The sequence below is a fragment of the Suricata suricatta genome, chromosome 4, assembly GCF_006229205.1.
Source record: "Suricata suricatta isolate VVHF042 chromosome 4, meerkat_22Aug2017_6uvM2_HiC, whole genome shotgun sequence".
Classification (NCBI taxonomy): Eukaryota; Metazoa; Chordata; class Mammalia; order Carnivora; family Herpestidae; genus Suricata; species Suricata suricatta.
The window spans coordinates 6,479,563-6,551,651 of record NC_043703.1 but is presented as its reverse complement, the minus strand read 5'-3'; the positions used below and the strand labels follow the sequence as shown (position 1 = coordinate 6,551,651).

Genomic DNA, 72,089 nt, shown 5'->3' with positions numbered 1-72,089 from the left:
CTTTCTCTCTCTCTCTCTCTCTCTCTCAATGTAAGTAAAACATTATTTTAAAAAAAAGAAATCGAATATCTTATTGGATCTTAGCATATCTAGGTTTTAAAATCTTTATTTGAAGACAACGGAGGTGGACAGAATCTAAAGATTGTTGAGCTTTTATTGTATGCCAAGCGCTGAGCTGGGGGGTTTTACAGGGTTCAGAAAATTTCAAAGATTAAGTTTGGGAAGAGGGCTACTACCCCAGCACGAAGGCCCTAGTCTTTCCATGCAGGAAATTGTCAATGGTTTTACTTAATGTGAGATGTATTTTCAATTCTTATTCTGACGAAAAAGCAGCCCTCCATTGGAAAGAAAAGGAAATAGATGGAATCATTCTCAACAAACCCCTTTTTCAAAAACAAAAACAAAAATCCAAAATAAAAAAAAAAAACTATTATAATGTCTCTTTTCAATAAATCCTTAGTGTGTTGTTATCTATAATTTGTCACCTGAACTGGGTGTGCCCTACCTGACAAGGCCACGAAAGTTTCTGGTATCCAGAGGCACCTGGTGACTCAGTCGGTTACGGGTCTGACTTTTGGTTTTGGCTCAGGTCCTGATCTCACAGTTTGTGGGTGTGAGCCCCGCATCGGGCTCTGCGCTCACAGTATGGAGCCTGCTTGGGATTCTCCCTCTCCCTCTCTCTCTCTATCCCTTCTCTGCTCACATTCTTTCTCAAAATAAATAGATAAACTTAAAAATATTTTAAGGGGCACCTGGGTGGCTCAGCGGGTTAAGTGTCCATCTTCAGCTCAGGTCATGATCTCAAGGTTCGTGGGTTCGAGCCCCACATGGGGCTCTGGGCTGACAGCTCAGAGCATAGAGCCCGCTTTGGATTCTCTCTCTCTCTCTCTCTCTCTCTCTCCTTCTCTCATTGTCTCTACCCCATTTGCACTCTATCTTTCTCAAAAATAAACAAATATTTTTAAAAATACATTTAAAAAATAAATAAATGGTTTGATATGCAGGTAGGTTAACAAAGCAACATTCATTCCAGCAGTACATGTAACCAGTCTGCTTTTCCTGGTGTGGGTAATACATTCCAAATGCATCTCAAACCTGTATACACACCACCATCACCTGAGGCCCTGAGAAAAACACACACCTCCTTCCCAGTCTTTCAGAATTCATATTGAATACCTCTGAGCCACCAACTTTGAAACACAGCATCAGATTTTCACATGGATTATCTAATTTAATTCTTTTGGGGTTTTTCTTTGATGTTTTTATTGCTTATTTTTTTATTTTGAGAGAGAAAGAGACAGCACGAGTGGAGGAGGGGCAGAGAGAGGGGGGGAGAGAGAGAAACCCAAGCAGGCTCTGCCCTCCCAATGCAGAGCCACATGCAGAACTCGAACTTATGAAACTGCCAGATCATGACCTGACCTGAAACCAAGAGTCATATGCCCAACCCACTGAGCCACTGGGGAGCCCCATCTGATTTAATTCTTAGAAAATTTCTAAAGGAATCATATTTACTCATGTTTTTAAAGGGAAAGAAGGAGGTTCAGGGATGTAGAGTAATAAGCTCAAAATTGTACACCTAATAGAATGTATTGTAAGAGGTAAGTCTATATGTAAATAATCCCCCATTCATTCCGTATGTCACACTACCTGTCCGGAAGGAAGTCAAGTAGGGAACTATGGCAGAAAATTCATAAAAGTAAAAGACCCTTGAGTGAAGGCTCAAGAGCTGCAAACAAGCAGTAAAGACGGAATCTCCAGGGTCGCCACAAGGTCCTAGTGATCAATTAATTCAGTAGCCAATTCATTCAGCAATCATTTCTTGAGTCTCAATTATGTGCCAAGCACAACATAAAGACTTTACCAAAAAAAAAAAAAAAAAACTTAATGAAAGAGCAACAAATGAAAAGAAAGTTTATGTGGTAATGTGTCTTCATGCTAAGTGGATTTGTGAAACAAACTATTGTTGATTGAATTATAAAATCCAAAAGATGTACTGAAATCCTAATTGCTTGTACCTGTGAATGTGATCTTATTTTGAAACGGTCTTTAAGATGTAATTTAGACGTAAGCTAAGATAAGGTCATACTGCATAGGTGGAGGTTGAGGGGGAACATTTATCCTGTATAACTGATGCTCAAGAAACACAGAGAAACACACACAGAGACAAAACCATGTGAGATAGCCAGATACACAGAGAGAAGACACCGGAGTTTGGAGTTGAGCAGCTACAAGCCAAGGAATGCCAAAATTTCCGGCAACACCAAAGGCTAAGAAAAGGAGATGGAATAGACTCTACCCCATAGTTTTCATGGAGAACATGGTCTAATCCATGCCTTGATTGGACTTAGAGCTTTCAGAAATATGAAAGAATACATTTCTTTTGTTTAAACCTCTCCGTTTGTGGTACTTTGGCATGACATCTTTAGGAAACTAATAAACAGAGGCTCTCAGTATGTTGATGTCAAACCTCTTTACATTCTCAAAAATTATTGACTACAAAGAACTTTAGTTTTTATAATCTCTATCAATACTTACCATCTATGCAATTTAGTCTAGTAAAGTTTTAAAATATTGAATAGTTTATTCAAAATAATAATATACCCAAACATATTCATTTAAATAACATACTTTAAAATAACCACATATTTTTAAAACAAACAAATTCAATTAGAGCACCATTGTTTCACAGTTTGGCCAATCTCTTTAAGATCTGGCTTAATAGAAGACAGCCGGGTTTTCATACAGGTTCTGCTTTTAATCTGTTTCAGTATGTTCTTCTGGGTGAAACATATTAAGGATATATGGCCTCACACAGAAATACAGATGTATCATTTGAAGAGAGTAATGTTTACTTAATAGTCATTTTAGATATTTACAGATATTCATTGATGTACACTCAAACTCAAATCAGAGTAGTGTCTTAAATTTGTTGTAATGTGGCACCTGAAACATTATAAATAAAATTTCTGTAGTGTGTTCTGTTAAATCTATTGGTCTATCTTGCCTTTCAAATAGACTTTTTACATGTGGATGATTTTGTAGAATCATGATCCCTTGAGAAATATTCCTTCACTCAGTTGTGCTGATCTTCCAAATGTTGACAAATTTTGTTGTACAGCATTAAAAAAATAACACCTGCCAATGTCAATCATCTCAACTAAAAATACTTTAAAGGCTGTGACAGCTTCAAACTCATGGTGGCCAATACAATTTTTCCAAAATTCTAACTTAGGTCAGACGCTCAAATTTTAAAATTGGTAGGTAGTACTCTTCATAGTAATTCCTGAAGTAACATGCTTACTCTTCATAGTAATTCCTGAAGTAACATGCTCATCGCAGTTTGAAAGCATGTCGGCCACATACCCAAATCAGGATGGACACAGTTTGTGCGTCACGTTTTCTTCCATGTAAAGATGGCGCCCTGTGACACAAGCTTAACTTGCAACTCACCACATGTGCACTCATTCTCTTTTGGTTACTTTTTAATAAGATGGTTTACTTCACCTAAATGTGAGCCAAATGAGAAAGTTTTGCTCAGATATTCTATAGCAAGTTCTACAAAGTGAGTTTGAAATCGTCTGATTTTTTTAAATTTCTGCCACATTAACTACCTCAGAAGTTAATATGGCTAAAATTAATCAGACTGGCTAATTGATGAATGATTTATTTGTTCCGTAAATAAACATGCTTAGAAACTGATCTATGCCCCTTGAATAGTGGGGGCCTAATATCAAGCAGAAGCTCTCACCTCCATACCATTATGCGTACCTCTGTCACCACATCTCACCTTTTACCTCCTGACCTACAACTTGCTTTATTATGTCTCTTCTTCCAAGATTCAGTTCACCTGTTGCCTCTTCCTACACATCTTTCTTCTCGTGTTTTGTAAGCACTTCATTTTCTCATAGCATCTTACTCTCACCGATACTATCGAAGCAGTCCCTTGTGCCACTGCATTATCGCTGTGCACTCTAATATGTTCCCCGGTGGACTGTGAGGAGTTTAAGCTAAAGTATATGCTATTTTTTCTTTTGAGGTTTTGCATCCAAATGAGGCTTCTACTGAACATTTGAAAAAAAGGATCAATAATTAATAAATAATTGAACAATGAAAGACCTAATTCATTCCATTTCCAATGGATGGCAGCTGTTAATAAAACCAGGATAATTCTCATCCCATTGTAGATATGATTTAACTGAATTCTCTCATTCTTTGGGTTACTTACACGGATAGGATCAACCCCTTTGGCCAACATAGGGACAGACACATCAGTGCACTCTCTAACAGCAGTTCCTATTACCCTCTGCCCTCCAAAATGGTTTGCTTTCAGAAGCTATTTATTAATGACACCATGTCAGATGAGGATTGACATTATTTTTTCTGTTGTAAATCTGTGTTAGAGAAGAAGAGTGAGGGGCTTTTAAAACTGACCTAGAAAAAAGGGATCTTTGCAATGGGAACAAAATCAAGTTGATTCTCCCCTCTTCCTCCTGAGACTACCTGGCATATTTGAGCCACCAGAAACAAAGTTTATGGGAAAGTTGAGTTTTAAGAATCAGAAAGAGTTCTGATGTTGGACCACCATAAGCAGGACAACAATTATGCCCCACAGTAAAGATTATCACAAGTAGGGGCACCCGGGTGGCTCAGTCGGTTAAGCGTCCGGCTTCACCTCAGGTCATGATCTCACGGTTCATGGGTTCGAGCCCCACGTCGAGCTCTGTGCTGGCAGCTAGCTCAGAGCCTGGAGCCTGCTTTGGATTCTGTGTCTCCCTCTCTCTCTGACCCTCCCCTGCTCATGCTGTCTTTCTCTGTCTCTGAAAAATAAATTAAAAAAAATTAAAAAATAAAAAGATTATCACAAGTAAAGAGCAGCTTACTTTGCCAATTTACACTTTTCCAAAGAAAATGAAAACATGTAGAGACTTCAGGACTTTTATGGATTTTCAGGCTGTTATTACTCCAGCTTAACTGTGCTTTGCTTTTCTGTACTTGACCATCAATGCTGGTGTGACTTCTTCAAGTGCATTTCTGCCTGCAAGCAGGTTGAGCATGACCCATGAACCCTTGGGTTTTTTTTCCATCTTCTACGATGCAGGAGGAGTCTCCAAAATCATCTTTTATAATCTGAGTATTTACAGGCTTTGGTTAATAGATGCACGACTTCATTTTCTCAATGCGAGAACCACGATTCAGGTTAACATTTATTCTTGTTATACAGTACCATTCTCGTGCATGGTAGCACATAAATAACAACAGTGAGAATAATAGATGCATCTCTCTAGATTAAACAAGACAGCTATTGAATGTTTAATTAAAAGCAAAATGATAATAAGGACATATTTCCAGAGATTCAATCAAGTTGCAACACATACACAATCTACCAAATAAGCCATCATAAGATAATTAAAAACTTTAGATAATTAGCTATTGTAATAAGTACATAGTTAAGCTGATTTAATATTATCTGATTCCCTGGGGATATATTTCCATAAAAGATGGGCTGGAGTAATATTTTGCATTAGAGATAGTATCAGTTTTTCATTTATAAATGTTGGGTGTATGGAAAAGTAGCCTACTTATCTAAAGATGCTAAATATTTCATTTAAAAATAATCTTTACTAAAACACCATTGCAGAATTTGAAATGGCACTAAGTTTGGGGTTTAGGGGCAAAGAGTTGAAAAACCATCTGGAGATGCTGAAATAACCTGCATTCATTTATGTTATTTAGGTTGTAAAATCATATTCAATCTTGACCCACTCAGGAAATCGAACATAAACGTCCTGCTGATTTTGACAGTCATACAGCAAAAACACCCTCTAATGAGCATTTAATAGTCCCCAAAAGTTTTGCATTAAGTACAAAGCCCTTTTGATTACTTATTCCACTAATTTAAAGTAAATACTTTTACAGATGGCATCTGTTAGGCCACTGAACGTGTGTTGCATTCATATGCAGTCATTGAAAATAGATTCCAGCTTTGTAGAAAGATTGTACCACAAAGATCAAACATGAAACACTGAGTAAACATTTACCAGTGATACATTTTCTTTAAATCTCTTTCTAAATACTTACCCACTAAGGGAGTACAATGCTTGGGGTCTGAGCAGTAATTGACCAATACCTTGCGAATTAACACCTATGCCAAATGATCTCAACAAATTGGGATCCACATCCCTCCTCGCATCTTCCTAAGTGTAGAGCGTATAATATTTCAGTCCCCTTCCAAATGTATTATATTAGCTACATGAAAAATGTCATGAAATGCTTTCAGATGGTAGAGATGATCAGGAAAATAACAACAGCATATTACAAAGAAAAACAAATGAAAGTCAAAGATCTCTTTGCAGGCTGATAAGTGTTTTGGGTTTTTAAAAAATTAAGTTATTATTATTGTTATTAGTTCCTTCTGATATCAAAAGACATTGTTAAAAAAAACGGATGGAATGAATACATGATGGCATTATGTAACTGAACTTCATCTATACATAAAAAAAGATTATACAGGGGCGCCTGGGGGCTCAGTCGGTTAAGCGTCCGGCTTCGGCTCAGGTCATGATCTCACAGTTCGTGGGTTTGAGCCCTGCATCAGACTCTGTCCTGACAGCTAGCTCAGAGCCTGGAGCCTGTCTTCGGATTCTGTATCTCCCTCTCTCTGTGGCCCTCCCCTGTTTGCACTGTCTCTCTGTCTCTCAAAAATAAATTAAAAACTTCAAAAAATTAAAAAAAAAAGATTATTCAGTCAGAAAACATGAAATGAACCCAGTTATCCTGATGCTTCAGTACCCCCATTTCCCATGCTCTGGGCAGCACACCAGCTGCTGGCCCACAGAGACTGATAGACTGTAGCAGGACTCCAGTGGTCCTCCTGTCAACTAAAAGTGAGACCAAACCCCTCACTTGCTAATAGTGCGGAGGCTTTGGCTCAGAAAACATAGAAACCTAACTCTTCTGCTATGCTAGTGTCACTGGTTTCTACAGTTGGCTCGTTAGGAATATTCAATGATCTTCAGAAGCTGAAAAAGTTACAATATTGCATGGTTCCCAACACTTCCTCTCATATTCAGCATGACTGTGGAAATTGTAACTTTTTTATTTGAAGACGTTCTTTAGGTCTTTTTATTTGCCAATACGCTGAAACATGTAGCTTGACAGCCATACAATGCAAGTATGTCAGTTTGTCGACCTTGGCAATGCCACACGCCTTGTAGAATATTTAGCAGCACCGCTGGCTTCCATCCACTAAATGACAGTGGTGTCCTCCTTCCTCACTTGGTACAATCAAAAAAGTCTCCAGACACCGACAAATTTCCCTTGGACTGAAAAATGAAAGCAATCCTCAATTGAAAATAAGTAAAAATAGACACATTTGGCTGAAACGTTAAGGTAATGAATTAACTTAGACTATATTATACATAAGGACCCAAACTTATTTGAAATCATGATTATCTATCATGCCTTTTAACATGATTGTATGATTTTCAGTCCATGCTGACATCTCTAGTCTTCATTATTTTTAGCAAATATACATCCTCTTAGAACAGCTTGGAAGAATTTCTAATTTTTTTCCTCAATATTCTCCTGTAGCAAGGAATGGAGTTTCTTAGAAAGTCTTTGAGAGCTTGAAAATTGGGATGAAACGGGTCAGAATCTTGCCTGACAAGTAGCTGAACAACTGGGGTGATTGTCTTGGGAAGGATCAGAGTTTGAGTGGAGGGCGGACATAGCTACTATAAATATTGAAAGCAATGGCATTATGCAGAATTTGAATGACGGTCATCGAGATCTGTTTGCACAATGTTTACTAAGCACCTACAATTTCCCAAACAATTTTGTTATGTTCTGGAGCTAAATAAATGAATGATGTCCTCTGATTGACAAACCCACAATCAAAGCAGAGAAATCTGCATGACTTTCATTTGTTTTTTAAATTATTTTTATTTATTAAAAAATAGATGATCATATATACACATATATGTGAAGAATTAATGAATACATATATGCATAAACGCAAAGATCTATACTTCAAATATTTATGCTCAATGTAATGATGATCTTTTACAGATAAACAGGCATATTTTTTTCTTCTGGTATCTAATATAGCTAATTAACAAAATAGCAAATATTCAGCAAAAACAAAAAAACACAAAACAAAAACTCAGCAATATATTTATTTTTTAATGTGCCTGATAGAAGCTTTTACTCTCTACATTCAATTGTAGTTGTTGAGATTTATTTCAACTCACCTAAGAGAGAGACTGAAGCTGGATTCAGTAATAGTTTAGTCTATGGGATCATTCCTATGCTTAAACTTGGTTTCCTTTTTCAAAAGTTATAAGTTAAACACACACACATTTATATACATTGTCCTGAATGAGTCAATATAGTAGCAAGTCTTTCCAGTATTTCCCTATTTTTATTTTTAATAAATAGGGAAATGAATAAAGACTAAAATGAAGAGAGAGCCATTAAAAACTAATTCCATTCAGAAAAACTAAGAATTTTTCAGGATTATTTGTATACAAACACTGGGTCGCTATCTGTTTGTTCTTATCCATTAATATTCTCCAACGTTAACTCTGAAACCAAAATTCTGGTGTGTGTCTTGTCCCACATACAACACATTTGTTTATACTGTGGAAATATATTTGTTTTAATACTGAGCTTATCCAAGAAAATAATCTAATTCACATAACAGCTCTTCTAGGAAACACCAAGACCTCAGGCAAATTTGACATTTCCGTTCTCTGGTTTCTATTGGGCTTGAGGTCTGTTCCATGACTACTATCCTAACCAGTTCTATGGTGTTCTATAGAGCTTGGCCACCCACCCTCACATGATCATAAGGAAACAGATTCTTTTGAAGCTAACATATATGCAATGTAAAAAAGAATGTATAGCTCGTATTCAATAAAGAAGTAATTCCGTGCATGTTTGAGGGGAAAAGTCCAAATATTTATAAACTCTGATAACCAATGACATATGCAATATTCCATAGACAGAAGAGATTTACAAAACTTGTTGGTAGAAACAGTGTTATATTTTCTTTCTTTCCTGAGTACAATTTCTAGTTTAGACTCCAGAGATAAAATAATAAACTGTGACTGATTAATTTTACCAACAGTTATGCTTGAACTAGTTTTATATGACTCCTAATTTAACTGATTGACCCCATCTATAAGAATAGACAAAGGAAAACAGATTTAGAAAATGATTATTACCTCAGTCACTGTTTCTCTTTTTTTCGTTCAGTTTTTATAAATTATCTTAATGTAAATATTTGACCAACTTTAAATCTGCATGTTGGGCAAGACTGACATTTCTGGTTCTTTATCCTATAGAAATTTATTATTGATATCCAATCAGTTACAACAAAACTCTATTTCAATTTATTAATATCCTTTCTCTTTACAAACGTATTCAAGTTGATATTATCAAAGCAAACCACTAATCAGAGCAAAAGATTAATCCCTAATGTAAAAATCGGGAAGACAGGATTCATAGCAAGAAGGAAAGGTTATAGACTGTGATATAGTTAGCCATAAATGGAAATCTTACTTTCTTAGATTCTGGGCAGACAGGAGAAAACCAAGAGGGAGCTCTTATTGTCTACCCAATGAAAGTAAGCAAACTCACTAAAGAAACAAGCCTTTTTCTGGCTCTGGGCTCAAGGAGGAAACTGTTGTGATATTTCAATGACACTGAAAAGCAGACAGATCAACACTAGATCACTCTAATGATCTTAATAAAATTAAAAGTTTCATTGTATTTATTGGATGGTATGGTTGGAAGACTTCTGGTATTTAATTACATAAACATGATAAATCTCGGGGCACCTGGGTGGCTCAGTTGGTTGAGTGTCCGACTTCAGCTCAGGTCATGATCTCACGGTTCGTGGGTTCGAGCTCCGCATCGGGCTCTATGCTGAAAACTAGCTCAAAGCCTGGAGCCTGTATTCCCATCCTGTGTCTTGCTCTCTCTCTCTGACCCTCCCCTGCTTGTGCTGTCTCTCACTGTCTCTCAAAAACAAAAAAAAAAACATTAAAAAAATTTTAAAAACATGATAAATCTATATGTAGAAACTAAGGTAAAGTGCATGTTGAAAGGGAATGGGTGTAATGAGATAAATTCTTGAATTCCTGTGACACATGCAGTATTGGATATACTAAGCCTTCTCCTAAACCATCACCACTACATCCTTTCTTGTATTCGCTCCAATGTAATTGCACAGACTGGTGTCCTATAGCGGCACTCCTTTCTCTGCCCTTTGCATCACAACACTACCCGTCCCAGCCATTACTCTGCACTACCCACGTGCTAAACATGTTTTCTCAAAGCTAACCCCTTATTTCAATGTTTCAGATAACCTCCTGCTCAAACGGCATCCATGGCCTTTCGTTGACTTCCAGATCAAGTCTCAAGTCCTCCTCTTGGCATTAAATACCCAACACAGCCTACCCTAACCTTTGTTTAAAGTCGTAGATTTAGACTTTTAAAACTTAACCATAGTCAGTTATAAAGCCTTCATTTCATAAAGGAAGAAAACAAGTATCAGAAAGATTAAGTAACTTGACCAAGGTCATGCTGCCTTTGCCAGATAGAGAACAGGAACAAAGGTTGTCTGACTCCCTGTCTCTCCCCCTACAAATTCCCAACACTGTTTTCCATTAACTCAGATATTGCATTTATCTTTGTCTTGAAATCTTCCAAATATGACTTCTTCATTCTTTATGTTCACATTATTGACAGAAGACTGGGACTTAATGCCAAATCATTAAAGATAAAAATATTGACTTTTCACACTTAAATCACCAACAAAATTGCACATCCTTTTTGTTTTTATGATTTTTGTCCTTTCTAGGTGTTTTAGAATTTTTTTCTGCTAAAATTTCTATTAATGTTAACATCCTTTCCAGAAATCAAATTATTTATGCTTATTATATTTGTTTCCTGCAATAAGTTGATATGCTTTCTTTTTTTCTTTTTAAAATTTTTTAACGTTTATTTATTTTTGAGAGACAGAGAGAGACAGAGTGTGAGCAGGGCAGGGCAGAGAGCAGAGGAGACAAATTACGAAGCAGGCCTCAGGCCCTGAGCTGTCAGCACAGAGCCCGATGCGGGGCTTGAACTAACACACCATGAGATCATGACCTGAGCCGAAGTCTCACACTTAACCAACTGAGCCACCCAGGTGCCCCTGTGCTGTCTTTCTTACACTGCCTCTCTCTCCTTTCCCACCTCTCCCTTTTTATCTTTATTATTGCCTTTTAAAAACATGTCTCTTTTTTTAATTTTATACTTTATGATATTCTAGGAAGATTTTCTGATGGCTCATAAGAACTCATGTAGGGTAATAGGATGAGTTGAAAATAAGGCAACAAAATAAGAATATGGATGGGGACAAAGTAATGCCAGAAATAACACTGAAGATGCAAACTGCAATGATTTGCATGTGGGAATGCGGGAATGTAACTTTACTCTTAGCTTTGTGTCAAGGAACATGAAGTGAGAAGACGTGTCAGCAGATTAATTTCATAAAATTATTTGTACATAAACTAAGAAGATGGCACAATTGTCCTAGGAAATTATAAATGTTCTGGCAAATAAGATTATTGGAACTTTTCCTAAATAATAAATATATGGTATACTATTTTTGACAACACACATACAAATATTTGTTATTAAATATTGACCATCAATTTTAACTAATGATATCACAGGGGGAGAGAGAGAGAGAGGAAGGAAGGGAGGCAGGGAAGAAGGAAGGAAGGGAGGGAGGAAGGAAGGACAGAAAGAAAGATGGGTGGATTTAAGGACTTCTAATTTTAGTTCTGAGATATAGAGCAGAAGAGAGCATCATGAAGAAAAAACATGGACAGACTACAGATTTGAGACTTTCATGGAAATCAGAGAACCAGACTGCAGAATAACATCCAGCTCCATGTCCGAGGAGAGAGGTGGATGCAAGAAGAAAGCAGGGGCAGAGAATTTGGTCACCAAGACCGACGCCCTGATGTCATATAAGCCAGTAAGAAGATTCAGCTTGAAATTTTAGACAAATTACTAAAGGCAAGTGTGAGCTGGGATGAGAATTAAAGTGCCTGAAAGCCATCACATCTGCAAGCTTTTTGTCAGAACCCCAGCAGGTATGCATAGCTGAAGAGAATCCAGAGAGAGCTCCAGCCACCTCTGAAAATCCACAAAAACCATCCTCCCTATCTCCCCTATGAAAGAAAAAATGCCCTAATCATCAGAGGAAAAATAAATAAATAAAACACTTGTGGCCTGAGGGCAGATACTGATTGTGGCTGGAGAAGTGAACAAGTAAACGAAAAGCTCTAGCCCCTGGAGATGGGAGAAAATATCCGCTAGGTTCAGCATTCCATGCGGAACTTATTAAATGTGGGCTCTTGTTATTCACAGAATGCTGAATCTAGCAGATGGTTCTGCCCCTCCCCCAGGGGAGCAGTTCTGAGGACCACACCGTCAAGGCCCAGGTTTGAAATATCTGCCTAAGATGGACAATCAGAAGGTCAGAAAATGCACACCATCCCTTGCCTTTCATCACCACACTAATAAGCACTGTGTAGATTGGAATAGGATTAGGAATACTGAAAAAGATAAATTCTAGAAAGTAAAACAAAGGGAAGATCCAAAGCTGAGAAGGGAGACTCCAATGGGGACCACCTTCAAACCTGCCTAATATCTGACTACACTTACATGTACTGGACACCAAAGGTCCAGGACAAGGAAATATATGTATGCATATATATGACGTATATGTAAGTATATGTGTGTGCGCATGTACAGTGAAACATTGAATCGCAAGTGACTTGTTCTGTGAATGTTCTACAAGACAAGCAATCATCTCTAATGAATTTTAACTTGATAAACAAACGATGTCTTACCATACCAGTAGTATGTGATGGTGGATGTCACATGATCACAACTGAGCCAATGGCTCTTCTCTCTCTCCCATGTGGGATTGTGGGTGATCATCTTCCTTGCTCAGGTGCCCAGTCTCAGGCCACCGGTGTCACAGAAACAAATGATTTTTTAGGACATTGGAAGGTGCCCACAACTGGCACTGGTGTATTTTTGGTCACTTCAAAGCAGCTATAGACAGTCCTTTGCTTTTCCACACAAGATTAAGCCTAGGAATGCTTTGCTTCCTTGTAGGGCAGGCTGTCTGCAGATAGAGACCCTTTCCTCTCCTGCCTTCTTGCCAGTGACATTCAGTACAGTAGATGATAAGACTGTATTAATACCATACTGCAGTCACCATTTGTGTGAGCATATACAATGGCCCCCATGCAGAGAAAGGTTGAATAAAAAAGTGGTAAGAAGGAGATGATTATGGTGGAAGGTAAGAAGGAAATCACTGAGAAATACAAATGAGGTATGTAAGTGGCCAAAATTGCATGGTTTTATAAGAAGTCTACATCTGCATCTCGTCTTCAGAGGAGGAGAAAAAGGAGGAGAAATCCTTCCCTTCAAATGAGATAAGGGAGATGTGTAAAATGTGGGGAACAGTGCACAATTTTGTGGAAAAGCACCACCCGAATAAAGTTGTAGCACTGTGAGTGATGAGTCTGCTTAATGACAATGCAATGTCACATTTCCACAAAATCTGCAAATGGAGGCAAAAACAAGTGTCATTGATTGGTTTCTTGTTAAAATTGCACATAAAGAAAAAAGATTACATGGAGCAAAGAGAAATCAGTGATTCCCTCAGTGACAGGGAATGTTTTCCTACACAGTAGCCTCCACGCTCTTATCTCCCTCACACCAGTCACGAAGGTTTTCAAAGGTAAGTGCAGGTTAAATTGTTTATTTTTCCTTATACTTTGTGTTTTTCTTATTATCTTGTATTATACTACAGTATGGTAATCATTTTTATATGAATGTTTTGAGTTTCCATTATTCTTATGTGGAAATTTGCTTCGATATACCAGTGCTTTGGATTATAAGCATTTTTTCCAGAATAAATTATGCTCACAAAGATTTTAGTGTATGTACATAAAATATTTATATAACTTATTTAGTTTTTATGTATATACACATATATACATATATATACAGCAGGTACACATATACAGTCTGAAGATACAAAACAATCATCCAGACTCAAATATGCCACAAATGTTAGAACCATCAACCAAGAATATAAAATAAATACAATAATAGGTGAAATGATCTAGTAGTGTAAAAGGTAGATGACATATAAAGTCAGAGAGGTAATTTCCATAAAGAAATGGAAACTATAAGAATCAAATGGAAACTATAAGAATCAAATGGAAAGTTATAATAGGAAACAAGTTAACAGAGATGAAGAATGCCTTCAGTTTGCTCATGGTTAGACTTAACACAGCTTAGAAAATCAGCAGTGAGCTGGAAGATAGGAAAATTGGAATGTGGCGAATGGAAATAACCAGTAAAATAGAGCAAAATAAAAATCATAGAGCATTCAAGAGCTGTGGAATAATGTCATACAGTCTAACATATTAGTAGCCTTAGAAGGGTAAGATTGTGAGTGAGGCACAGGAGAAATACTGGACAAAATAATGGTTTTGGATTTTACATATTATTGATAGACACCATACTAGAAACCCAAGGTCACCAAATATACCAAACTTGAAAGGTAACAAACAAACAAAAATGCCAAACATGCTCAGTCATTTAAACTGCAGAAACCAAAGACAGGAGAAAATCTTGAATGCTGCCAGAAGGGGGAGGGGGAAACACACACTTTCTATGCAAAAGAATAAGGTTAAAATCAGAGTAGACTTTTTACCAGCAACCACGTAAGCATGAAGTCAAAGAAATTAAGTCGTTGAAGAGCTAAAAGAAAAACACTCTTAATACTATTAATAGCTTTTTTTATTTAAAAATGTTTAATGTTTTATTTATTTTTGAGAGTGAGAGAGAGACAGTGCGAGCAGGGAGAGTCAGAGAGAGAGGGAGACACAGAACCTGAAGCAGGCTCCGGGCTCTGCGCTAGCTGTCAGCACAGAGCCCAACTCATGAACCGTGAGACCATGACCTGAGCCGAAGCTGGACGCTCAACTGACTGAGCCACCCAGGTGCCCCAATACTCTTAATAACTTAAAATAACTCTTAATACTTGAAACAAACTATAATACTATGGACATTTTGAAAATATACTTCAAAAGTGAAGAAAAATACTTACACAAACAAAAATATGAAATTCATTGTCAGAAGGTGTGCTCTACAAAAATATGTTGAGTGAAATTCTTGAAGCAGGAGAAATGTGACACTGACAGAAAGTTTAACCCACTAAAAACGACAGAATGTCAAAATGGAATAAATAATGGTGAAATACATTTTTCTTATTTTTTATTGCCGTAAAAAGCAACCACTTTTTAAAACAAAATTTGTATTAAGGTAATTTGCTTTTGTATAGAAAACTGACATATATGGCAATCCTGGCACAAGGGGTGGAAGAGAGGACTGGTTAAGTATTTTTTCAATTTTATACTACATGTGACTCTGTATAATATTATTTGCATTTTATTTCAGATAATTTAAAAATGTGTATTGTAAACCCTAGGTCAATCACTAAAATAGACTTGTAAAAAGTTATAGTTTTAAGAAGTTAATAAAAAAGATCAAACCGGAGTTACTTAAAAAAATTCTCTATTCAGACCAGGAAAGAAAGAATAAAGGAGAAAAAGGGAAACAAAGAATAAATTTAACAAAAAACAGATAGCCAAAATTGAATCTAACCATTATCATATTAAATATAAAGGATCTAACCACATGAGCTAAAGCACAGAGATTGTAAGATTAGAATTGATCTAAAATCAACTAAGCAAATTTGACATAATAATCACATGTAATGGGATGATTTGACATTGTTAAATGATGATATTTGGTTATTTTTCTTGTATTTTAAGTTTCAAAATGTGCACAAATGCACTTTAAAAATTTAATTTTGCTCACATACTATTCATTTGGTCACTGAAAAATAATTAAAAATTAACTGTAATGGAAACTTAGGTCCTGTTTCTTTTTTAAATTGGTTATTTTCATACTGGGTACTAATGAGATAAAACAATAAAACTTCACAATCTTTCCATCCTTTCAGAAGGATCATATTCTTTGTGTCTACTTTCCTCTGTTCGTGAAAGGATAGAAATATAATTGCAATTATCTCACTATGTAGACTAATCAAGGTATATGACATAATTAAATAGGATATATTAGAACAAATGAAGCATAATCTTATTACATATTAATTACGTTTGAGAACATTTATATATGGTTGCTCATAAAGGCATTTTTTTCATTAAGATTTTCTTGAAATTCCTTCCCTTATTTTTTTCCTTTGACATTATTAAGTAAACTTCCTTCAACACACATATTGTCCAATGTACCAGGAAGGTTGGGAATACTTTTGATAGTAGTGAAATCCTGTTAATAAGAGTATGTCATAGGGACACTTGGGTGGATCAGTCTGTTAAGTGTCTGACTTTTGGTTTTGGCTCAGATCATGATCTCATGGCTTTGTGGTTTCAAGCCCCGTGTCAGGCTCAGTGCCGGCAGTGCAGAGCCTGCTTTAAATTCTCTCTCTCCGTCTATCTCTGCCCCTCCCCTACTTGTGCTGCCTCTGTCTCTATCACAATAAATAAATAACTAAAAAATATATGAGTGTGTCATAATGAGAGGCAGAATTTTCAAACCTTCATTTTTGAAGACTTTGAGCTCCTGGAAACATGGAGACAATCTGCAGAATTGAAGACGGAGAATGAATTTAACAAATTTGACGAATACTTTGAAATGTTTTAAATCATTATTAAGAACTCAGAAACATTATTCTTATAAACTTTGCCAATTGATTATTATATGTTTATGGATAATATAAAACACACATTAATTGACCAGAATGTTTTAGGTTTCTGTTGTTATTTTATTGAACAGATTTGTTTTAGAAGCAAATACTGTATTAAGTACAAATAATAAATGAAAATTAATAGTATATAGGTCCTTTTTACACAAGGCTATACAGTGTAGTAGAAGAAAAATCTATGAATAAAATTATGACACAGCTACTATACAAGAAAGTATACAAAAAGTGCAAAATGTACTTTCTTTGTTGGACAAAGAGAGGAAACATTACATTTACCCAAGATAATCTTACTCTAGAGGATCTTTATTCACTCTGTTCCATGAAGAAATGTAGATATCATCCAAAGAAATCTAAATCTGTGGGCAAGTTATTAAGTTTCATTGTCATGATACACTTTTCTGCGTCCTATAATTACCTTTCTTTCTCTACCCTGGGCAATCAAATAAGAATTGAAAGCAACAATTCAATTCTGTCATCCTATTCCATTGTATGGGGCTGTTCCTATTGTGAATCAAAACTCTAAGCAGCCTGTAAATGACAGAAACTTAAATTATTACAGTCCCAATTACTGAGGAAATAACCCTATACAGATAGGTGAATTACCGTGGTTGGAACTAATTGAAATATTCCCATCAAAGTGCATAGACCAAGTATAAGCCACTATACCAAATAAAGCAGAGAAGGTAAAACTTTATGGTATTTATCTTCTTTTTAATTTCTTTTTCAGTGTTATTTCAATCTTAAGAGGGAACTATCCTGCTTCTTAATTGGCTCGAGGATTTTACTTACATCAAGGAAACACGCACTTACCAAGCACCTCTTAACTGCAGCAAGCACTGCTAAGGACATCGGGAGGAACCAAAAAGATCCTCTGCCACCAAAAATACTTAGAGACTGAAAGAGAAACAGATATAAAAATATTTTAAAAATAGCACAAGATGTGCTCTAGTAAAAACAAGGGTAAGGTGTTAGGAAACATGAGAAAAGGCGCCCTTGGGTGGCGTCAGGATGTCAAAGAAGGCGTTTGTGATCATCGTCGGATACTTAATGCAGCAGTAGCGGTCGGTTAGGGAAAACAGTCACTTACTCGGCAGAAGGGGTGCCCTTCCTGAGGATCACAGAAACGGAAGTAGGGTAAATCCAGAAATCACAAGTAATCCCGCATAGATGTGGCTAAGGTAGGGGCCACATCACGGAGACGTCTCTGTGCTACAAAAAATAAGACGTGTTGTTTTCCAAGAAACGGATCAGTTTGACAACAGGGCATGGTGTGTCTACTGCCACTGTGACAGTCCCACGCTTCGGGCACAGGAATGAGTTTGCCAGGCAACAGATGAGTGGGTGCCGAAAGTCAGTCTTCATTCTGTCCAGCCATCTGTGCGCTCTGGCAGCAGGCTGCTTAACCCAGGGGGGAAAGGCACACTTTCCTTGTAATCCTTGGGCAAAAGGAATGCCTCTCTGAAATGTGGTAAGAGACAAGGAGATTTGATATTTGCAGTGGCCCCGTGAAGAAAAAATTATTTCTGTTTTATGCTGGAAACTCCTGAAGCTCAGAAGAGTTAACACTCAAGAATGGTTATGAACAAGGACCTAGGTTTGAAAGTAATAGCCACTCCTCACTGGCTGTCAGACCTCTAGCAAATCACTTGAGCGGGTCTGCTCTGTTTTATCATGTTTCATATAGGGGTAATGCTACCACACTTCCCAAAGGGACTTCACCCCATTTAATTTAGGAATGATCTAATGCAAAGTGATTATAAAAGCACCTGACCCATCTTAACGATTCAATCAGTATAAACTATTTTTGTTCCTCCAAATAAACTCAGAAACAAGAAATGGATTGAGAAACCCAATGCTAACTCCTTTTTAAGTAAGTTATTCAACTGATGGATAGACACTTAACTTTTATAGAAAATATTGCAAGTTTAGAACAGAACCGAATGGGAGTACATATTTTCTATGTGTACATAAATTGTGGATGGCTGAGAGACATTTTGGAAGAGACCCTGGAGCAACAGATCTAAAATGTATTTCCACACGTAAGGTCAGTTTACATAAGCCACCTCCTCCATGTTCAGATGTTTATCAGTATCATAAGCGAAATCAAACGCAAGAAAAAGGGATACTAAATAGTCAAATGAGTCAGCAGAGCCATTGATACTTTTCATCGGGGGAATAATAAAAGGTGTCCCTGAAAGACTTTGTATGTAATACCAGCACAAGTCAGCAAACCTTCCAGTAGGGAGGCCCCCAGAGGCACACCAAAGGATCAGAGGCTAGCTGACCTGGAAATTCCATATTTGCTGTGAAATGACAAGTTTTAATATCTGTATAAAATTTGCTCCCACACATTCCATAGACTGAAAGTTAACATTCTAGATCTCTTTATTTTTCTTTATTAGGTTGTTCCAAGTCTGCTGTAGAAAAAACAACAACAACAACCCAACAACAAAAATTGAAACCCAAAACCAAAATGTGTCCTTTGTGACAAGAACCCTAAAAAAGGAGGTATTAAGGCAACTTAAATTGATGCAATGTGTGAATTTTCAATGTAAGAAACTACTTCCTATGCCCTCATTCATAGCAATGCACATATTGATAGGCATCTGCTCTTGGTTGTGCCAGCGTCGTGGGGTCAGAAGTAACCACCAGGGGCTGGTGACTGTAGTCCTAGTGCCTAGTGCCTAGGACATTACCTCCCCAGGCTGATGCTTTTTGTGATTCACTCATTTTATTTTCTGTTTCAAAACTGTTGCCTTTGGGAACTGCATATGCTGTCCTTGTGCTTGTCTTTTTGTTTTGTATTGTTTTTACATTTGTAATCACACCCAGAATGCAATATTTATTTTGAACAACACTAGGTTTTTACCCACTTTGTGCCATAGATCCCTTATATGTCACTCTGTGAACTCACTCCTATATTCTGGTAACTGGCACTCACACTCTGGTAAAAGGTGCTCTGATTGTTAACTCACATATTTTCTTTTTAATTTAACAATCCTTGATTAGATCCATATCAGAAGTATTCATTATGAAAGCCAAAGTTTCAAAATGCCCTTGTGTGTTCAGAAAAATACTCATCTCTGTATCAAATTTAACTTGATAAATGTGTAAGAACTCATTGTTCTCTACTCAAAATATCTCTCTTATTTGACAGACATATCTTTCTTATTTGACAGAAATGTTATGAGCAGAAATATCGTTCCTCTGTTGGAAAGTCAAGAAGTTCAAGGAAACGATGAGCACCTGAACTAGGTCCTGTTTCTTTCTGCTATGAGACTGTTCTCAGATATGGTATTTGAAGAAATCATGAGACTATGTCCTTCATCTCCACTCAAAGGCTGAGCAGTTGTTCTTCTGTTAAAACTTGTAACAGAAGTCAGAAAATTAGACTATCTTACAAAAGAAACTGTGGTGATAGTCACTCTGCTCAGACATGATTTCCTACTTAATAAGACCACAGAGAAACACGATATAAGGTAAGAACATAGAGGATGGTTTCTTAAATGAACTATCGCATAATAACACGAGTTCTTTATTTTAATCATGAGTCAACTCTCTATACCGAGATGGCAGCTAAAAAGACCAAGAAACTTTGTAAGTATCATGGACAAAAAGGCCTAACTGTCTTCAGTCTGACTATGTAAGGTGAAAAAAAATTTGGGGAGCCATGGCCCAACTCCCCAAGAAATATAAAACATTTCAAAGGTGCATAGGCTTATGCAGCCTTGGTGAATAGACCGCATCCTGACCAAATGAAATTATTTGTTGACCTCTGAAACTGTCATGATGTTCCATCCCTCTGGCTTTTGAACACACCATCCTTTCTGCTTTGAATGATGTCATCCAAGTCTACTTGGCAAACTACATCTTACAAGAGGGATGTAAGGGCCACCTCCTGGAGGAAGCCTCCAGGATCCTCCTCATTAGGGGATAATAACCTGTGCATACCAGCAACTGTAAGTAATTATTACATCGCTGGATAAAACCCATAAACTATAAACTTAACAACAAATCCCAGAGTGACTGATTCATTTTAAAATGGGAAAAATATTACCTTAGGAAAAGATAAAAGCAAAAGATATTTTATGATAAAAGTCATAAACACATAAAGCACTGATGATTTATAGGGGTCGATGATGTAAAGAGGCTGAAGGTAAGTTTACAGATCTATGGAGCTGACGCAACAATAAAGAAGATGAGGCAGCTTTTCCTCTGTTTATAGAACATTTGTGAATACTGTAGACTTTTCAAATTTTTGCCACGGCACACCTATTAGAAACTAAACTATCTGGGAGGCTCTTTCTACGTTTCTTTGTTTCACATGTGGTATCATATTTTAGGTGCTAATAAAATGCATATTAGAATTTTTGCAATTTCTTAAATTTCACAGATAGAATATAATGTATGCCACTGGCAATCTTTCCACGGGTTAAACTATTTTTCCTTGTTAGCATTGCCAGCAATTGGACAATTTAAAATATATTAAATACCACCTTGCTTTGTTAACTCAATACTTTTAATATTTATTTCCACTAATAACATTCTAGCTACCTAAATTTTTAACTAATATACTAGTAGTTTAAATAGTACTAAGTAAGGAAAACCATCATTCCCTGTAACTGGATTTTTCCTGAGATAAATCACATGAGAGTGGTATCAGATGAATTTCTGAACCATAATATCTATGGTTATACTCATATGACAGATGTAATGTGAACTATTAATCTGACTGTATAGGATTTCTCTTCAATTACCAATTGGTATTAATCTCAGCAAGTTCCAAGGGCACGCTCACCTTCCAAGATCACTGATGTGTTATAGAATTCGTAACTCCTTCTTTAATATGTTCCCAGCAGCACCCAGAATATTAGTTAACATCAATATTTTAAAAATACATTACTATATTGCTGAGTCCTTTCCCTCTATAAAGGTCAACACTTGACAGTGCAATTCCTAAAAATAGGCAATTTAATTTAAATCTTAACTTTTCTTTAAATAATAGACTTTAATCTACATTTGCTGAAAATCAAACTTCCTCATCACAATTTCAACAAATTAAAAGGCACGCAGCACGATCCCCTTCTCTCTCTCTTTTTCTCTACGGTGTACATGAAAATGCCCTCCGGAGTCTCTTAGAGTAGAAATCCTACGCATGCCTTGCTTGGGCGCCCGTGTGGACTGCTCTTTGTTTTTCAGTTTTTGTTAATATGCAGCTTTTGAGCTCAGAACCACCGGCCACACCAGTACAAAGGATGAGCGAGAAAAGAGCGTGGACATGCTAAGGAGACAGAAACACAAAGAAGATGTGGATTCAGGAAGCAATGGGCACTCATTTCAGCAAATCTCCCTGATGCACCAATAAAACTGCCATTTCTACACTTTAGTAAATGTCAGATAACATGGCAGAGTTGCCTGAGTGTGTGTATGTGCACGCGCGCGCGCGCACGTGTGTACGTGTGTGTGTGTGTGTGTGTGTGTGTGTGTGTGTGTGTGTGATCTACTGAGTCCTTGCAATAGCATGGCCCATGTTTATCAAATGAGAGGGTATCACCTAGCACAAGACGGGCTCTGAATTCAATCCCAGACTCTCTGACTCCAATCTTTTCCCACTCGTTGTGCCTGGTACCAGGCATGTATCATTTTATGACCGAGTGACACTTCACATTGAGCTGAAGCTCAAAGTCAGATGTTAAAATAAAAACTGCTAAAATTGAAAAATCATCAATTAAATCTCAAACCATCTTTTAATCTCTGAGACCTGGAAACTTTGCATCTAATTTGGCAAGTATAACTATTTTTTCCCCAAGCGTTTTCTCTTTGGCAAGGGTGAAGAGGACTATCAGTGGATGAACTGGAAAAGGAAAGAGGGATATTAGCCAAACACGTCCCCTCCTTCTCTCTCACTGCCCCTCTTAAATTCCCAGGCACAAACCAACCCCTCTCCCATCAGTCCCAGGGACTCTTCAAGGCAATGCAAGTCATTTTAGGTCTTGATCCTTAAATTACTCTTGATGTTTACCATTTGCTCTGTTACCAATGACAATGGCAGGATAATTTTTGCTAGTTTTCCATTCTGAAAATAATTCTATCTTTTTTTTTTTTTTTGAGAGAGAGAGAGAGAGAGAGAGACTCAAGCAGGCTCCATGACCCTTGCAGGAACCTACTCACAACCTGAGCTGAAATCAAGAGTCAGTCACTGAATGAGCCACTCAGGTACCCCTGAAAATAGTTCTTTAATCAAAATTCATAACTTTTCTTGACTGAAAAAGAAAACAAATAGAAAAGAAACATTTTAATCCATTATTAATCAGCTTGTTTGGAAACAAAAATGAAAATAACTATCAAATAAATAAAAATTCTTTCCCCCCGCATGTTCACTTGTCTGGTATAGAAGTATATGCAGTAATACCCCCAGGTTTTCAGGAGAAGCAAAATATAATTGTTGGAAAAGGTTTTCAGCAATGTGTTTTCTACAAACAGCTCCATACTGAAGTATCAAACTTTAGGCCAATCTCAAAATCCTTTATTTTCACCCACTGAAAGTAGTTGATAGTTCATAGCAACCATTGGGTAAAATTTTATGTAGGTGTGTATATGTGTATATTTACATTAGCCTTTGGGAAATCAAATATATACAAAATTATTTCTTCTTGTAACATTATAATAAAATGTGTTGCCATGATGCTTGATTCGTTTACAAATTAAGTACCATTTTTTCTCTAGCAGTTTCTTATTTTCATCATATTTTCTTCATGATTCTTCTTCTAGAAATTTCTAGTGATAAATCTGTCCCTCAGCTCTCAGTTCTTCACAAGGTGTGAAAAATTTCCAACTAGGAAATAGTTTACTTATCTTTTGTTGCCTAAGAAATTACTCCCAGATTTGCTGGCTTAAACGGCGGTAAACATATTGAAATATATGTGCATCCAATCAACATGTACATCTGAAATTGACACAATGTTATATGTCAATTATATCTCAATAAAATTAGAGGAAAAAAAACCACCAACCATTTTGTTTGCTCCTGATTCAGAGCCAGGAGCTCAGGCAGGGCCCAGCAATGCAGATCTGCAGCTCCCTGCCATCTCTGTGGGGGTCGCTTACGCAGCTGCACTGAGCTGGTGGCTGTTGGTTTCAAAACAGCATCACTCCATGCTGGCAGTGTTGTACCCAGATTTTAATATCACCCAAAAACACCAGAGATTACCTGGGAGACCGAATCACGCATGCAAAAGCCAAGGGCTTTATTACGAATTTAGGCCCGGCCAGCCTAAACTCGGGCTCACAGACTTCAACAACACACTGGACCCACGTGGAGCAAGCCCTGAACATGGGGAGGCAGGGCCTTTTATGAGTTTGGGAAGGGGGAGTTACAGGAAATTGTGACACAGGTACAGGGGTCCAATCATTATAGCATCACATCATTGACAGTAACTCTAACCAATCACAGAGCGGACCCAGAACCCTCCTGTAGGGCGTGACTAGTCTTAACCTCCATCTTTAGGCCCACCCCCAGAAATGTTAATGGTGTTAGCTGGCCTTCAAGGTCAGAGGGGAAACCCGAATCAGACCTGCATCCTTATAGCAGTTGCTGAGGGCTGCCTGCCGGGAGCTCAGCGGGGCCTCTCAACAGGTGATGTGACCTTACCTATCCTCAACGCAGCTGCCTGGATTTGCTCACAGCATCTTAGCAGCCGACCTTGGCCCTGAAAGCCGGAAGTTGCAGGTCCCCTAAACCAGCCATGGAGGTACCATAACTTCTCTTCTGGGGCAAATAATCGTGCGAAATAAGTGACAGGTGCAGCCAGGATTACAATAAGAAGAGACAGACCCCCGTTGGTGATAGTTTCAAAGTGACCTTGAGAGAAGGCCTTGAGGGTGGGGAGGATTGCCATGGTTGACTTTGAAAATCCAGTCTGCCGCAGGACCTTTTCTCACTGCTTCAATTTGAGAAATGTAACTAAAGATCACATATATTTTGCACTGTTTATCTTGTTAAATAGTATGAGAGCTTGGGCGTCACAGAATTCTAGAAAGATTCGAAGTATGAGATCCTCTGATCTCAATAATTCTACCTTTTTAAAACTTGTATCCTGAGAGCAATGAACAGTTATGGAAGTATTTTTACCATATTCAAACACACAATTTGAAAAGATCACCAAAGTTGCTGGAAGAAAAAAAAATGTAGTGGAGTGAGAGGGGAGACAAGATTCCATCCGAGGGAGATCTATGAAAAGATGGTTCACGTGACAAGCTGGCGGTTTGTAGCATGACCCTTTGTGGATGGAGAGAGGTGAGAATATTTGGAACAATCTGTTTAATTTAACAGCACGCCATTTTTCGTATTGTAATGTCTCTAAAGTTGGGACATAACTGATGGCATACGGATTCGGCCACATTGTTTTTCTGTGTTCAGTAACGTATGCTAGAACATGGCATCTCAGAGGCAAAAATATACGGTACTTTGGGTGGTACTAGGAACATATAGTAGACAAAAGATAAAGGTTTTTGTGGAACTGAATGATGGCCGAGTTTGATTTTTTTATTTTCCCCAATTATAATTGTTTTTGAAATCTTATACAGAAGCAATTCAAACGCATTATGTGATTGATGTGCCTGATTTTCTTAAACTGAGCTTAAAAAAAACTATCTCTAGGATTTGACCACAAATGACCATGTATGGCCATGTTGATTTAGCATAATGCCTGCTTTAGCGTTCTTTCTCATTCAATTTGTCTCTTTTTGGTCAAAATTTTGAAAAAATAATTTAAATGTTCTCTGTAGCAAATGCTTTGCCCAACACAGCGTGGACAATTTTCACTGTGTTTGGACGTTCTTCTCCAATCCACTGTGAGTAGCAGTCACACTCAAGAGCAAGCTGTATGAGGTGAAAATAAGGTAGAGAAGCATCACCTTCACATCACTGGGACCTTGCCTGCCTTCACCCCAGTCCTTACTAATCAGTTACTCTTCACCTGTCATGAACTTCACAGGGATCAAGACTCCCTTTCAAAAATATGTAGTCTTGGGGCACCTGGGTGGCTCAGTCAGTTAAGCTTCCGGCTTCAGCTTAGGTCATGATCTCACAGTTCATGGGTTCAAGCCCTGTGTCAGGCTCTGTGCTGACAGCTCAGAGCCTGGAGCCTGCTTCGGATTCTGTGTCTCCCTCTCTCTCTGACCCTCCCCTGCTCATGCTGTCTCTCTCTCTCAAAAATAAATAAAACATTTTTAAAATTTAAAAAAATAAGTAGTCTTTTTGAGAAAGACTTAAACTCAGAGATTTAAAAGGCCAAATACTTGGGGTGCCTGGTTGGTTGAGTGTCTGATCCTTGATCTCAGCTCAGATCATGATCTCACGGCTAGTGGGTTTGAGCCTCGTGTCAGTCTTAGCGCTGACTTTGTTGAGCCTGCTTCAGATTCTCTGTCTCCTTCTCTCACTGCCCCTCCCCTGTTTGGGTGTGCACTCACTTTCTCTCCCTCTCAAAAATAAATAAACATTAAAAAAATTTATAAAGGCCAATTACCTAAACAGAAGATTTCTCCAATATACAATCCAATTACAGATTGATAAATGACAATACACACATCTTATCTATAGGATGTCAGTGAATTCTAATTAATTAACGGCAAGTAAAGAAAAAGTCTTCACTGAAGAGAACCTCAAATGCTATATATGATACCTGAATTCTCATCACATTTATTTCCTCATGAGATCATTTAATGCTATTAAAATAATGTTCAAAACAACAGAATATGTCGTCCTGTATTTCTTTAAAACTTACACTTGCTTTTCAGAAGCTCCTAGATGGAAGACACAATACATAGTCAGGTTACTGCATTCGCTGTCAGTGAGTCACAAAATTTATGTTATTAGTGCTCACGCTTTCTAAAGAGTTACTTCTAGAAATCAGCTCCACTCACTGGTATTTGTGGTTTTGTGCGGTCAATTAAACCCACATGCTCTTTTGTTATGTTGCTTGGAGAGGGCTGGGTACTAGAGTAGTTACGACTGATTTAACCAACTACTATTCTATCAATAAAACAGATTGTATTGGCTTGATTGCAATGCAATGATCTTCTCAATGTACAGATAAAGTTACCAAGCCTGTGTCAGATGGATATATCTTACCTTTTTTCCTGCTGAATGAGATGGATTTCCTCTCATCAGACCACCTCCTCCTGCTCTGCCCTCCTAATGACCAGTGGTGTTCAGCCTGTAGTTTGTTGAGATTAAGGGACTGTTTGAATCCATGAATCAACAGGAAGCTTACCAGTCCATGCCAGAGGCAGTGATCAGGGCCTCGTACCCAGCGGTCAGCGTGCTCTGTGAACTACCCACTGCCGGGTGCTCCTCCAGTGCAAGAACACTCATAAGTAGAGGGCAAAGGCCTTGGAGGTTGGAATATGACATTCTGTTTGTGAAGTGTTTCCACTTCGAATTGTAGGACAACACTGATGGGTTGTTTGACCTGTCAGGCTAAACCACTGGGATAATGGTAAGTCCAGTCCAAGCCCTGTGGATTTACTCATAAGTGGGCTGGGTCTTTCACCACACAGAAAGCCTTCCAGAATCTCATACTGTGACAGTTTGGATAGTCTGGCATTTCTAGTGCTTTTTTGCTCACTGTAAATACAAGAAAAAATTATTATAAAATTTTGTTATCAGCTACGATGGAATCCCTTGCTTACCATAAGCCCTTGAGTACAACAGTGTTGTGGAAATCATCTTATTATGGTAGGCTTTTTCTTATCTGGAAAATTGAATAAAAATAAATTCCATAGACAATTCTTCACAAAGTCAAATATACTCTGTAAGCATGATGTCATCATACTGAATTGAATGCCAGATATCATTAGCATAGAGAGGAGATATCTGATTTAATTTGACATTACTTGATTTAAGGCCAAAAGAAAACCTAACTTTATGTTAATTTCAGAAACACAGATAAATTGAACCTGATGTTTTACACTTGATTTGCTAATGTAAGATAGAATGATGCAGAAGTTACTTATTTGGATTCTTTAAAGGCATCCTCCAGAATACAATTTAATGGGGAAAAAAACATTAGAAGGTTATTCCTTAGTGCATGCATTCTATTTGCTTCATATTTAATATGCATCAAATATTATCTCCCCATGAACCAAATCAGATTTACCCCTGAAGTTTCTAGAGTTGAAAATAGAGCCCTCTACGTTATTATTATTTATCATACATGGACGGCAGGTGTGCTCGCAATTTTCAAAATAGTCTCCTTTACCAGTGAAGGGCAGCTCACATGTAAGTGGACAGAAAATAGGCAAATTACAAAGCAAATATTCACCGCTTCCACGGGGAAGATGTGAAGGCGCACTAGAGAAATGAAATAAATGACGGTTGTCTACAGAGTGTCCGACAGCTGTTGAGGTAGCATTTAACAGGAAATTATATGACAGCCCAAACTCCGCAGCAGTCAGGAGCACCAGCCCACACCAGGTATTCACAAGAAGCGGCAGGAGGGATTTCCACAATGGCATCGCAGCTGCTGATCTGTGTGGTGGTAGCTAATGAGAATAAAAATAACCAGTTAATGAAGATTTTGCACTTGAAATTATAGATACTGGATCTGAAGATACTCAGCAATTTCTTCAAGTCTGCAATTAGCATGTCAAATCTGATAGATGTCAGGATGAGATGTTGACCAGCCCAGAAAGTTTCTGGTAAAATGCTGTGAGCTTCCATTGACTGAAAAGTAAGGGAGGAACATTTTAAAAACACACTTTGAGGGTCACCAATAGTATTTCCCTGCTGGTGAACCTACAGCTGAATACCTTGTGTTCCTTTTTCCAGGATCCAGAAAACAACAATTACAAACATAGAAAGTAGAGCAGGCATGCATCAATGTCTTCCTAACACCCACCCCACCAGTGGCCAATCTACTAATAAACTAAAACTCCCTGATCAATGAATATAGATCAAAACTATATTATATTTTCCCAAGAGAGAGGAAATTCCTGCCAGTAAATCTATAAAGAAATTTGGAGAGAGAAAAACTCAGAAATAGGAAACATTAGGACTTTAACTTTGTTTCAAATGTCAAATATCAAATGTTTCAAATGTAAAGTGGCCACAAGAAGAGAAAACAGAAACTTGAATAGGTATTTGTATATCCCTGTTCATAGCAGCATTATTCATAATAGCCAATAGGTGAAAAGCAACCCAAATGTCCATCGACAGATGAATGGATGAAGGAAACATGATATATCCATACAGTTGAATGTTCTTCAGCCTCAGATAGGAAGGAAATTCTGAAACATTTCATGACCTGAACAAAACTTGAAGATCTTCTGTTAAGTAAAATACACCAAACACAAAATGACAAATATTGAAAGAGTCCACTTAATTGAGGTACTTAGAGTCATCACAGATGCAGAAAGTAGACAGGTGGCTGCCAGACGCTGGATGGAGAGGAAAGCCAGGAGTCAGCATTAAGAGGGCAGAGTTTCGGTTTGAAGATAAACATTTCTGGAGATGGCTGGTGATGTTGGCTGTGCCAGTTGAATGTACCTAATGATGCATTAAGTTAAAATGGTAAATTTTATGTCCTGCACACTTAACCAGAGTAAAAATAAATTAAAAATGCAAGGACCATGTGACACATAGCTTGGCTCAATCTGAACACTTGTAGCAAGGAGTAGAGCAGAGGGGATTATTTGTTTGTTTATGAGCAGCTGTCCTGTGTTCCTTGTCTGAACCATCTCTTCATGTTCTTAACTGACAGATGTCTGTGCCTGGCTGGTTTTCTATCATTCCACAGGACGCTGCACCTTCCACCATGAGGCCTGTGGATAGTGCCTTTTTGTGATTCACTCATCTCTGCTTTTTGTGTTTCTTTTGGTTTTTTGTTTCCTTTGTATTTTGTGTGTGTGTGTGTGTTCTGACCTTGCTCTACTACTAGACTTTAATGTCATGCAGAGGAACATCCTCTAATCATTGAAGATTTTTTTAACAAACGGTATTAACAACTTTAACAAGGACCCAACAACTATAAAACAAGCAAAGCAAGACTCAACAGATATAGTAGGAAATACTGATAAATCAACAAGAAGAGTAGAAGATTTTTACATACCTCCCTCAAAAATTCAGAGTGCAAAGTAAAGCTTTTTATAAAAAAAAGCTTAAATATGAATATGAAATTCCAAATATAACTCCATAAAACTCCACACATCCAAGGAAATTCCACATATAACCCATAAAACTCCACACATCCAAGGAATATATGGGTGAATTCCATATATAAAAGGTAAGAGTCAGGAGACCTTCCTAGATGATAGCTCAAAGTACAATTTTTTGTTATGACTCAAAATTAAAAATTGGGTTACACAATGATTATAAATTAAAACTTTGCATAGCTAAAAAAATATCAACACAAACAAGTTACCATGAAATAGTGACAAAAAATGTTTTGCAACTTATCCACAAAAAACTACTAACCATCGAGAAGAAAAGCACCTAGCAAGCTGATAGAAAACATGGACATAGGTTATACATAAAATGGGAATGACTGTTAGTCACAGGAAAATACGCTCAAATTTCACTCATGTAGAGACAATTCCAGTTTAAAATCAGACTGAGGTACCAACTCTTACAGACGTCAAATGTTCTAAAGTATAATAAGTGATTATCTGTTGCCAACGTATCATGAAACAGATGCTTTCATACCTTGCTAATGGGAACTCAACACAGCACAATTCTTATGCACGTCTGGTAATATTGCACACTCATTCTCTCTCTCTCTCTCACACACACACACACACACACACACACACACCTCTGATCCAGCAGTCAGTTCCACTTGCAGAATGCTATCCCATAGATATACCAACACAAAGAAGAAATGATATTTGAGGAAAATCAGTTACTGTATAATTTTTAGAAGAGCAAAAGGCCAAACAAACCTAATGTCCAATAATGAAGAACTGATTACATAAACCATGCTTCATCCATACCATAGAGTGTGTACATCTATAACGAGAATAAAGAAAAGCTGCAATACTGATATGAAATTATCCCCAGGATATATTTGCAAGAGACAAACAACATCAAGTACGAAACACTGATTGAAACAACTTTTATAAAAAATAGAAACATAAATATATGAATATGCTTATTTTCTCAAAAAGAAACAGTGGAAGGATACATCAAAATCTAATAAAAATGGGATGTCTGCGTGGCTTAGTTAGTTAGGCAACCGACTTCAGCTCAGGTCATGATTTCATGGTTCATGAGTTCAAGTTCCTCCTTGGACTCTGTGCCGACAGCTCAGAGCCTGGAGCCTGCGTAGGATTCTCTGTCCCCCTCTCTCTCTGCCTTTCCCCATCTTGCTCTCTGTCTCTGTCTCTCAAAACAAAATAAAGACATAAAAATTTTTTTTAATCTAATAAAAATCGTTACCCTGACAAATGGAGAGAAGATTGAAAGGAGAATTAGAAAAGAGAATTATTTTTGAGTTTTTAAATTTTAATGCCATTTAGTTAATATACAGCGCTAATATATTAGTTTCAGATGTACAACGTGGTGATTCCAGGACGCACTCATCTTTTTTTTTTTATTTTTTTATGTATTTTATTTATTTTTGGGAAACAGAGAGAGACAGCATGAGCAGGGGAGGGTCAAAGAGAGGGGGAGACACAGAATCCGAAGCAAGCTCCAGGTTCTGAGCTAGCTGTGAGCACAGAGCCCGACACGGGGTCCGAACCCACCTACCGTGGATCATGACCTGAGCCGAAGCCGGCAGCTCAACCGACTAAGCCACCCAGGCGCCCCCTCACTCCTCTTTCATAATGACCACAATTGCAGTGCCAACTCAGAGCACATCACAAATGTGATCTTGTTCATAGCAATGTGATTCTTGTTCTTGTGATATTACATTTATGTGTTAAAATTTCAAATTTTATAGTGGAAAAATAGGACAGCAAATCTTCCAACGATGTCTCTCTGGAAATCCTTGGACCATAAACAACTATATTCCTAGATCATTGTCACTTTCAGTATTTTTTAAAGTTTATTTATTTATTTGAGACAGGAGGGGAGAGCGAGAGAGAGAGAGAGAGAGAGAGAATGAGCAGGGGATGAACAGAGAGAGAGTTGGGGGAAAAGGAATCCCATGTGGGCTCCACACTGTCAGTGCAGAGCCGGATGCAGGGCTTGATGTCACAATCTTGACATCATGACCTGAGCAGAAACTAAGAGTCAGATATTTAAGCAACTGAGCCACCCAGGGGCCTATCTTTCAGTGTTTTTTTTTTTTTTTTTAACTTTTTAAATTGAAGTCAAAAGTTTTTTTCTTTTTTTTTTTTTTTTTTTTTACTTTTTAAAATTATAGTTAATGGACAATGTTACATTAGCTTCAGGTGCCCAGCACAGTATCCAACAAGTCTACCCACTACACGCTGCTCACCCCAAGTGTAGCTGCCATCTGATGGCTCTTTCAGTACCACTCACACCTCTGGCTGCCACACGTGCCCACAGCAGGAAGGAGAAGGGCGGGGGCTTGTAGAGGGGATTCGTGCAGAAAATGATCATCTTTCATCAAGCCTGGCATCGGACCATCCCTGTCACCCCAACAACTGAAGTAAGAGAAGACTTTTGGGAAGTCCCACAGAGACTGCAGACACTGATCACAAGAGCCCTTAGAGGAGATGGATGCAGTTATCCGGGTTTGCTGACATGTAGGGTAGAGCCAGCCCAGAGGTGGGAGAGGGGACCCCATGGGTCCAGCAAAGGCTGCTGATGCCCTCATTGGCCTTGAGTGCTATAAACCAGAGATGGGTCCATGGCTGGCGCCCAGTGGTGAGAATCAGCTCCCACCAAAGGGACATGGTGGATCACTGCTAGCCCCATACTCTGAACTTGCCTGTGTCAGCATCTGGGACAGTCATTCCGAATCAGTGATTTGGTGCTGCTGCCGGGAGCCGACCCTGGGAAAGAAACACCATGGCCACCAGTAGGATGGGTTGGAAGCACGTGGGGCAGTGGGGATGGGGCCCACCGAGGAGCAGGGTTCCTCGGGACCTCTGGTTGAACCTGTCCACTAGGTGAGCATGCTCCAAGCGGAGAGCCAGTTACCAGGGCCCATCCAGATTGAGGCTGCCCTCCTGCTGGCCCTGTTCTCTGAGCGCGGCGCTCAGGAGATTCTCGTTTGGGTGCCTCATTCTGTGTAAAAGCAATCTGACTTCAGTTCAAGCTGTGATCTCATGGTTCATGAGTTTGAGCCCCACGCTGGGCTTTGCACTGACAGTGCGGAGTGGGCATGGGATTCTCTCTCTCTCTCTCTGCCCCTCCACTGCTCATTCTCTCTCTCTCAAATAAAAATTTAAAAAATTGCATTGGCTTTGCTTTCTTTACTTCCCTCCTGAGAACAACATGTCAGTTATTTATCAACCAACCAAAGAGCACAATGAACTATGCGTCTATGTGCGGACACATTCAGAGAAAAATGAACTCTGCCCTTTCAATGATCTGTAGCATGAAGTATATTGATAGCTTTGTTTTGTGACTGTCGTTTCACATGTATGGTATTTCTTCCCACAAACATATGCACTTCCAATGACGCTTTGAGTTTTATATTCAACTTTTAGAATTCTTTTATGTTTATTTATTTTCGAGAGACAGAGAGACAGTGAGGGTAGGGGAGGGTCAGAGAAAGAGGGAGACACAGAATCTGAAGCAGGCTCCAGGCTCCAGGCTCTCAGCTAGCTGTCAACACAGAGCCCGATGTGGGGCTTGAACTCACGAACCGGGAGATCTTGACCTGAGCCGAAGCTGGATGCTCAACTGACTGAGCCACCCAGGCACCCCCAGAAAAGACTTTTAAAATGAGCTGACAAGAGCATGTTTGTATTTATTGCAGAACTTTCCATTTTAGTGGTGTTCTTCCCACTCTTCGATTCCATTTCAGGCACTATTTTCATCTTACTGATTTAAGAAGTTCATTTATTTGATGATAACATTGATTTGTTTTAGGAGGGAAATCCCTTGATCTAATAATGTGTGAAATGTTGCCTTTGCCCCAGTCATTAAGGATGTTTGCATACGACCCTAAAAAACAAAATGCTGGCCTCCCACATGTATAAAAGGAACGTTCTATATAATGTGTGCTGTTTGTACTATGCCCCGCCCCCATCCTGCTCTCATTATTTCCTCATGAACTCTGCCTCGAACCACTCAGCGCAGTCAAGGCCAGAGCCCCGCCTAGGGTTTGGAGGGAGTCCACTTTTGGCGTAGACTGAAGAGCTCTCCTAAGACACACGGTCTTTGTCTGGGTCTCAAAGAGTCGAGCTTCAGTACGGAAAGCTCATTACAACCACTGTAAGCAAACGGCCTCCTTCTAAGATTCCCAGGCTGGGTAATCATCCCTGTAAACATGTCAACATTTGAGTCTTCCTTATGCCTTTTTTCCCCAAGGGATGCCATTCGGTATGGATTAAAATCTGTCCTCTTGGAGATTATTGACATTCAGTCATAACAATTTCAGCAGAAGTGATACATGCTGTATTCGAAAATCTAAATTCCAAGTATCTCAGTGATATGAAGGATTCAGACCTTTCCATGAATTTTTAAGCTGGGCTTACAGATAGTTTGTGGGCACGGAAAAGTCAGTTAAGCTTAGTCGTGATGGCTAAAATCACAAAAATATGATTATGACTGGTGAGATAGATAATAAATACCTAATAACCAACTGTGTATTTAAAAACAGGGTACTTATTCTCAATATTATAAGCATGTGCATATACACATGCACATGTGTATATTACATATGAATATATCTAAGAATCCTATAATAATCCTATCAATAAAATGTCAAAATATGAATTTCACTTTTATGTTACCTTCATCAACTTAGCTTTCGGAAACAAATAATAAAATCTTCCACACATGTGAGAAATGTAGAGAAAAGATTTCAGCACAGCAGACATGATGTCAGAAAGAAAACATTATTGGGTTGGACATGATTGGCAGGACCGGGTCTATTGAAGTTTTGGAGAGTGGACATTCTAGCAATGACAAATGCTTACAAGCAGGTCATTCGTGTCTTTGTTCCAAAGTCATAGACACAGGTGTCTGGGTCAGAAGCTACAGAGAGGGTCTCTTGTCTCATCTAATTCTGCCTATATTATTGTGCTGACCCAGGTTTTTGCTGTCATTTATTAGCATATGTTATACTGAAATAGATCCTAAATTCTCTGTATAAAATGGCAATGCATTTTCTTATCATGTATAACGATATTGGTGGGCCTCATTCCAGTCATTTCAAAAAGTGTCCAATCTCAAATATTATACTTGTCCGAATGTCTTTAAATTTTTTTAACATTTATTTATTTTTGAGACACGGAGAGCGACAGCATGAGTGGGAAAGGGGCAGAAAGAGAGAGACACACACAGAATCGGAAGCAGGCTCCAGGCTCTGAGCTGTCAGCACAGAGCCCAACTCAGGACTCAAACTCATGAACCGTGAGATCATGACCTGAGCTGAAGTAGGACACTCAAGCCATCCAGGCGCCCCCAAACTAAAATCTCTAAGCCTGATATTAAAATTCTGATTGTTCATGAAATAGGTTGAATACTATAAAGATGACTGAGACTTTCTATGATTTTTTAAGTTCATCCACTCTTTCCAAGTACCAATTTTTATCATATAATTTGTCACCAAATGAACCCCCACCTTTCTCCAGGGCCAAAACATCAACCATAATCTGTACACACGTTTTGAGGCAAGTCACAATACCCGTTTTCCCTCTATGAACTGTCCAATTTCACAAACTTCCCCCTGCATAAAAGTCATCACATCGGAAGTGGGGTGGTGAGTCCTGGGGGCAGGGAGAGGCTGGGGCACACAGGAAAATGGATGTAAATGACGTGGCCGTATCTGTATACAGGTCCACATACCCCCTGTAAACATCCACACACACATACAAATCCACGTGGACCTATGCACGGACACTCACATTCACATAGGCATACATCACAGGTGTAAGTGTGGGCGTGGATGGAGACAGAGATCTAGAGATTTACAGGTGTCAGCATCGGTGCAGACCATGCCGCACCTCTCCCATTCCTTCCGTGTGCTTTCCAGAGCAAGGAGAACAAGTCAACTCTCCAAGACTGATTTTTGCAGCCTGGCCTCCCAGCCCAGGCTCCTCCTCCTCAAAACGTTCCTGGAAACTAGTTTTGGCCCATTTGAATGACAGTCATCAGGCTCAACGGATTGCAGACCTCAGACCCTAATCTCGACTCTGTCCAATAGTCCGCAGAGGATGCTAGTGTTTTCTCAGCCTTCAAGGTTGCCGAGACGAGGTTTCTGGTCACTTGCCACATGGTACAGTTTGGTGAGGCAGACACCTGCACAGAGTCATGCTAGTGCAGGGGTATGGAGATGCCCCTATCAGGAACTCGGAGCTAACGGTATGTGTCTGAAGACAAGGCTCTGTTATGTCACCCTGCTCTTGTGTCCTGGCTCTGGCCACACCAGGGACAGCACAGGTGCTTCCCTAGATCATATAACTTGAAGGCCTCAGGGCCCCCAAGAGCAGGGTCTCTCTCCAGATTCTGACCTGACCCTCTTGGCTCTCTGTGCACTGACATAGACTGCCGTGGATAAAGGGGGCCCCTCACACCTGCTACTGCTCCTGACACCCCAGGTTTTCCCTTGGCTGGTAGGTGCTGTATGGCTATTTTTCCTTAACATTTCTCTACCTTCCCAGCCACTCAGACCATCTACTGGAAAGTAGAATTCCCTTGGAATATCTCCAAGAATTGTTTCAAATATGTCCCTGACAAAAGCTTAATTTTACTTGATTGTATCCTGAAAAAAAAATTAATGGGAGCAGGGGAAGGAATACAGAAGCAGCTCAGGACACAGGAGAAGCTATTCCTGCCAGAGTCCCATTGGATGGATAACATTTCACATTTGCACTAAATGTCCTTATAACTCTCACTTATGTTTCTAAAAAAGAAATCACTGCAAGTTGTTACTTTTTCCAAAGTGCTCATCACCACAGCTCTTAGTGCTGCCATGCCTGCCTTTCAAGAGGCATCATGGTCTAAAAGCAAGGAGAAAGCATTTTCATCTTTTAGAAAATAATCTAAAGTCTTTTCTTAATGATAGTCCCTGGCCAAGTACCAACATATACATGTTCATAAAGTGGTTGGGGATGAATGAACGAATCAATGAATCAATGCATCAAATGATGGAGGTGTGAAAACATTCTAATCAAATTGAAGTCCCAGTCAGGAAAACTGGCATCCTACAGTACAGCCCGAAAAATGTAGCTCCAGGGTTGTGTTTCAAGCTACTATTGTGAAAATAACTCGTTTTATACAGTTAAGCAGGATGAAACACTGTCTACAGAATCTTTGCATACTGTTCTCTGTTGCTGGATTTTTTTGGTGACAATGTCATTCTCGTGTCGTGATAGGGGCACAGTTTACCCTCCAGTTACCCACTGGCCTGTGAGTGAGGTCTCGGCAAGTAGAGGCATTGTTGTATTTTAATTTTGTTTCTTCAGTTCCTACAGAGTTAGTGGCTCCAGTCTACAGTAAGTAGAAGTTGCTTTATCAAATAGACCAAAGGTATACAATGACCTAGCACCAAAATTTCTAAGTTCTTCAATGCAGAAACCCATACATACATAAATAAAGAGAAAATGGAGATAAAATAAGTAGGGCCATAAAAACTATATTCTAAATGATATTTTGTCAATATGTTTCTTAAAAATAAGGAGCACGTCAGGTGTCTGGGTGGCTCAGTTGGTTGAGCCCCTGCATTTTGATTTTGGCTCATGTTGTGATCTCAGGGTCGTGGGATCAAGCCCCACATTGGGCTCCATGCTGAGTGTGGAGCTGGCTTAGGATTCTCTCTCTCCCCCCCAATGCCCTTCCCCCACTCACACTTTTCTTTTTTCTTCTCTCTCAAAAAAACACATCAATAGGGGCACCTGGGTAGCTCAGTTGGTTAAGTGTCTGATGTTGGCCCAGGTCATGACTTGTGGTTCATGAGTTCAAGCCTGGAGTTGGGCTCTGTGATGACAGCTCAGAGCCTGGAGCCTTCTCAGATTCTGTGTCTCCCTCTCTGTCTGTCCCTCCCCAACTCATGCTCTGTCTCTCTCTTCCTCTCTTTCTCAAAACTAAATAAACAAAAAAAATTTAAATATATAAATACACAAATAAAAATAAAAACATAAAATCTTAAAAAAAAGGAACCACATCGAATTTATTTCTATATCTTTGAGCCCTTGTCCTGGATCCCATAGCACCTACCCCATTAATGTGTTTGGAATATTTATTGATATATTTAAACATTGTATTAATAAATAGTTGGAAGAGTGATTCTGTGTTCACATTTATGCCTATGCGATGAGATTTCAGTTCCTGTGTCAAGATTAATGTATCTGTTTTTTCTTTAATGTTTTATTTATTTTTTGAAAGAGAGAGCATGAGCAGGGGAGGGGCAGAGAGAGGGGGACAGAGGATCCAAAGTAGGCTCTGTGCTGACAGGATGCCAGCAGTGACCCCGAAATGGGGCTCAAATTCATGATTACGAGATCATGACTTGAGCCGAAGTGATATACTCAACTTACTGAGTCACCCAGACACCAGAGAGCAATGTATCTTAAGTTGGAGTCGAATGTCAGATGTAGAAAATGATTTTTGAATTTTCCAAGACTTTGTAAAATTGCACAACTGTCAATATTGGTTCATATGGAACCAGTAGAAGTTACAGAGTAAGCTAGAAAGGTCTACGATAGTCAGGAACACATGAAGGGCCTTGATTTTGGCCTCTGTGCAGATGGATGTAGAAACAGATCCTTAAGTACCTGCTACAAACTTGAGTGAAAAGGTATGTATTATTGTGCACAAGACAGAAAAAGAAAATGGGGCAAGGACTTCCTAGCCCCCTGCAGGGAAAGGTAGTGATTTATCTCATTGTGTCTCACCATCCTTGAGCTCATCTTTTCCCATCAGGAATGTTCCATGGAGTCTCCTGCTCCTTTTGCTTCTATCATTGATTGACTTCTCAACCTGCTTCCTCATGAACAGAAAAAAACAAAAAACAAAACAAAAGCCAGAAACACGGACTCACACACAGAGAGCAGTTCTGTGTTCTTAAAACCCAGGCAAGGGCAGCTTTCCTGGTCGGCATGCCCAGACAAACCACCACACTGGGGTTTCCAATGGGAAGTTGTGGCTCATCAAAACTATGGAAGAAACTGTGGCAGAAAAAGCACATTTAGAGGACGCTTAACAAAAAATGACGGGCCGGGGCCTAAATGGGAAGGAAAACATTTCAAGCCACCTCAAAAACTATCTTCCAAAAAGATTTGAAAAGCACCAAACTTCCTTTTAGTTTTCTCATTCCAGCTATGGGATGTGAGTAATCACTGTGTCATTTGGTGGTGACACTCAGCCATGATCTCTCATTATTTGACAATCTTGGTGTCATTTTTAATTTTTTTAAGGAGTTTTTACTTATCTTTTCCTTGGAATGAAAATCAAGGTGCTTCCTGTTAATGCTGCACAGAATCGAATGCTCCCCCACCGGGTGCCTCCAAGTCCTGACTTTGTAACGAGAGAGTGGGTCTTTGAGGTCTTTGAGCACCTTCAGCCATATCCAGGAGGGACGCCATTTAGCTAGAGACAAAGACAGCGGAATTCAAGACAGGACCACTAGGGGGTGCCTGCCGTCGAATGATGACAACCGTAAAGCAATCAGCTTTTACGAAGTGTAGGAGAGTTGCTGTGTTTGTGCAGTGGAGGGGTTGGTTGGTCTATAACCAGCTGGACCAGAGTGGAACTCCTTCCTGGCACTGTGGGTCACCAGGTCCACAGACAAGAAGTGATGAAGACATTCAGCATCTCAGTCTCGCTAACTGCCCTTCCTCAGAGACTGCCCACCCCCGTCTCTTCCCACCCGCCACCAAGAACACGAATCCAGCTGCCACACCATGACAGGTTTCCCTGGGAAGGCTACCCCATTCACGGGAATGTGCTTTTTTGTTGTTGGATGTTTAAGGAGATTTGGGAGGGTAAACTCAACCCAGAGGAGAATGAATTAGGAACGCCACGTTTTTAATTTTAATAAACCGTCTTGTGTCTGGATCTGCGAACACAAAGTTCATTTCTGAGGCTAAGAAGCCCGGCCTCCGGGTGCGTTTGTTTTACAAGGTCAGTCACCTTTTCCTCTCTCGCAGACAATCACATATGCACAAGACTCACCTCCTAGGAACGCACCCCACAGGAAAACCAATGCTTTCTTGGTCATGCCAACCTAGTTATTTTTCTTTAATGATTCCGGGCTAACTACACACAGCGAACAATGTTCACTAGAAATAGATTAACTCGGTGTTTCAGTGGATGTGAGCTGGCTTCCAATGCTGGCCCTGAAGACAAAGGCGGCCAGACAAAAGCTTCTCCCCTCTCTTTCGGGCCCTTTGATGCTGCTTTTCAGCCCTTCTGTGCGGTGACAGCCTCATCGGTCGTGATTGATCTGAGAACCTGTGCACTTGGATTCCTTGAAACTTTTTGTCTGGGTGTCACTGGCATCTATTTTGCATGCGGGTCCCGTATCTGTGACTTCATCATATCCATGTCCCTGCCTCCAGATACAGAAGCCTTTGTTCGGCCTCTCTTCATGCCGGAGGAGTTTATCCGAGGGGTTGCTTCTTGTTCTGAAACATGAAAATGTGCGAAGCATAAAAGTCCAGCTGTGAATACTTACCTCCCCGCAGTGTTAAAAAGTTCAATATACAAAACACCTGGTTTCAAGTAAAATGTGCATCAAGATATACGGCAGAGAGACAGATTTAATATACCCCATAGGGCCCTGGGGCGGTTTTTAAATTAAAGACACAACACGCTTTTTTTTTCAGATGCGGTTTTACTATTTTACAAATAATGAACCAATAAATATGACACAGTCAAAGGGGCAGTTTTAAGAAGAATGGAGAGGAATATTGTCATATAAATGAAAATCAGTGCTCGGTCATGACCTAGATGCTTTGTAAATGTATTCCTGGTCAGTAAAATTCTTTTTACAGGTGAGAAGGGTGGCCAAAAGCCTCGGTGAGTTCAATTCAGTAGGAAAGAGTAGTTCTTTAAGTCTACTGTCCTAAATGTTTATCATGAATATAACTCATTTACTAGGAGATGAAAATGTTACCAGGGCCCTTCTAATGGGAGGAACCCCGCATAAGACCCTGATTAAGTGTGATGAATTATTATTAAAGGCTTTCACTGCTCCAAAGATGAAGCTCAACTTTTTTTATATGAAGAAAAAATTATGGAAAGCCACTGCAATTGGAAAACGGAGAGGATAGGAAACATTTTTCAGTGTTTGTGACCAGTTGTTTGTTTTTTTTCAATTTTTTTTATGTTTTATTTATTTTTTTTGAGAGAGAGAGAGAGAGAGAGAGAGACAGTGAGAGCAGGGGAGGGTCAGAGAGAGAGGGGGAGACAGAATCCAAACAGGCTCCAGGCTCTGAGCTACCTGTCAGCACAGAGCCCAATGTGGGACTCGAACTCACAAACCATGAGATCATGACCTGAGCCAAAGTCGGACGCTTAACAGACTGAGCCACCCAGACGCCCCTGTGACCAGTTGTTAATGGGACAAAATATCTTCAGTGTTTTCTTCTTCTTCTTTTTATTCTTTCCTGTTTGAATTCCCATCCCAAGGAAAGGAGAGCAAAGTGGCTGTCTCCAGCAAGCATGGGCAGTGCGGCAGCCTGCAGACGTACAAGGAATCATCCCAGTGTGAAACCTCCTTCAAAGAATGTGCCAGAAGCTCCAGGGGAAAGTATTTGCTCCCTTGTTGCTTTCTCTCCCTCTCTCCACACCCACACCCCCTTCACTGGATTCTACCTCCTGCATCCTAGATGGCCTTGGACAGTCAACGCCAGTTTCACCAGATATCAGGACACCTTCCCACCAAGATCACTGGGAAGTGATACAAGACATTCCTCCATATTCCACTTTAGAAAAGGTAGAAAGGGGCGCCTGGATGGCTCAGTCAGTTAAGTGTCCAATTTCAGCTCAGGTCATGATCTCACAGTCTGTGGGTCTGAGCCCTGCATTGGGCTCTGTGCTGACAGCTCAGAGCCTAGAGTCTGCTTTGGATTCTGGGTCTCCCTCTCTCTCTCTCTGTTTCTTCCCTGCTTGCAGTCTGTCTCTCTCTCTCTCAAAAATTAGTAAACATTAAAAACATTAAAAAAAGAAAAGAAAGAAAAGGTGGAAAGGAAGGGCTTCCGTTCAGCACCTGGAACACTCACGAGCACTGCCCCATGAATGGTAAGGACGCAGAGCCTTTGACCAGTGACTAGGAAATGCCCTTACTGCAGGTTCCTTGTCTGTGACATGGGAAAGCATGGGTGCCAATCTCATCACGTTCTGAAGAGGAGGAGATGAGTTCAAAAGGAAAAGGTTTTAGAACATTTCCCATCACAAAACAAAACCCAACTCTTAGCCACCATCCCCATCATCATCATCATCAGTTGGTTTTAGCAAACTCTTTGATTCTCCAGCATATACACACCCTACCAGCAACTCTTGGTTCTACTTAATCTTCTGCTGAGCTTTTATTTAAAATAGTTGGCAGTGGGGCGCCTGGGTGGCTCAGTTGGTTAAGCCTCTGACTCTGTCTCAGGTCAGATCTCACATTCGTGGGTTCCAGCCCCAAGTCAGGCTCTGGGCTGACAGCTAGCTCAGAGCCTGGAGCCTGCTTCCGGTTCTGTGTCTCCTTCTCTCTCTGCCCCTCCCCCTCTCATGCTATGTCTCTCTGTATCAAAAGAAATAATAAAATAAAATAAAATATTTGGCAGAAATTGTAAGATACTGACTACCGTATATAAAATACAGATGCAGTCATTCGGCAAATGTTTGTTCATCAGTTGCAAAGGTGCTCAACCTCCAGGGTTCTCTCTTTTTGAAATGAAGAAGATGCATGGGATTTTGAATTTTGGATGCCAAGAATGGCTCTAGTTTTAGTTTAGCATGGATAAAAATGATGTGTCATTTAACATCGCAAAGTATAAATGCATGGTCACAGCTTCCTATGTTTATGCAAGGGCGCTCTGGAATAATAAAATATTTCTCCAGTCAGTTAATTCTCCTGCTCTCTGCAATGATCATTTCGTTCTCCTCATAAAAAGAACCAACACCCCTCCTCACTTTTCCATTCACCAGTTAGGTGATCCTGCCAGAGTAAACAGAAGCCATTGGCTGGCCAAGCGTTCAGTGTATTGCAACCTACCTCAGTAACCTCTTAATAAAGTAAAGAATGTTTTTTTCTTGTTTGGCCCGAGGCCAGGCTCTCAATGTATGTTTCAATATGCTTTAGTCTCCGTGCTTCCAGAGGCTTCCACCGACTTCTCGCATATTCTCAAAACAGCTGCAATAGGCTGGTCCTCAGAGAGCATCTCTTTTCTACCGGAAACCATCCTTCTGTGGCGTCATCGCTTTCAGAGTCAAGGCCAAAGTCCTGCTCATGACCTGCAAAGCCCTAGGGCCATAGCTCCCAAGATGTGCTCCCTAGAGGATCCCCTGGGACATGGAATCAGAACTCCTGGAGTGGGGAAGGCTGCAGTTTCACAAGCCTTCCAGGTGTTTCTGACACGGTTCTCATCCTCAACTCCTAGTTCTCCATTTTCATGAAACTCCCCAGTCATGTTCCCACCTCGGGGCATTTATTGGGGTTTCCCTGTTTCACACATGATTCACCCACTTAAACTCACGCCTTGATGCCTTGCCTCCGAAATGTATTGACTCAAGGGTCACCTTCCCAACAAGAGTGTTCTCAAATGGCCCATTTTAAATTTGATCTTCCCCATCTATATGCATCTTCTCTTCCTTCGTTGTTAGATTTTATTTTATTTTAATTTTTGTCTACGGCATTTATTATCTTATCAAATGCAATGCATTTTACTTCTCATGTTTGCCTTGTTACTCTACAATATAAACGTTTTCTTCTAGTATCACATTCAGCACTGTTCACGAGCCTGGCCCCACAGCCTGGAGCAGGGGGCAGGCTGCTCTAAGACCTTGAGTTGGTGGGTCCCCTCTGAACGTCACCTGTGGGCCCTTGAGTATTTCACTACACCAGGGTGCATGCATATCTGCAGCATCTTCTGTAGCAATAAATAATCTGCAAATCTTAAGATCTTAAAACAATCCTGTTTTTCTTGGTCAGGGTCACATGGGGACTCTGGGGAAGGTGCTCTGTTAGGATCCACTGAGCTTTACTGGACTCAGCTCAGCTCATTGACACATATCTTTTTGTTATGACAACTGAGCTGAAGGAAACATTCAAGGAGCAGGATGAGATATGGGGTTCTTGCCATCTCTCAAAAAGTATCTGCTAAGCTGTGACAAATGTTCACTCACATCCCACGGGCTAAAGCTGGAAGCCTGACCAACTCCAGAATCTTTGGAAAAGTAAACATATCACTTCAATAAGACTGGATGACCAAGAGCATGAGAGGAAGAAAGTTGGAAAGAGATTATACAATCTACCACAATATATAATCCCTTCAAAGGAGAAATAATCTTTCTTGGATTTCAGAGAATTACAGCACTTTTTCTTAAGTTTATTTATTTTCAGAGAGAAAGAGAGAGATGATGATGAGTTAAGCAGGAGTGAGAGAAGAGCAGAAAGAGAGATGAAGAGTGAATCCCCAGCAGGCTCTGCACTATCGCCCAGAGCCCCATGTAGAGCTAGAACCCATGAACTGTGAGACCATGACCGGAACTGAAACAAGAGTCAGAAACCAGACCCACTGAGCCACCAAAGTGCCCCAAGAATTGCAGTATTTTTTAAAGGAAATAGACACATTTCTGGAGAGTCTCTCCACAATGCAAATATGGAATGGCTGGCGGGATTCATGGGGAGATGGCAGCTTTACTCTGGAAAGTAAGATTATGGGAGAGAAAGTCATATCCTTACTTTTCATACAACACATTTAAGTCTTGCTTAAAATTATTTATAAAACAGTATATTTTGCTTTTATAATTATTGTTTTATTGTGATAAAATACAGATAGTTTACCATTTTGCTGTGATAAAATAGTTTACCAAAATGCATAAAGTTTACAACTTTAAGCATTTTAATCTATAATTAATTCAGTGGCACTAAGTACCTTCCATTACTTTGCAGTCATCACCTCTTCTAGGTTTTTATTTTTCTCATCAATCCAAATGAAAACCTTACGTCTCTCAAGTACTCACTCCTCACCCTCTCATCCCTGCCTCTGCCAACCACCAGTCTGCATTCTGTCTCTGTGGGTTTGCCTATTCTACGTATTTTATGTAAATGGAATCTACAATATGGAGTCTTTTGTCCCTGGCTTCTCTCTCTTAGCAGAATGTTATCAAAGTCCACCCACGTTGTAGCACCTATCAGTAATTCATTCTTTTTATGGCTGAATAATATTCCATCATAATGGAGAGACCACACGTTTATCCATTCACCTGCTGATGACATTTGGGCTGTTCCCAAGGGCTGGCTACTGTGAATAGTGCTACTGAACATTTGTGTGCATGTATTTGTTTGAGTACATGATTTAAATTTGGGCAGGTCTATACTAAGAAGTGGATATAATTTTTAATGGGGAATGAGATGAGTTAAGTGGATATGGTAGGGCAATATTTTAGATGATGACAAAGTGTTTTTCAACCACATTTTTCTAGTTACCCATATTCCACCCCACCCCCCACCCCCGCCCCACACACCAATCTGTTCTTTGCTTTAGCAGGAGTACATATATAGCCTAGAATAAAGAGTTACAGAATACATTTCTTTTTTATTTGAGCCAAACATTTCAAATGCTAGAATCAGGCACTTGAGATAAAATATCTTTGACATTCAGAAGATACATGTTTCAAATATCAGCCCTGAAAACAGGATGAAATATCAGCATAGGATGCATCTGTAAACAAGAGATTGGAAAGAGCGTATATGAGAAGTCCGTCTAGTCTCACCACCAAACCCCACCCTCTCCTCACTGCCTCCCAACTCAATCCCACAAAGAATGAGACAGTCATCATCATTTGGTGAAAAAAGGAGTCAGAATCATGGGAGGAGCAAGAAGGTCAGTAATGGATGCAAAGCGAAGTAAAATAAAAGGGCATTTGGCCCTGGCCCCCCGTTGGGGTTTGAAAACCTTAGGGGAGGTGTAAATAAAAACGTGCAAACTTCAGTTAAGTTTTGGGGAAATCTCAGAAGATAAAGGATCTAAGCTCTGATTCTCCAGAAAAGACAGTGGTGTAGACAGCTTGTTTCCACACAGACCTGGAATGATGAAGGGCAATGGTTTAGTGCCTCTTTCAACAGGGTGTGACTGGGCACATCCCCTGAGGCACCCAGCCCAGGATCAGGGTCACACCACCAAGTGGCCCACACAGGGTTGGAAAGACGCATTTGCAAATGGGAACGTGGTGCCTGGAGACCAGAATGGGTCCTCAGACATGAGATATCATTGGTCAGAAATGCTGGCTCATGTTCCAGAAGAATTCCATCACAGATGCCAGGAGCCAGGCCTGGGGATTGCATGTTACTTACAGAGTGCAAACCTGTGTTTTAAGCACTTAAAATGTATTAAAAAATTAAATGTGATGATCAGTACTTTGGAAGAGATAGTTTTATTACAATACTATCTTAGTCACAGAAATTAAGGCATAATAGGGTCCATAACTTGTCCACAACAGCCCAGATGGGAGGAAGACCAGAAATGAGGCAGAACAATGCCCATCTTCCATCCTTATTCACAGAGAAGGAAAGGGCTATCTTTCCTTCTCTTCTTTCATACCAATCTCCACGTTTCTTGCACCACCGACAGTAGTGCTGGCTTCACAATAAACATTTTTGAATGTTTATTTATTTTCAAGGGAGACACAGAATCAGAAGCAGGCTCCAGGCACAGAGCCCCCAATGCAGGACTTGAACTCACAGACTGCAAGATCATGACCTGAACTGAAGTTGGTTATTTAACCAACTGCACCACCAGGATGCCCCTCACAATAAACATTTTAAAATATGCCTGAGGAATCAACACATGAAATCAAGGAATTTTTTCTCTTTTTTAAATTTACCAAGAGGTCTAAGTTGATCATTAACTTCATGATTTTTAAAACAACTGAAATAGGAGAAATTTATTAGCAACTTCTGGACTTTAACCTCTCTTTGGAATTTATTTTGACTCAAAGGTTGAGTGACGTAGCAGAACAACAGTAAGACTGAGAGCAACAGATTTTCCTGGCTTAAAATTTCCAGTTTGGCAGAATACTGAATCATGGAATGTTAGATCTAGAAGGCATCCATACTGTCCTTAAATAGATGAAAAACTTTGGAGGTATAACTGTAACATGGTTCCCGTTGCTAAATAATTACAACAAAGATTTGAATAGGACACTGGTCATAAACTTCTAAGGTCTCTGGTTTATTCTTGGAGAGTTGGTATGTTCTTGATATTAGTATAGACTTTTTGCTTTTTATGTTTTTTTCTTTAATCTTATTCATAGAAGTAAAATGTTAAATGGGCCAAGAGGAAAAAAAAAATCTTTAGACAAACTGGTATTCCAATAACTTTATTTGAAATCAATAGGCACATATCCTTCCATACCCTACCCGTCCCTGCAAGCTAAGGGATTTTATGAAACCGGGACTATATATTTCTATTATGTTAAATTAGACTATCTGTTTATAAGTCTACACAGGGCATTATTATGAAAACCTCATGTTGTTCTATCAATAACAGCTTGGTCTCTAACTAGTAATCTTAAATGTAGCTTGCATTTATTATAGCATCTATTTCCATAAGTTCTGTATTAGGTAAAGGAGATATCATATTTATAGTCTGAATAATACCCCAACTTTAAAAGTGGAACAAATTAGTCTTTGCATGTAGTAGAATGGCTTGCCTATTCTCACCCCGACAATTAGTAGTGCATCTAGAAGCTAATAAAATGGCTCAATTACCAGGCTAATATTAGAATTGTAAAAAGCACCCATAGCAGAAATTCTAATTCAATTTTATCTATAATGTAAGGGGAGAGAGCTGGGGCAGACATTTTGCGGCATGCTTTTTATATACAATGTCCATGTCAATTTTGAAGTATGTTTTTTTTAATGTTTTATTTATTTTTGAGAGAGAGAGAGACAATATCAGAAGGTCAGAGAGACAGGAAGACACAGAATCTGAAGACAGGCTCCAGGCTCTGAGCTAGCCATCAGGATAGAGCCTGAAGTGGGGCTCAAACCCATGAGCAGCGAGATCATGACCTGAGCAGAAGTCAGACGCCTAACCTACCGAGCCACCCAGGCGCCCCTGAAATATGTGTTTTTAAAGGCATATTTGGAGGGTTCTGTCAAAATGATATTGCAGAGGGTAAAAGTGAGTAGAAAAGTCCATTCTGTATTTCCAGTCTACATGGCAGATCTCTTGGGCTGGGTTGTTTTCCGAGTTTTCACTTTTACAGTCTCTACATCGTAAGAGTTTCCAACGGCATGCACAGTGTATTCCATAATAAGGAATATACAGATGCTCCCAAGTATAACGACAATCTCTAGACAGTTACCAACTGGCCAACTCCTGTCTCTGTAAGTCTTACCAGAGGTGGGACTACAGAAAAGACTCCTATCACCGATTCTAGAGAATAGCCTGTGTTGATCTGGAAAAAAATGTACAAAATTGCTATCTGGGCAGGATATATTTTAGAATCAGCACACCACACTGGTAGCCCATTCACAAACCCTGCAGGTAGCTTGATGCTTCCCAAAGCTGTGAAAAACACAAATTGGATTATGCCATAGTTTTCATTTAAACTCACTGTGAAAATAATCTGATAAATGTCAATGTGCAACTGGGCTGCCTAATTGTTCTATTTTGCCATGCGCCAACATGATAAGGTACGATTTATTCAATATAAATAACTTCATGGACAAACAAATATTTAAGAGGCCCTGACTGAAATCCATTGCTAAATAACAATACAGCTTTGATATCAGTGACAGCTGAACATGAATGTAAGGGTTGCATGAAGAGCTGAATTTGAAGAAAGGGTTGGCTTGAATTTGAGCTCACAGGAGCTCAAGGCCTTAAAATCTCCTTACCTTGCATTCTGTTAGAAAAGTAAGAAGAAAAAGCTTAGAATGCTATTGGCTAGAAGTTCTCCACAAGATGGGGAAACTTTGCAGCTTACTAATTATTTCCATGGATGCAGACTATGAGGAATTGCATGCAGAAGGTCTATTCCATAGAACCATCTAGAAGAAAGTGAAGAAAGCAAGAATGGACAGAGGACAAAGTTCACATGCAATATGGTTACAGGGGAGGCTGCAAGAAGCTTCAGTACTTAGGGAAGCCTTAAGAATTGTCCCACAAGACACGTGGGTGTTTCAGTAGGTCAAGTGTCAATCTTTGGCTCAGGTCATGATCTCATGGTTTGTGGGTTCAAGCCCCATATCAGGCTCTGTGCTGATAGCAAGGAGCCTGTTTGAAATTCTCTCTCCCTCTCTCTGCCCCTCCCCTGCTGGCTCTCTCTCTCTCTCTCTCTCTCTGTGTGTGTGTGTGTGTGTGTGTGTGTGTGTGTCTATCCCTCCCCCAGCATGTGGGAGGCAGATACGTTGGTCCTGAACGGAGTATCTGGGCAGAGCACCACAGTATACAATTCCTTTCCCTATAAACTATCTCAGGAAGGTGGTATGTGCAGGGTGTCTGGGTGGTCAGGCAGCTGAGTGCGTGACTCTTGATTTCAACTCAGCTCACGATCCCAGGGTCATGGGACAGGGCCCCGTGTGGAGTTCCATGCTAATCATGGAGACTACTTAAGATTCTGCCTCTCTCTCTGTCTCCCCCTCTCTCTTCCCACTGACCCTTTTTCCAGAATAAAAAAAGCGTAATAACAGGTGCAGTATGAGGCTCCACCCACTCGCCCATAATGCATCAAATCCACCCAGAACACAGTCGGTTGCCTGGCGGAGCACACAGGATGGTAAGAAGAATCAGGGCTCTCTCACAAAGGCGGTCACCACCTGCAGATGCTGACAATCACTCGCTCTTGTCGGAAGTCCATGAAGCCTCTGCAGCTAACGTACATCTCCTTTCTTACCTATGACTCCATATTCTGGCTCATAAATAAACCACCACTAGCGCAGCTGTGTATTTACTCACACAGATCGCGTCACCTACAGGACAGAGAGCAGGGTCAGGCTTCATATTCCTGAAGGTTGGAGTTCAGGTCAGATGACCCCCTAAACCACTCAGACATTTCACTCGTGCTCAACCCTGGTGTGACAATCTATGCGGAGTCAGCCATACAATAGAGGCACCATCTAGAAAACCTATTTTCAAGGCTGAATTCCTTAGCATTTCTCCTGGTTTAAAGGGAAAGGCTGTGCATTGCAAATGAGCTGGGGACCAGAAATCCTGGAACACAGACCATTTTAAACAGCAGCCAGGGGAGCCGCGGCTAAGGTATGTGAGGTTTTGAGGTTGAGATGTGATCCGCAGGTTTGGGGAACAAGTTTGAGAATAATACCAGTGGGGACCTCCCTTTGGATGTAGGCTGTAGTTTGAATTAACTGCCTTAGTCATTTTGCATTTTGCTTTCCCACAAAGATGTATTTGCATACTTTGGAAGGCAAACAACCTATCTAATCTCATATCAAACCCTGGAAGCCATTACCATATGTAGTAAGCGTGCTCGCATGCTTATCTGTGGCCACGAAGCGTGCTACTCTCCGAGGAACATATAAATTTCAGATGTTTGAGAGCCATCACTGAGCCTGGGCAGCAGTTGTGGCCAGCATGGCGTGACGGTGATGATAAGTGTGCCTATGAGGTGGGGGGAAGGTATCGGGTTTCTGGTGGTCGTGAACTCCTAGAAGACCAGGCGGTGTGCTTTATTCGTTTATGCCTGCCCCAGTGAATGAGGGAAGAGTAAAGATGCTGGTGTTTTGTCCTAAATAAACAGAATATTTCTTCTGAAGTCTTGTTGGTTCCTTTCTAAAATGACTCAAGTCCTTGGGAAAACATAACATCGCTAATGGTATTGAGAGCCAGCTACTCTACAAGGCTATGCACCTATGAATATGCAATAAATCTTGGTTGACTGGTTGACTAGTGTATACAACACTTCTATGGTTCTTTTAAAGATCAAGCAAAGGACTAGGTTGTCCTGCAAGGTTTCTTCCAGCCTAATAATTCTGCTTTTGTCTTTCTAGTCACAGATGAAAGATGATACCAACTGCTATAATATTGTCTGTTTCAACATGTGACCTTTAATAAATGATGCATGGCATATTAGGCTTTCTACCTTAAGTGCACATGCAGATGGCCCTTTCATTGGAACCTGCGGCCAAGAGGCCATTTTGACACCGTGGGTCAGGTGCCTCCCCTCTTGCGCTTACTAGGACTTTGAACAAAATGCGATCTCATGCCGAAGTGCTTCAGGCTAGGTCTGTGGTTGTTGCCTCTCAGAAATCACTGTTTAGGGGAAATGCATCCCATGGCTGTATTTTCTTACATTAACCTTAATGAGTGACAACAGGATCTTTTATTTAGTGAGCGAAAACTCCTTGGGATATGGTACTTCAGGGATGCGGAACCAAATACTTCTTTCATTTTCTTGTTCTTATTGTACGACTAAGGAATCTGTGTCAGCTCATAGAGTATCAGTAAATTTTAGAAAATATTTTTTAAATAAGTAATCAATGGCCCATAATCTTATTATCCAGGGGCTACCTACCTCTACTAACTTTATAGTGTGTTTCCTTATCACTATTTACATATGTAATGCGCGTGCGCTCCGTAGTCGGCGTCCTGGATGTCCACTCATGTATCCCAACCTCTATCATTTCATACACGTTTATGCCAATATTTGGGACGTGTTGGGAGGGCTTTTCCCCATCACATCTGGTCTTCTGTATGACATCCTTTGTTTCCATTTCTACACTGTCATTCATTCTTCAACTCATGTCTGAAGCACCCCCACACCGGAGAAACGGGCCAAGTCCTCTATACTCCATAGGACACATTCTGCCCTTGATTTGAATTTTCTGATGTCTCCCACCATTAATGCACTTGAGACTCAGCCCTTGGTTCTCTGAATAATAGCTAATCTTTCACCCCCTCTTTGAAGGGTTGGTCCTTAATGTTGGTGATTCTCCAGAGCTCTTTCTGGCGAACTTATTCTCTAAGTGATGTTGTTCACGTTGAGGCTGACATTTTTATCTTCCTCTTGCCTCCCTCTCTTGCCACCATAGTTGTCAAATGTCTGTGATGCAGATCTTTCCCCCAAATCCCAGTGAGATGACCATTTATAGAGTTCTTGCTAATTGTCACCGTGGTTGTATTCCTTAGGAATTTGAAGGTAAGTAAGGACATTATGACTGATAGATTCTGTGGCCAAAGGATGCAGCTTCACCAACCTGCTGGACATATGCTATTTGAAATTCAAAAGGTCCCAATTAGATTGCATTATTTCCAAATGCAAAATGTTGTCACTCTCCTGTATTCCCTGCCTGGGTTCAGGACCTCTTCATGCAAACAGGCAATAAAAATCAAGCCTTCCACAGGCACCCTTCCTCCATCCCAGCGAGCTCCCAAATTCCCTTATGTCCGTCTTTCTCTTCAACTTAACTCTCAGTATCTGATTTTCTGTCTCCAGGGTTGGTGCTATAATTTTCTAAATGTCCTCTTTACTGCTTTGCTCCCAATAATGTTTACTTCAAATTGCTGAATAATCCTCACTATAAGCATTGTCACTTACCCACTTTTAAAAACATGAACAGAGGCGCCTGGGTGGCTCAGTTGGTTAAGCCTCCGACTTCAGCTCAGGTCATGATCTTACATTTGTGGGTTCAAACTCCGTGTCAGGCTCTGTGCTGACAGCTCAGAGCCTGGAGCCTGCTTTGGATTCTGTGTGTGTGTATCTCTCTGCCCCTCCCTGCTCATGCTTTGTCTCTCTCTGTCTCAAAAATAAATAAAACATTAAGTTTTTTTTAATTTAAAAAAAGTTTTAAAAATTTAAAACACATGAACAAAAATAATGATGGCAGAATAATGGTAGTCTCCTATTGCCTAACGATTGATTCACCACTGCCTATTGAGCTAAGTATAAAATAAAATTAACTGTAAGTGAATGAGCTTTCTAACTATACCTTAGAACTAAGTGGTTTTAGTAAATATTTCTATCTTTGAGAATTCAAGTCCTGTTGGTGTATGTGAAAATGTGCTATTAAATTATTTTTAGTCAGGTTAACGACACTGAAGGGGGATACTGTTTAAAGAGGCAGGTTTGCAAAGAGGCTAAAATTTTAGATTGAACCAAAATGAAAAGTTTGAATCCAAACTCTGCCACCAGCTACCTATATATTTTTTTTTTCTATTTGAGAAGAGAGCGGGAGCGAGAGAGCGCGAGCAGGTGTGTGCCAGCTGAGGAAGGGCAGAGAGGAAAGGTGAGAGAGAATCCTAAACAAGCTCCATGCTCAGCATGTGGTTATTATTATTTTTTTTAGGTTTATTTACTTTTTGAGTGAGTGAGAGAGAGGGTGGGGGAGGGGTAGAGAGAGGGGAGGACAGAGGATCCAAAGCCAACTCCATGCTGACAGCAGAGAGCCCGATGCGGGCTCAAACTCAGGAACTGCGAGATCATGACCTGAGCTGAATCAGATGCTTAAATGACTGAGTCACCCACACATCCCAACTATTATTATTTTAAATAGAAGACAGTTTCTTTTACTGAGATCTGAAATTATTTTTAAAAAGACACCATGTTATACAAATAAATAACATAACTGTGTTTTGGAATATTTGAGATGTTGCCTAAACTTATTTTTACTCAACTCAGGAAAGAACAAGAAAGACGCGTGGTCACTTAAAAGGTAGGCTAGAGGGGCGCCTGGGTGGCTCAGTCAGTTGGGCATCTGACTTTGGCTCAGGTCATGATCTCGCAGCTCCTGGGTTCAAGCCCTGCTGACAGCTCAGAGCCTGGAGGGTGTCTTCGGATTCTGTGTCCTCACTCTATCTTTATCTCTCAAAGAAAAAGGATAAAGTAGGCTAGACTCCCTTGTATCAGATATTTTCTGGTGCTTATGATCTGGGGGTCTGGTACCTCTGGACAGGAAGAGCGGAATTCTGCTGTTAGGGTTTTCTAAATGGATACACCTGTGAGGGCTGTTAAGTTTCTTCTACTCACTGTACATCCTTCAAATACTGGGGTCTCTCAGGCGAAGATTTAGGTCCAGATTTAAGCCAGATCTCAGCATTCATAGAGGAATAAAAACTGTTTTGGACTATATAAAGAATTTGGTTTGATTTAGTCCTGAATCTGGCGTTTCAGACTTAGCAGGAGGAGGTGAGCATTCCATCAGTGTGTGCAGATGTTGACTACGTCTCTTTCTTCATTTATTTTTTTTCCCTTCCAAAGGAAAACATTGTGGATTCCAAAAAGTTCAAGTCCGTAGATGTCGCCTCCCTTTAAGGGTCTGTTCCAAAATAATAATCAGATGGGGACTTCTGGGGAAGCAAAAATGTTTCACTGAAGCCTTCCTTTCCAAGACACTGAGGCCACCAGGAAGATTCCCACAGAACCATTTACTTCTGTGAAATTAAGTGCAGAAGAACTCCAGACTGTGACATGATTCTGGTCATGAATAAAGGTAACCTCAGAAAAGGACTTGGAGCATTTGGTGGCTGAAATTTTCTAAAGTCACATGACGGCATATGATTTTCATTTATATCGCTTTACTACTTGAGAGCATTAACATTATTCAGGGAAAAGATCCTACTTAGGATCTTGATGAAAAGTCACGGGGCGCCTGGGTGGATCAGTCAGTGGAGCCTCTGACTCTTGGTTTCAGCGCAGGTCATGAACTCGTCGTTTTGTGAGTTTGAGCCCCCTTCCCCAAGGCTGACAGTGCAGAGCCCGGTTGGGATTCTCTCTCTCCCTCACTCTCTGCCTTTCCCACCCACTGGCACTGTCTCTCTCTCTCTCTCCCAAAATAAATAAACTTAAAAAAAATAAAATACAAAATAAAAATAAAATAAAAGTCCAAACACGGACACATATATCTGAGCAATAAACGAATCTAAATTGGAGAACTAAACTTGCTAAGATTGGGATCCACTTGAGACCAGGCACCAGGACTTCTGTGGCGCCTCCAATAAACCTCCAAGCACCACTTCCTCCTAAATGCTCATCTGTTAGCTGCACCACCTTACCTGGAAGCAGGGGGGGGGGGGGGGGGGGGGGGGGGGGGGGGGGGGGGGGGGGGGTTGGGGAGAAAGTCACTGAAGTCAACCAGAGGACTCTTCGTTCTCGCTACCTTCTCTAAGGCCGCTGCGCATTTACTCCCCATCTCCCAACCTCTCCTAGGCTACTTAAAAATAGCATTAGACTTTCTGACTACATCTGCGATAAAGTGAAGTCATTTGCAGCTGTCCGTGGATTTCTCAAGACCACTTCTGGATCATTTAGAAAACGATCGTTTTGTTTTCACTAGTCCAGACTTTTAAAAATCTTACTTGGAAAAGGCAGAAGTCACACAATAATAACTGGGCAGCGGAGGCTAAGCTGTGGGTAGTTGTGGAAAGAAGCGGAGGTCACAGGCTCTCCGTGGAGGGCACCCTGGGGGTGCACATATAGGGCCAGGGAGCCCGGAGCCCCCACCCTTTCCAGAGGCCGGCGGCACAGCTGGGCCCCCAGTTTCCCCTGCTTCATTTTCCAGCTGTCCATCATAGAGTCAGTGACTGGGTCTCAGCCCTCTAAATATGCTTCTTTCAATTTGGACCGCTCACGCTGAAGGCCAAGGCCGTTTTCATTGAGTCTCCCGGGGACATTGACAGGCACATTCAGAAATGAAAAGTGGACCTTCGGAGGAAAAGCCCTCCATCCACGCCCAGCATTATCGGCCTTCCACAAATTAAGTGCATGAAAGCTGGCCTGCAATGGACCGTCATTATTTCACGGGAAGGTAGCTCAAAGTCCTACTTTCCCAGAGATTTTACTGCCATTAGATTCAGAGCTAACGAATGCCATCACTCTCTTATTTCCAGTACAATTACTGCATTTTGATAAAACACACTTGGGGTTTTTTCCCAGAAAAAGGCCGGGTCAGTAATGCAGCCTCATACTAATCAAAAGCAATTCTGAACAGAACACATTCATTTTATGAATATAGAAATGTCCCCTATTATATTTGAGACAGAGTGTGGTGGTGGCATCTGGCAAGGGCGACAGGGCAAATCCTGAAAGTAATTTACTGGCCATAAAGGAAGTGCCTAATTAGAAAATAAGGTTCATTTAGATAACTTTGCTATGAAGTGAATGATGATGGCAAATAAATGGATTTTGCTTTCTGTGTTCTATAGTTTTTCCTTTCTTGAAATTAGGATCAACAAAAACAACTACTTTCCTGTGCATTTTCCAGTGGTTCTTCAAAGAATTATTAGTTAGTACAGTATTTTTATACCATTTAATTTGTAACTGTCTTTAAATGGTAAGAATTTATGCAGGCATATTTATAATAACATTTATTAGATATAAAAGAGGAAACAAAAATGTTCATGGACCTTTTCAAAGAGAAACATGAAGGGATGTCAGTACTGAATGCTTCTGGATATGTCGCTATTTGATTTTGCTCTTCTAAAAACAGATTTCAATTGCTAAGGAAGGGCCTGGAACATAGCTTCCTTCCATCAGATGGAACACTGCCTTTCTTTTTCTTTCTTTCTTTTTTGTTTTTTTCTCTATAATTTTGGGGAAGAACCAACTTGGGAATAATTAGTTCTGCATTTAGTTCTCAAAATGAGAAAAGCATTCTTAGGCTTAAATGTCATTTAAGAAATCCTTACCACTTAATATTGCATCCATTTGCTGGTCAGGGTTGTCACCTAATTTCCAATTAGTAACTCAATTTATGTTCATGCTAACCTGAAAATGAATACTGTGGTGATCATTATAATCATATCCATTTCATAGATGAGAAAACCAAGGCCTGGAAAGGCTTACTATCTTGCCTGTGGTCACCTAGCTAATGAGGAGTAGGGCTGAACTTGAACCTACTTAGTAGAACAATAGTAGAACAACAAAGTTCAGATTTTAAAATCATTATTCAGTGTAGATTTTTTCTGTTTGGTGCTGTCTCATAGGGATGTTCACAATAACATGTAACAGAGGTAAATTCCATGTCATTTCACCCTTTTTAATGATAAAATAAGAGACTGAGGGAGGTTAAGTAATAGATTATTTATTATAGAATCTGGGTGGAGGTTTTCTGAATTCAGTATCTTTTCCCCATAGCACTATATTACAGTTAGTGCTCATGGCTTTGGGAAGTCACACATAAGACTGTGACTACTGTATAATTATTTTGACTATCAGATAAGTATTACTTAATATATTTTTATATGTATTTCCGCACTACACATCTTGAGTAGAAATAGGGTTTTGGAGGAGTTCCATTCCAAAATGAGCAAAAAAATAATCTGAAATATATATTAAGAATAAGACATTGGTGTAATGGCAGACTATATAAATAAGTGAATTTGGTGTTTCTACTACAGGCAAAAAAAAGTGTGGATGAGGAGGAGAGAATTCTTAAGAGTTGGATTTTTTTGATAAGCCCTGTTCCCAATTAATTGGTATTAATTTGTAAAGAAAAACTCAAAACCCAAACCAAACAAAAAACTGAGGATTCCTCTCAACCATATCAGTTGTCGAGATGAATAATGATCTCACTGGAAAAGAATTATTTTTGATTAAAGTATTTTAACAAAATTATGTACAAACACACAAAAAACCTCAGAAGCTGTTAAATGAGAAAAAGCACTTGCCAAATAGTAAAATTCCAGTCTGTATGTGCATGCATATTTATAGATATATGCAGAAAATGATATCTGGTGACTAATAGTATTTTCTGCTGATTAAGTTTATATCAAATATTTTGGTAATTTCTATAATATTTGACTATTTTATGATGGAGAACACTTTATTTTTATTTTTTGAGACTACATTATTTTTCTAACAAGAAAAATAACTATATAATAAATATTTATACATATGTTTTATATATATCAAACACTGCAAAGTGTAGAAATAACCCTTATCATTTTGTATAAGAATTAATACAAGATGGCAGGGAGAAATTAAAATCAAGGTTAATTAAAATTCAGGATAATTTTTTTTCTTTTGCCACATTTTTCCAAATCTATATATTTAGAGCAATAAATGGTTACTTGTGAAAACATTGGTTGCTGTTGTTGGATATACAATATTCAGTAGAACAAAGAAGAAAATCACCATACTAAAGAAGTAGTAGTTAGTACATACAAAACTAATAAAATCAGAAGAAAAATAAAATAGGAGCTCCTGAATTGCTCAGTCGGTTAAGTTTCCGACTTCAGCTCAGGTCATGATCTCCAGGTTCATGAGTTTGAGCCCTGAGTCGGGCTCTGTGCTGACAGCTTAGAGCCAGAGCCTGCTTCGAATTCTGTATGCTTCTCTCTTTGCACCATTCCCAAGCTTGTTCTGTCTCTTTGTCAAAAATAAATAAACATTAAAAAATTGAGGGGTGTTGGGGTGCCTCAGTAGGCTAAGCATCTGACTTTTGGTTTTGACTCAGGTCATGATCTCACAACTCGTGAGTCTGAGCCCCATATTGGGCCCTGTGCTGGCAACACAGGCCCTGTCTGAGAATCTTTGTCTCCCTCTCTGCTCCTCCCTTGCTCGCTCGCTCTCTATCTCTCTCAAAAATAAACATTAATTTTTTTAATTTAAAAAAATTTTTAAAAGGAGAAAAATAAAATCAAGAGAACTGTACAAAGACTTACCGGGATTTCATTTTGTTTGTGTATGTACAAAGAAATTCCAGTTCTTTATACATTATAATGGAAAAGGCATTGTATGATGTATAACTTCACAATATTTAGAAATCATAAAAGTGAGACTTGAAGAAATATTATCCTAATGAGAATTAAAATATTATAAATACGGAGTATTTGACTAAGTATAACAGAAAGTTTGTGTTGATATTTTTCTATTTAGTTTATGGTACAAGTTTCTTTATGTATTGAATTTCTACATCTATAACCCAATCCTTGCTCTTTCCTTATGGCTTATGCAGGAAGTATGAGAACCCAATGGAATGAGTATTAAATTCATCACCATATCAGTCAGGGGTCTTTAAAGGCATCAGAGCCCTGAGAAATGTTGTGGGAAAAGCATAATAGGGATTAGACCCCACACAGGCGTTGGGAGACATGAAACAGTCAGGACCTGGAATGGAGGTAAGATCAGAGTAGGGGTCCCCTGAAGTCATCAGAGAAGCCAATTATGCCCCAAACTGGGACCAAAAAGGAAAATTCAAGGGTCAAGTCTGAGAGACTGAGGCTTCTGTGCAATCAAGACTCGGTCTAAAGCCAGCCCCATGATCTTGAAGTTGGGACCACTATTGTTCAACAGGGTCAGTACACGGGAGGAAGAGCCGTACTGGACCCAGAGAAGAACAAGGAGCTTCCGGAATCCATCAGGCACTTCTGTGTTCCCTGTCACTGCATCTGACTGTAGCAGCCTTTAGAAAGTCATGATAATTACTTGATTGCCACCTTCCAATTTCATGGCATTCCACTTTTGAGCAACTTTTACATGGAACCATGCATTCCCAGCCTGAATTCATGCTATATAAACTGCCTCAGTCTGAGAGTACAGTTACACTGATATCTGCTAATGAATTACACCTTCTAGTTCCAGGCCTTCTTTACTGACACTCTCACCACAGATTCCAGCATGCTTATGTGGGTCTCTTGGGACAACGGGCCATTAGCAAGCATGATGGGAGCAGAGGCTTGATGGGCATTCACTCCCTGGAACATGCGTTCTTGGAACCCAGGTGACATGTAAAAAGTTCAGGATGCCATTCCTGAAGGCCAGGAGCCCTATGGTAAGAAAGGCCTTGATTCCATAGACAAAGAGACATCCAGCCACCATGGAGTCCCAGCTGAGCTCAACTCTGAGAAAACCCACCCAACAAAAAGAATAACCACATGTGTAACCGACAGAAGACTCACCCAGACAGCCCACAGTTGCTTGTAAAAGTCCTTTTGTTGTGAAGTAATAGGCAACTGAATCGATCACCAAACTAAGATGAATTCTTTTGTCACTGATAAAAAATAAAAATAAACCTTAAACTTATCACTGTCACAACAAGAAACTTTTTAAACAATCACAGAGTTCAATTTACTTAAAAAAAAGACTTCCATTGAGCCTTAGCTGTGCCATTCAAATTATCACATCGGTGACATGTCAATAATGATCTTTCAACACAATTAAGACGGGGGTGGGTCACCATAATGTGATCGATTAACATTTACTGAGTATTTACTGTGCATACTGTGCATTTACTGCATCGAGGGCTTTCCTCAGTGAGTTCTTACAACTTCACGTTTCAAAGATGTTAATTGTCCCTTAGGAGAAATTTACCCTAAGGCACAGCTGCACTGGCTGGAGTTGTGGACCGGCCATCTTAACCCCCCCGCACTAGAACCCTTCTGACCACACCACGTGCTTCTTTAGTAAGTGTCTTCTTGGTAAAAAACCCAAGACCAAATGGCAGACCCACCTCATGGGTCTGTTGGTATGGGATCTCAACATGCAAACAGAGCTTATTTAAATAGAAATCAAGAAGTGTTATTTCTCCCTTTCTTTAGTGCTTTAGCTGTACACATCACATCGTTTCTTATCTGCTACAGCTCTTAAATAATTAGTTATCCACTCTATGAGGTAGCGGGTAGTTGTTCAGATGGTGTAAGGTCAGCCTGTAAGATCAGAAGGCTGGATTATTTTCCTCTGGAGGCATTGAGTGACATGCGAGAAAAGCAAAATAAGCAATCAAGAGAGGAAAAAAATATGTATGTATGTATGTATGTATGTATGTATCTATCTATCTATCTATTTATCTATCTTATCTATCTATCATCTCAGGAAAATATGGTGTCAATACCAAAAGAAGTCCAAAGCTCAGAAAGATCAGAATTTGAAGAAAAGGACTTATCCAATCATGTCAAATAAAGGAAAGTTTTAAATCGATTAAGAAGAGACAACGTTTAAAAGTTTAAAAATATTAAAACACTGTAAGATATGAAAAGCAGTCTAGGTTATCTGGTTATTCAGTGCTTTAGTCCATTGAGGTTGCTATAAGAAAATACCACAGACTAATTGGCTTGTAAAAAACAGAGGTGTACTTCTCACAGTTTTGGGGCTGGAAGTCCCAGATCAGAACAGCCTGGTTGGATGAGGTCCCTGTATTGGATTGCTGACTGCTGACTTCTTCTGTCCTTACAGGTGGGAAGGTGAGCTCTGTGGGGGCCTCTCTCATGAAAGCACTAATCCCACTCATGAAGGCTCCCTGCCTCCTGAAGCCCCCCTCCCTATATTATCACCTTGGGGGTTAGGATTCTACCATAAGGACTTTGGAGGGATACAAACTTTAAGTCTATAGCACTGGGATATTGGAGTTAGCAGTGTGCTAAATTCGAAAGGTGTCACAAGCTGTTGCACACAGGAATATGTGTTCAGGGAATGGTCACAATGATTGTAAGAACACACCTTAGAGGGTCTGGCTATTAGAGACAAGGCAAAATACAGTAGCCATTGGAAAAGGAAGAGAATCAGTGGAGGTTTAAGTGGAAAAGTGAGAAGGGAGCATGCATGAGAAGATGGACACAGAAAGTACTGGACAAGAATACATTAAGCATGTGAGCCCTAAACTTCAGGAAGCAAAAGGGAGGGGATTACATGAGAGATGAGAAGACACATCTCCTCTTTGGAACTCTTGCAGAAGTATGCAGAGAGGTGTGGAAATAAGTTACAGAAAAGGAAAAGGTGGTGGGAAATTGGTAAACCAAACATGAGCTGTTCTTAAATTCACAATAAAAGATGGAAGCAAGAAGGAAGATCCATCCATGGTGGCAAGTAACCGTGTGTACTTAGAGCAACTTCCATGTGAAAAGAGTAAGAACACGTGTAGACTCGATGTCCTGCATGGAGCAAAAAATAAACTAATATTTACTGAATAAAAAATTACAAATGAAAATGATTGCCAAACTTCATTTTTTTTTCTTTTTCATCCAAAGCTCCTGCAACTTTGTCTCATTGTTTATGGGAAACTTCAGAATCTGGCTCAGGGTGACTTGATTATAGGTTGCAAGTTTTTCATCCACAAAATAGACATAAGAGCCCACATTTCCTAGGGTTGTTATGGGAGTTAATTAATGTTTATAATTCCCTCTAGGATACAGAATCTAAAATTGGCTGCTCACATATGAGCTCAGAATAATCGGAAAGACCTATTGAACCCCCATTTGCCCCTGATGAATGACAGTGATGATGTAACAGATGGAGAAATTGAAATTCACTTAGATGAACGTTTACTTTATACATTTCTATTTCTTAACTGTAAAATCTGAGGCACAGACAGATAATATAACCAAATACTAAGAAGATAAGTCTCCAGAGCCAATAAAACTGGAAGGTTGACTCACTTAAGGTGAGTGAATGTTGGAATGTTCCATGATGTCAGAAACAGACATGGTGTGGGACTATAAATAAATTAATACTCCTGAATACATAAATAGGCAATGATGTTCATGAAAAATATAATACTGTCACTTAGGAAACAACTTCATCTTCCTCTTCTTCTTCTTCTCCTTCACCTCCTCCTCCTCCTCCTTATCATTATAACATACTTTGAATCTAAAAGGATTAATCGATAAAGGTAAAAAGAACATACTTGTCATGATAGAACTATTTCTCTAGGTCCTAATATATTTTGTGTTGGGAAGTCCAACAAGACCAAAGTTCTTCTTTAATCCTGCTTTTAGAGAGAAGGAATGTAAGCTTTTGCTGCTTTGAAGATCAGATTCTTATAATCTTTATTAATCATAAAACCATGATTTACATTAGTTTATTGTGATTCATTTTGTCAATCCCATAAAACTGTTGTCAACCCTTGCTGGAGTGATCCTTTGTAAACCAAGGACAATGCTTAAAATACCTTCCATATTCCAACACTGTATCAGGAGCTATGAAATTATGAAATAATATATGTATATCATAGAGGAGAGAGGAGAATGTTCATAGAGTGTGAAAGGCAATGGATTAGAAACGATCCCTACCTGTATAACTGTATAACAGTATAAAAGGGAACTCGCATTGAGGCGCTATTACTGCAAATTCTCGCTGTCTTGCATTTTTCATAATGATTTCAAGTGACCAATATTACTTCCCCAATTTTAAGATCTTTGTGAACCTTAAGTTAGAAACCTAAACAACAATTCGGCTTTTGCCACCTTCTAACCTGTGAGTTTGGATACTCTCTGTCTTGGAGCTTCAGTCTGCTCCTCTATACAGCGAGTTGGTATTTGCATCTCCAGGTTGTGAAGAGCAGGTTCCAGAGGACAACGTGGGAAACACGCATAACCACAACAAATGCTCGGTATCTGTTAGGTTGCCACAGTTTAAATGAAATGGGGACCTGTGATCAGTTACAATTCAAAGTGTTTTAGAAACCAGGTAGGTAAAGATAATTACCCAAGTCATGCGTCCAATACAAAAGTAGGTATACAATAATTGGCCCAATAAGTTTTTACCTACTCATAAAAGAAGTATTGACATCCAATAGTCTGATAGGTCAAGCTTCAAAGTCATTACTATGATATACAGAATAAGAAGAAGTTGAACAAAATGAAAATAAACATCTTTTCTTGGGTCCTCTAGAGACTTGATGTCCCAGGGCAAATGACCCTGAAATCTGATAGGTGAGGTCAATTTACCTGAACAGAAGCAGCTGGAGACAAAACCTGGAAGGAAGATACAGAGGAACTATCGTAGCACCAAAATGAGATGCTCTAAGGACTGAGTGCTACACCAGGACTAAACATTTTCGTGGGTTTTTCTGAAGAATCCTCCTGCTCTTCTAGTGACGAAATGAGAAAATTCCCCTTTTGGCTTTGACAGGTGGAGGGGAAAGGAGCCTCTGTGAAAAATGCTCAAAGAGTTTTCCAAAACTAAGGTCTAAATGCAGGGGAAGACTTTACTGGAGCCTGGGGTGGGGGTGGGGTGAGGGTGAAGAAGGTCAGTGACCTCCCTTCAGGCCCACTAACCTTCCTGTCTCATCTAAGGGATGGGTGGGAAAGGTAAACAGCTAAACACAACACTTTGAAGGTCAGATCTCAGAAACAGAAGCTCAAGAACAGATTGAGTTTCTAGAACAATTGCCTCTTCACACTTTAGCACGGCACTGGGAGTGTATTTGCAGCTAAAAGCGATGCAAGACACAGATGCTCTCTGGTGAGGAGGATGTGGGGAAGCCCAAAGGCAACGGGAGAAATCAATATAAGGACACGGGAGGGATCTGAATACTGGCAACGTACAGCTATAGCACATCCTGTGAAAAACCTCACCATATAGTCGTTTAAGAAGTCAAGGATGGCTGAAAACATAGTCCTAAATTTGCTACCAGAAGAATAGAGGGCGCTCCAAATCACAGCAATATTGTTGGAACTCCATGAGGCGCCATTTCAAAAAATCTAAGCAGGGTTGTGACACAATCACATTCACCCTATAAAATATGTCTACAGCAGCTCTTTGGGAAATTAATTGGGAGTTGTTAAGACTGTGAGGGACTGGGTGACCTGATGAGGAAAGATGAAAGCCTCAGTCGGGCCGGCAAGGACCAGGTGGGTGGACAGGCAGAGCACCAAGCCATAGTCTCAGCTAGTAAGAAGTCTATGAATGAGGTTAGGGTAGTCTGGAAATCCAAAAGCAATCTTAGGTTTTCTGGTTTGGGCTACCATATGAATGATGACTTCAGTGTGCAGAGAAGGAAACTTTAAAAGAACAACTGATTCAGAAGACAGTTTCAATTTTGGATCTAGTGAGTTCTGGTAACTTCTGATATAATTTCATGGAGATGAAGGCAACTGAACACATATTTCCAGAATTCTGAATTTTCAGCATCAGCAATATGGAAGGAACACTGGTGATAATAAAACTACTGAAGATGATAAAAATGCTCAAGAAAATTTTGTAGAATTATGTACTGACATGTAATTGTTGGACTCAGTAAGTGAAAAGGAGAATTTAGAAATACTGTCCTACATAGAAGGCAAGTAAATGTGATGACCGTGAAGCTTGGAAAACAGAAGAATTTTATGTGTGGAATGTCAAAGGAAGACTCCAAGGATATAAGGAAAAAATACAGATTATCTTAGCAAAGTTTGAACGTATTTCACTACTCACTTCCTATTTTTGCTAAAAAGATAATGAAAACTAAAAGGACTTCTTCCATCAAGTCACTAATACTCTGTCCTTCTCAAAGACTTGACAATTTCACAAGCCAGTGAATGCCAAAAATGCAATGCTGACACACTCCATCCTTGGACACTGTCCCTTTCTTGGTGACAATACAGATACTCCCATCAAAGTGCTTTGCTTCAATATTCAGAAGTTCATCCACAAAGATCCAAAAGATCGTTTTAACTGGAAACTAATGTAATGTCAATCACAAATATAAACAGATGAGAAGTGTGAGAATGAGCTCTGTGCTGGCAGCTCGGAGCCTGGAGCCTGCCTCAGATTCTTTGTTTCTCTCTCTCTCGGCCTCATCCCTGTTCATGCTCTGTCTCTCTCTCTCCTTCAAAAATAAATAAACATTAAAAAAAAGAATAAATGAATGGACAAAGGAATGAAAGAAGAACGTTCATGTACCTCATATCACTAGGGTCTGCACACCAAAACCAATGAGCCATAAGGACAATTCCAGTTTAAGGGGAACATAAGCTTGCCACCATATTATCAAATAATGTGTCTCAAGTATTTCCTACAATGAGTGAACATAGCACACATGGAATTTGAAAAGAAAGTACTTACCATCTAAATATCGAGTATTTTATTTGTTTATCTGTATAGTATGACCGAGCTAGGATGCAAATGCAACCTCAGATCATAATACTTTAGTGGAAATAAGAAACTATACAAGAACAGGACACCTCAATCTTGGCAGTCCTCTAAAAATTATTCAGTAAATGTTACAGGACTGATCCTTTCCATGTTAATTATAAATTTAAAAAACTTAAAGTATGAGTTCTTTGTGTAATTGATATAAACACACATCTCAAGAGAACACATTGGGAGATGTAAAAACTATAAAGTCTCCGTATTTTAGAGCAAAACCACTAGAAATCAAGCGCTTTTCCTTTCTTGCCTTTTCTTTTTGTTATCATTCTGGGGTATGTGAGATGGCCAGGTGAAAAGGAAAGATAACATGTTTATTTTTAAGTTATAAAAATCAGATTAGACCTCTGATTCCTCAACAAAGTCATCACATGTTGTCAGGAATCCTATTTAACCATTTGGGCTTTTTTGTTTCCTCCTGTGACAGCCGGTGTAATAACACTACCTGTAGGGGGTCCTTATGAGATGCCAGGGGATACTGCAGGTCATGTGGACAGTGCCGGTGTAGAGGACACGCTCCTGAAATCAGAGAATTAGTACCGGACTGAGGGGTAATGAGATGCATAGATCTTGAAGTAAATCTCTAATGCCACTGGGGAAATGAAAAGTGAGATTTATCCTGCTCACCTCATACATTTTATTAATATAATGATTAACTAAATAGTGTATACTGGGGGCTTAAAAATAGAAGCTGGCCCACTAATACGTAATAATACGGTCTCACAATGAAAGGAAACAGGCTCAGAGGCTTCACTTGAATTTTCCCCCTAAATAAACATTATACATCGCAGTAAGCTAGTATTCGCGATCATACATTCGGGACAATGAGGCACTACCTTAAATCACTCCGAGGTCTTCACAAAGGCTTTACAATCACAACCTTGGCTTTCTCTCTCCACCATGTCTGCCTGATGGTGGATTCATCCTCTGCCCAAAAGTCATTTCTTAATTTCAGCATAATTTGCCATCTGGAGAGGCTAGGAATCAGGAACAGCTTTATTTCCCAACCCAGCAAGCCCTGGCAACGTCACATTTACCAGTTCTTTCTCCAGATACCTCTCTCCTCCAACGTGTATCAAAAGACGTGAGATGAAGCCAGGCAGGTCTCAGATCATGGTCCTGCTTGACAATCTCTTCTCTAGATCATAAGATTCACTAATACTTTAAACAACTTTTTTTGGTTACTCTAGGAAGGGTGTTCCAAAACTTTCTGAAGCTATATAAGAAGGATTTCTTTTTTATTAGCTTTTTAATATCATTTTTCTGCTTTCCCTTCAAGTCTGTCCCCAAAGCCTCCTTGAGACCCACCAGGCTTCTGGTCACACTCCCTCCAATGACTCCGGCAGGAACAATGTCCCTAACAGTCCCCTTGTTTCCGTCCACTGTCTAGTCCCAGAGCAAATGTCCCATGTTTGGGTGGTGAGAGCAGCGACCGAGAACTTGCTTCTTGGAACCAAACTATGTTTCAATACACGTTAAACCAGCAGCTTCAAACATCAACAATCATTTAATTGCTCACTAATCTGCCAAGAGAGCCAGACTCGGAGAAGGTGTCTTGTCTCTGTTCCCTGAAGAGTCAGCAGGAGAAGCTGGAACAGCGTGACCCAAGGACCTGGAATCATCCAAGTGTTGCTCACGCCTGCCTGACAATTGATGCCGACTATCAGCTGGACCTTCAGTGAGGCTCTGTGTTAGTCAGCACAGCCAGCGATAACAAGGTCCCGCGGTTGTTTAACTTACTCAGGAGACATTTACTTCTCGCAGGTCTGCAGGCTGGGAAGCTCAAGATCAAGGTGCCAGAGGATTTGGCTTCCGGGTGAGTCCCCTTCCTGGCTTTCATTTAGTTGCCTTCTCACTGCGCCCCCTCATGGCTGAGAGGGGAAGCTCTGGCGTCTGTCCCTCTTCTTCCGAGGGTACTAATCCCATCATGGGGGTCCCCCTTAATGACCTCAGCTAAATCTAATTAACTTCCAAAGTCTCAGATCCAAATACCGCCCTGTTGATTTGGACTTCAACATAAGACTTTGGGAAGACAAATTCAGTCCACCAAGGCTTTCAGCCAGAACAGTCACGTGTAGTCTCCAAGCTGCTGCTTGGTTTTCCTCTTGGATGATGACTGGATTCTAAACTTGGGAGCCTCCGGCGAACACAGCAGAAGGGCATGACCTAGTTCTGCTCTGACTCTGCATCACTCTCACCAAGCCCTCTCATCGGGGGCTCCCTAAGTTCCACTCAGGTTCAGAGGAGTAGAAGAGTAGAATACTCACTCAAAGGGAGCAGGTCAACACCACACCGTAAGAAGGGAGTGTGGAACGGGGTCTATGGTAGGATCAGCTTCAGAAAGGACAATCTACAACAAACTCAGTGGCCAAGATCTCCTTTTACCTCTAGTGAGAAACGATGAACACCAGCACAGCCTGAGAATTTATTTTTTTTAATTTTTTAATGTTTACTCATATTTGAGAGAAAGTGAGAGAGAGAGATACACACTGAAACCAAAGCAGGCTCCCGACTCTCAGCTGTCAGCACAGAGCCTAATGCAAGGCTTGAACTCATGAACTGTGAGATCATGACCTGTGAAGTCGGATGTTTAACCGACTGAGCCACCCAGGCACTCCAGCCTGAGAATTTCTAAGAAAAAACTCCCTCCTACCAATATAAAAACACTGTCCCCTTAATGGAGAGCTTACTTTATCTTGAAAGATAAATAAACATAGAAGGAAACTATCACGGGAAGTGGCCTCTCATGTCTCAGGGGATTTCAGAGCTGCTATGGACCAGAGGCCACCAGGGGCCTCCTCTGCTTCCCCTTCCAGAGCAGGAGGCTGAAACTCCTTATTTGGTGCCCAAGACACCACTGAATATTAGGTGTGTTGTGGGGGAACTAAGTAGGTAACTTGTCTCTTTAGGTCACAGCTCTTCTGATTGAAAGGACATATGGGGGCGCCCTGGTGGCTCAGTTGGTTAAGCGTCCGATTTAGCTTGGGTCACGATCTCGCAGTTCAGAGTTCCAGCCCCGCATCGGACTCTGTGCTGACAGCGCAGAGCCTGGAACCTGCTTCGGATTCGGTGTGTGTGTGTCTCTCTCTGCCCCTCCCTTGCTCATACTCTGTCTGTCTCTCTCTCTCAAAAATAAACATTAAAAAAAAAATTTTTTTAATGAAAGGATATATGGAGGAATTGACTTAAAGGAGTATCCTCTCCACCTAGACACGATCTAGACCAGGCAGTGGGGGAGCTCCAAGTGATATCGCAAGGGCATGAACCTGAGTGCTCTTGGGGGAAGGTTCAGAGGCATTCTGCATGTGCGAAAGAAAGGGGGGGCTGTGGTCCTCAGACAGGCGGGGGCCAGTTGTATTTTTTTAAATGCCCTCCACAGGGTCTGTCACCTCACGGTTTTTCTTCAGTGTTAATAACTGCCATCCCTCCCATCATGTGGTGGGCTCTCTGTCCCGCTCCCCTTGGGCCTGGGAGGAACTTTGTGAGTAGCGCCAGAGGGACACCAGGGACTTCCAAGGCTGGGTCCCAGGAAAGTCACACTCATTCTCTTTACCTCTTTGAGATGCTCACTCGGGAACCCGGCACATGGGCTGCCAGCAAGCCAAGGAGTCACACGGCACGAAGTGCACTTCGTGCGCCAACAGGCAGACCCGGCTGACATCCCCGCTGATCCCAGCCTCGCCGCCAGGCCGAGCGATCCGCGCACACGCTGATTCCAGCCCCAGCTGTCAGAGGACTCAGCCTCGGCCGCCCAGCTGATGCCACGTGGGGAAGAGCCGAGCTGTGCGTGCGGAGCCCCGGCCACTCTGCAGAAGTGCGGGTGAACTCCTCATCGCTGTGTTCAGTCCCTGCACCTTGCGGTGTCATGTTAGGCGGCACTCGACCGGCGGAACAGAAGTGTCTGCGGGAGCAAGGCACCGCTGGCTATTTTCTTCTATTTATTTCTTTTTATTTTTTTAAAGAAGACGCTTCCGGGGCACCTGGGTGGCTCAGTCCAACTTCGGCCCAGGTCATGATCTCACGTTTGTGGGTTCGAGCCCCAAGTCAGGCTCTGTGCTGACAGCTAGCTCAGAGCCTGGAGCCTGCTTCAGATTCTGTGTCTCCCTCTCTCTCTGACCCTCCCTTGCTCACACTGTCTCTCTCTGTCTCACATATAAATAAAAACATTTAAAAAAAATAAAAAAAAAGAAGAGGCTTCCTTGCATCCACCCATTGACCTGGAATTCTTTAATTATATTCCTATTATTATCAGGTGCATTGTGATGACGCAACGTGTTCTTTCACAATCTCAAGTAGAAGGATTGCCAACTTCAAACCAAAAGCAGTTCAATTAAGAAAAATTAAAAATGGTGTGCGGGGGTTATTGGCCACACATGAGCCCATTGGTGCATTCCACCTCATCTAGAAGAGTTATATTTTCAAGAGAGACTCCAAATAAACACACACATGCATAACACGATCCTCAAGCATAGGTGGTCCATTGGCCTTATTATACAATCATATCAACAGTGTCTTTGGGAAATGATTGAGCTCCAGGTCTGATGATCCTTTGCCGTATATAATCTTTACTTCTACACAACATCTATCCTAGAAGACCTTGAGTATGGGTAGCTTTACATCATTTTTCCCTGACAGAATTAATGTCAGATATTCATATATATTTCATATATATGATATATATATATATATATATATATATATATATATATATATATATATATCATGCTCTTAGTCTGGGGGTCCAATTGTGTTTCTTTCTCCTTCTTTCTCTTCATCCATTCTTTCTGCTCCCAAGCATTTCCAAAAATTGTTGCATTTCAGAGCACAGGGGCAGCTGCCTCCTTACTGCCTTACTAATCTGCACACATCTCTTACTCGATAACACTTCACACAGCTGTCTCCCCCTGGCTTAAATGACTCTGTGATTTCTGAACAAGAAGTAGCTACACAAACAATGGCTTGAGGCCAAGGTCTTTGGCAGTATGGTCTCATCCACCAGGCCTGGCACAGGGGAACATTAAGAAAAATGGCTTTTTAATTTCTATTAAGTGTCTACATTTTTATCCTATCAAGTGACAAAGAATACAATTAAAGACTTGCTCTACAGCATGTGACACACGTAGCCTAGTCTTTTTTTTTTCTTTATCTCATTTCTCTTCCCTTGCATTTTATCATAGAGGCAAGCTTTTCTTTTTTGCTTCTCCCCCCCCCCCCCCGCCCAGTAGAATGTAACAATAATTCTGGCAACCTTTTCTCTCCTTTTTTGTTACAATCCAAAAACATCTAGTCTATCAGGAGGCTTTTAACTGTTATCAGCTTAAAAGAACTATCTGGAACCTGGAGGTAATGTCCTCTGACATGGAGAGTCTCAACCCTGTGAACCCTTTTAACACAACCCAGGGCCCTTTCTAATACATCTTGTAAGGGAAGTTATTAATTGGAAAAACAATGACATGCTAAACCATAAAAATGCTTAACATTCAAAAAGCCAATAATAATAATGAATAATAAAATAATAGCAACAACACAAAATATCCATTAGAACCCAAGAATCTAACAGCACTGGAATTATAGATGTGAAGAGTCACTTTTTTTTTTTTTTTTTTTTTGCCATTAAGCAAACAAATCAATGAATTAGAACTAAAGCTTTTCTATCAAATATGCTGACAAAATATATCAGCCAATAAATGTTTTAGGGGAAAAAACCCCCACAAACCTTATTGCTAAAAAAGGATAGAACAGGAACAAAAATGTCTATACAGCCCGGGAGCAGAAAAAGTGGTTCTTATTCAGAATCTGTTTCCTTTTTGTCAGCTCGGGCTAGCCTGGCATCCTTTGACTCTGAAAACTGCAAAATGTATTTCATGTGAAAGATACGAGATGATTCCACATTAGATCAGAGACAGAAATGGACCATCGGAGGAGGTGGACAGTTACTTCCTAACCTGCTTCGTTAAATTTTGCCAAATCTTATTATTGCAATCACACCTCAGGTTCCCTCAATTCTTTTATTTCTACCAAGTTCATTATAAACTGTACTAATAAATAGGCTGTCAATGCATTTAAAGCTTTAAGGAATAATGACAAACACCGTTGATAATCTCTTATACCACAAACCATTTTATTAACTTTTTTTTTTAAACTCAAGTAAAACGTAGAAAAGGAATTCACTGG

At 40.0% G+C, this 72,089-nt stretch overlaps 2 long non-coding RNA genes across 3 annotated transcripts; both read left to right on the top strand.

The window, feature by feature from the left end:
• Positions 1–12,471: 12,471 nt before the first annotated feature.
• LOC115290438 lies at positions 12,472–22,221 on the top strand. 2 transcript variants are annotated; one of them, XR_003908088.1, is made up of 3 exons: positions 12,472–12,538; positions 20,056–20,355; positions 22,076–22,221. It is a non-coding gene; the product is annotated as an uncharacterized LOC115290438 (long non-coding RNA). The 2 variants fall into 2 exon arrangements; XR_003908089.1 differs by lacking the exon at positions 12,472–12,538 and adding an exon at positions 13,319–13,372.
• Positions 22,222–24,335: 2,114 nt separating this feature from the next.
• On the top strand, positions 24,336–50,057 carry LOC115290437. The gene is made up of 2 exons (XR_003908087.1): positions 24,336–24,627; positions 49,788–50,057. It is a non-coding gene; the product is annotated as an uncharacterized LOC115290437 (long non-coding RNA).
• The last annotated feature ends 22,032 nt before the right edge of the window (positions 50,058–72,089 follow it).